The sequence below is a fragment of the Boleophthalmus pectinirostris genome, unplaced genomic scaffold (genome assembly GCF_026225935.1).
Source record: "Boleophthalmus pectinirostris isolate CB_2022bp ecotype Guang Dong unplaced genomic scaffold, ASM2622593v1 HiC_scaffold_1, whole genome shotgun sequence".
NCBI lineage: Eukaryota > Metazoa > Chordata > Actinopteri > Gobiiformes > Gobiidae > Boleophthalmus > Boleophthalmus pectinirostris.
Genome location: NW_026570970.1, coordinates 33,009,059 through 33,081,147, shown reverse-complemented (window position 1 = coordinate 33,081,147; position 72,089 = coordinate 33,009,059). Strand labels below are relative to the sequence as shown.

Genomic DNA, 72,089 nt, shown 5'->3' with positions numbered 1-72,089 from the left:
TAACCTCATATTGCTTTTGCGCAACTTTGCATCATTTGTTCGGGGAAATTTGTGACCACCTACAGCTTTGTGTGAACGTGATCAGTTTAGTTTTTTTTTTTTTCACTGTGTCAAACGAGTTGTCGGAGTTTGATTTGACTGTTGACATTTTGTGAATCATTTGATTGTGTTTGTTAATTGCCTAAAATAACAAATGCTTTACATGTACTCTCTGTGTTGCATTTTTGTCTGTTACGTTGCTCTGACTCTGTATTATTTTCTGTATTCATTGTTGTATTTTTTCTACCTGTACTTTTGTCATTGATTTGTACTAGAATGTCCCCTTCCGTTGCACCAAAATTGGATTGGCGTGATGAGACAAGACGATTGATCACACCAACGCAAACGACCTGAGCAAGTTCGGGACCTGCAACAATACTTTGACCATCTCAAGGACCATCTTCAATAAATGCAAGCCAAATATCTCAGCTGCAAGAAAAATCCAAGGATGTAGGTTTAAACTTAAATACATTTTCATTTTGCAAATTTGTGTCTAGTGTTCTGATTCTGATTCCTGACCTAGTCGCTGGAGAGAAATGAAATTGAGCGGATGCACTAGGTGGCGCTAGGGTCTTTCCAAAGAGATTTGGTAATAGTGCATTTCCAAAAAAGATGGGGATATCCTTTATCAAAAGTGCAGTTGGAGTCTATTATTATTATATATTTTGCATATACACTAAGAGGCATTAAAAACAGTCTAATTTTTCTATATTATTTCTCAATTTAATAATGAATTCGGTGTTACAAATTTGAATGACATTGAACATGAAAGGACAAAACCAACAGTAGAAAAGGTAATCGAAAAAACAAAAGAAAAATTCAGCCACAGATAACAAATGTCAATATCTTGTGTGTCTGCTGTTTGTGTCAATAGAGTCAATAGGCATAGAAGTGATAAGCGCGTTGATTTCGGCCACCGGAATCGCGTCCCACTCTTCCAAGAAAGCAGTACGAAGATCCACGACAGTTGCTGGAAGTGGGATACGAAGGCGCACACGGCGATCCAGATTGTCCCAGAGGTGTTCTATCGGATTCATATCCAGAGAATAAGGCGGCCAGTCCATAACCTGCACGTTGTTTTTGACCAGACACTCCTGACAGATGCGTGTGATATGCGGACGTTAAAGTTGGCACCAATGGCCTGCTCTCTCTCGTTTGCTGCTAAGCGTGGCATGATGACCGTGTGTGACATCTTTCATTTTTCCTCCGGGTTTTTAAAGCCTTCACCAGCTGAGCTCAAATCATCGAAAGAACTCATCGAAAGTTTTCAAACAATGTCCTTACGACTCACACATTGAAAAGTAGGGATTGGCACCGTCCGGCACGTTATATTGTTCTTTGGGCTGAAAGGTGTGGCTCCATTGTTTCATAACCCACGACTGATCGTAAACAAAACAGTTTTCGTGTACAAAGTTTTTTTATTCAGAATAATTTGGCATTTAACTTTGTTGTGTTTTTAATGCCTCTTAGTGTATTTATTAGTCGGGTAAATTTTGTAAGTTTTGTAAGTTTAAATTAGACATCCCTCATCTTATTATTTATCAGAAATTTTTTATCCTTTTTTCCATATACATCTCCGAAATGCCTTGTTGCACCCTGTGATGTCATGTAGTCAGTGTTGGGGAGTAACAGATTACATGTACCGCCGTTACGTAATCAGAGTACAAATTATGAGTAACTGTATTCAATTACAGTTACTGTTTCAGTGAGTGGTAATTGGATTACAGTTACTTTGTTGAAATAAGTGGATTACAAGGCGGTATTTTCCTATTTTCACATTTTGTGCTACCTCCCATTTATTAATTTTTTTATTTCGGTAATTCCACTCATTGCCTGAAACCCAAACAGAACGTGACAGTAAGAGCGATGTAAACGTCATGTTAATGTTGGCGATGTCAGTCACACAATGGAAGCAGCAGTGCATTGGTAAAAACGCATTTGTATCTTGGAAATTCTTCTCCCGATGTGATATATATATATATATATATATATATATATATATATATATATATATATATATATATATATATATATATATAATCAAATATAAAATCGCCTACAAGTTAAATATGAAACAGGAGCTACTGGCACTGGTGAAAACAACCTGCATAGACTCATAATATCTGCACTACTGTCCTATAGTGACCTGCCACATGAGTGGACACACACACACAAACACACACAAACACAAACACACACAAACACACACAAACACACAACTTCATCATCGTCATTAACCTGAGAACCCGCGGACCACGTCTCCTTCCTTAGTTACTGCGCAGACACCGACGTCCTCCCATGCGCCGCGTGTGGACTGTGTTTTCTCACGTACGCTGCGCTTCCTTCTGTGCGCCTCTAAACCAGAACTAACACCAGGACTAAAACCAGGACTAAAACCAGGACTAACCCAGGACGAAACCAGGACTAATCTAGGACTAAACCAGAACTAAATCAGGTCTAAACTCAGGACTAAACCAGGTCTAAAACCAGAACTAAACCAGAACTAAAAACCTGGTCTAGACCAGGTCTAAAACCAGGACTAAACCAGGTCTAAACAATATGACACCTAACAGTAGGTTGGACATAATTTAAGGTGATCTCATATAAAAAATAATTTCTCTATCAATAATATTTTTAATATGGATAAGGAAAGACTGAGCTGGTTATTGTCTTTTAACAGACAAAACATTTTATGTTAACATCCTCGTCCTAATCCTAACAGATCCTAGTTTTTGTTTCTCTACAGTAAACAGTTTCTTATTCATGGAGACTTGGGCTCAGACAATTTGAAGAGAACAAACAAGAATTTTCAAGATGTGTTTACAACATTCATGTCATTTTAAAAAGCATGACAATATCAAGTAATCCAAAGTAATCAGATTACGTTACTCACTTGAAGTAATTTAATGGATTACGTTAAAAACTACATTTTGGGGTGTGTAATCTGTAATCTGTAGGGGATTACATTTTAAAAGTCACCTTCCCAACATTGCATGTAGTGGTGGTTTTCAATTTAACAGCTCCTTTTACCTTTACTTCCAGAGCTGAAATCATCCAAATGATTCTAGTGAAGATGTAATGAGTTTAAAACACACACTTTATATTACGACATGACATCACAAGGTGGAACAGAGTGTTTTCAGTTTGAGAGAAGAACTGGGAGTAAACGTGCAGAGTTTGTGTGAATGAAACAAAACACAAGTCCAGGTCTGTGTGTGACGAGGAAACGACATTAGAACAGAAAATGGTGTGACATGGGCCTTTAAAACTGCCTGTCTGTCGTCTCTCTCTCCTCCTGCCCTCTTTTTTATCTCTATCCTTCAATCTCTATACCACCCCTCTCTTTTTCTCCTCTCTCTTCCACCTTTCCATGTCTCTGTCCCTCTCCTCTCTGCACATCTCTCCCTCATCCCCACGCTCTCCCTTTCCACCTCCTCGCTCTCCCCTCAATCTTTCTCCCCTCTCCTCCCACCTCCCTCTCTCTGTTTCTATTCCTTTTTCCTCTCTCTCTCGCTTACCTCATTCTCCCATCCACTTTCTTTATTTCTGTCTGTCTCCCCTTCTGCCTCTCTCCTCTTTTCCATCTCCATCTCCCTCAAACTCCTTGCTCCCTATTCCTTGTCTCCTTTCTCTCCCTCTCTCTCTCTCTGTCTCTTCTACACTCTCCTCTTTCTTTCATCTCTTTCTCTAACTCTCCTCCCTCTCTCCCCTCCCTCCCTCCATTACTCTGTCTCTCTCTCCTCCCTCTCTCCCTCACTGTCTCCCTCCTCTCTCATTCTCTCTCTCTCCTTCCTGCCCTCCATTTCTCTCTCTCTGTCTCTCTCCTGTCTCTTCTCCCTCACTTCCCCCCTCCTTCCTCCCTCCTTCTCTCTCCTTCTCTCTCTCTCCTCCTCCTCCTCTTTTCCCCTCTCTCTCCCCCACACTCCCCCTCTCGTTCTCTTTCTTGCTCTCTAACTCTCCTCCCTCTCTCTCTCCTCTCTCCCTTCTCCCTCTCTCTCCCCCTCCCTCCATTTCTCTCTCTCCTCTTTTTCCCTCTCTCTCCCCCACACTCTCCTCTCTCGTTCTCTTATTTGCTCTCTAACTCTCCTCCCTCTCGCTCTCCTCCCTCTCTCCATTTCTCTCTCTCTCCTCCTCCTCTCTTCCTGTCTCCTCTCCCTTTCTCTCTCCTCCCTCTCTCCTTCTCTCTTCTTCTCTTTCCTCTCTCCTCCCTCCCTCCGTTACTCTCTCTCCTCCCTCTCTCCCTCTCTGCCTCCCTCCTCCCTCTTTCTCTCTTTCTCCTTCCCCTCTCTCTCCTTCCTGCCCTCCATTTCTCTCCCGCTCTCTCCTCCTGTCTCTTCTCCCTCACTTCCCCCTCCTTCCTCCTCCTCTCTCCTTCTCTCTCTCTCCTCCTCTTTTCCTCTCCCTTTTCCCCTCTCTCTCCCACACTCTCCTCTCTTGTTCTCTTTCTTGCTCTCTAACTCTCCTCCCTCTCTCTCTCCCTTCTCCCTCTCCTCCCTCCATCAATTTCTCTCACATTCTCTCTTTTTGTTTGCTCTCTTTCTCCTCCATCCCTCTCTCCATTTCTCTCTCTCTCCTCCTCCTCCCTTCCCGTCTCTTCTCCCTTTCTCTCTCCTCCCTCTCTCCTTCTCTCTTGTTCTCTTTCCTCTCTCCTCCCTCCCTCCTTCCCTCCCTCTCTCCCTCACTGCCTCCCTCCTCTCTCTTTCTCCTTCCTCTCTCTCTTCTCCATCCCTCCATTTCNTTTAAAACACACACTTTATATTACGACATGACATCACAAGGTGGAACAGAGTGTTTTCAGTTTGAGAGAAGAACTGGGAGTAAACGTGCAGAGTTTGTGTGAATGAAACAAAACACAAGTCCAGGTCTGTGTGTGACGAGGAAACGACATTAGAACAGAAAATGGTGTGACATGGGCCTTTAAAACTGCCTGTCTGTCGTCTCTCTCTCCTCCTGCCCTCTTTTTTATCTCTATCCTTCAATCTCTATACCACCCCTCTCTTTTTCTCCTCTCTCTTCCACCTTTCCATGTCTCTGTCCCTCTCCTCTCTGCACATCTCTCCCTCATCCCCACGCTCTCCCTTTCCACCTCCTCGCTCTCCCCTCAATCTTTCTCCCCTCTCCTCCCACCTCCCTCTCTCTGTTTCTATTCCTTTTTCCTCTCTCTCGCTTACCTCATTCTCCCATCCACTTTCTTTATTTCTGTCTGTCTCCCCTTCTGCCTCTCTCCTCTTTTCCATCTCCATCTCCCTCAAACTCCTTGCTCCCTATTCCTTGTCTCCTTTCTCTCCCTCTCTCTCTCTCTGTCTCTTCTACACTCTCCTCTTTCTTTCATCTCTTTCTCTAACTCTCCTCCCTCTCTCCCCTCCCTCCCTCCATTACTCTGTCTCTCTCTCCTCCCTCTCTCCCCTCTCTCTCCTCCCTCTCTCCCTCACTGTCTCCCTCCTCTCTCATTCTCTCTCTCTCCTTCCTGCCCTCCATTTCTCTCTCTCTGTCTCTCTCCTGTCTCTTCTCCCTCACTTCCCCCCTCCTTCCTCCCTCCTTCTCTCTCCTTCTCTCTCTCTCCTCCTCCTCCTCTTTTTCCTCTCTCTCCTCCCCACACTCCCCCTCTCGTTCTCTTTCTTGCTCTCTAACTCTCCTCCCTCTCTCTCTCCTCTCTCCCTTCTCCCTCTCTCTCCCCCCTCCCTCCATTTCTCTCTCTCCTCTTTTTCCCTCTCTCTCCCCCACACTCTCCTCTCTCGTTCTCTTATTTGCTCTCTAACTCTCCTCCCTCTCGCTCTCCTCCCTCTCTCCATTTCTCTCTCTCTCCTCCTCCTCTCTTCCTGTCTCCTCTCCCTTTCTCTCTCCTCCCTCTCTCCTTCTCTCTTCTTCTCTTTCCTCTCTCCTCCCTCCCTCCGTTACTCTCTCTCCTCCCTCTCTCCCTCTCTGCCTCCCTCCTCCCTCTTTCTCTCTTTCTCCTTCCCCTCTCTCTCCTTCCTGCCCTCCATTTCTCTCCCGCTCTCTCCTCCTGTCTCTTCTCCCTCACTTCCCCCTCCTTCCTCCTCCTCTCTCCTTCTCTCTCTCTCCTCCTCTTTTCCTCTCCCTTTTCCCCTCTCTCTCCCACACTCTCCTCTCTTGTTCTCTTTCTTGCTCTCTAACTCTCCTCCCTCTCTCTCTCCCTTCTCCCTCTCCTCCCTCCATCAATTTCTCTCACATTCTCTCTTTTTGTTTGCTCTCTTTCTCCTCCATCCCTCTCTCCATTTCTCTCTCTCTCCTCCTCCTCCCTTCCCGTCTCTTCTCCCTTTCTCTCTCCTCCCTCTCTCCTTCTCTCTTGTTCTCTTTCCTCTCTCCTCCCTCCCTCCCTCCCTCACTGCCTCCCTCCTCTCTCTTTCTCCTTCCTCTCTCTCTTCTCCATCCCTCCATTTCTCTCTCTCTCTCTCTCTCACTCTCTCTCCTCCTACTCCTCCTCTCTACTTGTCTCTTCTCCCTCTCTCTCTCCTCCCTCCCTCTCCTTCCTTCCTGTCTCTGTCTCTTTCTCTAACTCTCCTCCCTCTCTCTCTCCCCTCCCTCCCTACATTACTCTGTCTCTCTCTCCTCCCTCTCTCCCTCACTGCCTCCTCCCTCTCTCCTTCGCTCTTTCTTCTTCCTCTCTCTCTCTCTCCTCCCTCCCTCCATTCTTCTCTCTCTCCTCCTCTTTTCCTCTCTCTCTCTCTCCCCCACACTCTCCTCTCTCGTTCTCTTTCTTGCTCTCTAACTCTCCTCCCTCTCTCTCTCCTCACTCCATCCATTTCTCTCTCATTCTCTCTTTCTCCTCTCTCTCTCTCTCTCCTCCTCCTCCCTGTCTCTTCTCCCTTTCTCACCCCTCCCTCTCTCCTTCTCTCTTGTTCTCTTTCCTCTCCATTTCTCTCTCTCTCTCCTTCTCCTCCCTTCCTGTCTCTATCGCTTTCTCTAACTCTCCTCCCTCTCTCTCTCCCCTCCCTCCCTCCATTACTCTGTCTCTCTCTCCTCCCTCTCTCCCTCACTGCCTCCTCCCTCTCTCATTCTCTCTTTCTCCTTCCTCTCTCTGTCCTCCCTCCCTCCTTTCTTGTTTCTCTCCCCTCCTCCCTTCCTGTCTCTTCTCCCTCTCTCTCTCCCCTCTCCCCCGTCATTCTCATTTTCTCCTTCCTCTCTCTCTCCTCCCTCTCTCCATTTCTCTCTCCTCTCCTCCTCCCTTTCCGTCTCTTCTCCCTTTCTCTCTCCTCCCTCTCTCCGTTACTCTCTCTCTTTCCCTCTCTCCCCTCCCTCCCTCCATTTCTCTCCCTCTCTCTTCTCCCTCACTTCCTCCCTCCTTCTCTCTCTCGCTCTCTCCTCTTCTTTTCCTCTCTCTCTCCCCCACACTCTCCTCTCTCGTTCTCTCTCTCGCTCTCTAATTCTCCTCCCACTCTCTCTCCCCTGTCATTCTCTCTTTCTCCTTTCTCTCTCTCTCCTCCCTCCCTCTCTCCATTTCTCTTTCTCTCCTCCTCCTCCCTTCCTGTCTCTTCTCCCTTTCTCTCCCCTCTCTCCTCCCTCCCTCCGTTCCTCTCTCTCTCTTTCTCTTTCTCCCTTCCTGCCTCTTCTCCCACTCTTTCTCCTCTCTCCCCGTCATTCTCATTTTCTCCTTCCTCTCTTCTCTCTCCTCTTTCCTTCCATTCCTCCCTCTCTCTCTCTCCTCCATGTCTCTTCTCCCTCTCGTCTTGATCTCTCTCTCCTCCCTCCGTCCCTCCCTCTGACATGTGTGCAGTTGTATAGGAGGGGACAGGTTGAGTGTGTTGGAGGGAGGTGTGTGTGTGTGTGTGTGTGTGTGTGTGTGTGTGTGTGTGTGTGTGTGTGTGTGTGCGTGTGTGTGTGTGTGTGCGTGTGTGATCGTGTCCTAGTTTCCTCCGCCTCAGCTCATACACTTTATTTACATCACAGCTCTAGATTCACGTGGAAATCGCACACAAAAGCCACGACGCGTTCAAGTGCATCGGGAAAAAGTACGTTCAAGTCGTACCGTCCGCTGCTCCACAAAGGCCGCAACTCCACGTTTGAAAAAATCCAACGTGTCGCCTCCTTCTTTTTTTTCGTCGCCTTTGCCCAGGATCTTAACACATTCAATAAATATAGTTTTGTTTTCAGTCTCAGACGTCCGGTCATTGCTCAGTTCACACTGGGAAGGATTGTTTATTTTCCCAGTGGGATGCGTCTATTGACAAAGTCGATCTTTTCAAGTCTTTTGAACCATATCGTTTTTGTTCCTGGTTCTGATTTTGTCATATTTTAGTTTTGGGATTCGGACATTGTAATTGTGTGGTTGTTGGATCCTAACAGTGGAAAACAGCTTGAGAAATTTGTTTGCGAACTTCATAGATGCAAAAGGAAATCAGATGTGTGTGACTGTAAACCTCTGTTCAAACTGTTTCTCTTCCCAATGGAATAAAAAAATAGTGAAAGGCAAATGGGCAGCGATGGGCAGGATTGATCCACAGGAAGGACCAAAAAGGAAACTTCTGGCTGCCTGAGAAATCATCCCGAATTTGCAGCGAACATTTTGTATGTGGAGTTTTGTACCGAGTAAAATATAGCAGTTTTTTTCCCTCTGTAATGCCTTACATTACTGTGTTACCGCAAAAAGCAATGCATTACAGTAATTCATTACCTTTATAACATGACACTTCCAACACTGGACGTAAAAGTGGATGCGATATGAGCAGAGTTTTGCGTCTTGGGCAGTGTTGACAGAGTGTATTCAACTTTTCCTCTCTGCAGGGTGGTTTCAGATTTTTGTGTTTTTAAGCACCAAAAAAAGCATCACTGTCTAAACGAAAGGCGCTTCTGATGAAATATTTTGTTGTTTTTACCTGCAAGTATTCTCATGTATACAGACCCTAAGTGTTACCGCATCATCCTGATCAGCACTAAACTGGAACTCCAAAGCTCTCATATATATATATATATATATATATATATATATATATATATATATATATATATATATATATGTATATATATATATATATATATATATATATATTCTAAACAAGGGGAGTCAGAGTTTCAGGTTCATGCAGCTAAAACCTGGAACAGTCTGAACATGTGAGACAGACTCTTCTTTGACGCTGTTTAAATCCAGACTCATATAACTGAAAGGTTTTCATTCCGCACTCTTCGCTCCAATTTATGTCTCTCTTTTTTTATTTTAATCTTTATGATTATTTATGTTTTGATTTGTTTTTATTATGATTTTAATGTCTTTCTTATTCTGTAAAGCACTTTGAATTACATTGTGTACGAATGATGCTGTACAAATAAACTCGCCTTGCCTTGCCTTCTGTATTATTTCAGACAAACTCCATGATGACTCGACCTTGGTGAGGTGTTCTTATAATGGACGATGTCTGTAGCCAGGCTGGAACCACCTAGTGCCTCTGCTCAAGTTCATTTCTCTCCACTGACTAGGTCAGGAATCAGAATACACTAGACGATCTACAAGAACCCTGGAAGTTGCAGACAGCACACTGACCAATCAGCTGTGAGCTGTGAAGCCATGATGTCAAACCTGTCGTGTCTGTCTGGGTCCTTTTTGTGGTACAACACAAGAGTGGCCTTCTCTCCTTCTCTCTCATTTTCTCTTTCTCTTTCCTCTCTCTCCTCCATCTCTCCATTTCTCTCTCTCTCCCTCCTCCCTTCCTGTCTCTTCTCCCTCTCTCTCTCCTCCTTCCCTCCCTCCTTCTCTCTCTCTCTCTTTCTCTCTTCATCCTTACCTGCTTCTTCTCCCTCTTTTCTCCCTCTCTCTCTCCTCCCTCTCTCCTTCTCTCTCATTCACCCTTTCTCTTTCCTCTCACTTTCCTCCCTCCATTCCTCTCTCTCCCTTCATCCTTACCTGTCCTTATCCATCTTTCTCTCTCCTCATCCTTTCCTGTTTCTTCTCTCTCTCTTCTGCCATTGTCCCTCTCTCCTTCTCTCTCTCCTCCTTCCCTCCCTCCCTCCTTCTCTCTCATTCTCTCTTTCACCTCCCTCTCTCCATTTCTGTCTCTCTCCCCCTCCCTCACTCCTTCCCTCCTTCTCTCTCATCCTCTCTCTCTCTTGCTCTCTCTCCACCCTCCCTCCATTCCTCTCTCTCTCCTCATCCCTTCCTGTCTCTTCTCCCTGTCTTCTCCCTCTCCCCCCCCCCCCCCCTCCCTCTCTCCTTCCTCTCTCTCCTCTGTCCCTCCATTCCTCTTTCTCTCTGTCTCTTCTCCTCCCTTCCTGCTTCTTCTCCCTCCTTCTCTCTCATTCTAAGATGGTTTAAAGTTCACACATATTTGAATAATCCTTTATTATTGGTCTGTTTACATCTCCAAAGATCTAAATGCTCTGTTCCACCTTATGATGTCATGAAGTGGTAGTTTTCTTTTATGTCTGAGATTCAAACTGCGCAGAGTTTGTGTGTTAAACATGTGAATGAAACAAAACACAACTCCAGGTCTGTTTGGGCCCTTGAAATAAATGTTTACTGATTGCGTTGCATCAGTGGCATGAAGTACTTTGAATATTATCGTTTATCGCAGTATTTCTGTGTATTTCTGGTGTATTTTTGATATATGTCGTGCTTCAAAACGTGTTATGATGACAGGTCCTCACAGACATGTCTCCGACTCACTGACCTGAAATGAGATGTTAGACTAACACTGTTAAATCATTCAAAAAGTGTCCCATCTTTATTTGATGTAAGAGCGACGGGGAGGGGCCAAGGGAAGGGGCAAAGGGGCGGGGCCAAAGGGGGGATGGGGGGGCTGTTGCTAAGAGAAGAACAAGAGCAAACCAACATATGTGTCTGTTCTATGTGCTTAGGGCCTGAGGAGGGTGGGTGTGCAGCATGGACGTTCCAGATGTGCAACAGAAACTCCCTAACGGGCATTCCTGTAACGTGTCATCAACCAATCAGAAAGAGTTTGCGCTCTTCAGCTTTTTCACTTCTTCTTGGTAAAAGTCTGTGCTGCGTATGGTCGAAGCAAAGCGGCAACATGTGTGTTTCATGAGAGGTTATGTACGGAAGCCGAGAGGGGTCACAACAAACGCAAACGCTGCGACAAATACAAATGCCACAACACAACAAAAAAAGCCACAACACACCAAAAAAAGCCACAACAGAAATGACCGCAGGACTCTATTTTAATGCAAACACCGCAACAAATACAAATGCCACAACACAAACGCAAATGCCGCAACACATTAAAAAGCCACAACACATTAAAAAGACACAACACATTAAAAAGACATAACACATTAAAAAGCCATAAAACATCAAAAAGCCACAATGGAAGTGACCGCGGGACGGTATTTTCTGACTGACTGATCAAGCCAACCAAGACTAAAGCCGGACTTAAGGGTTCTATATTACGCAAAATTGACTCTTGTGAGCTTTAAGCCATGTTAGAATGTTATTACCCCATCAAATCATACACAGAGTTGTGTTTTGTTTCATTCACACATATGAGTAACACTTTATTATTAGTCTGTCTACATCTGCAAAGCTCAAAATGATCCACAAGGGAAATGATTCGGACACAGCAGCTCACAGGTCACAATATAATATAATAACAAAGAGTCAAAAATATAAATGGTAATAAAACATTCTAAATAAGTAACAATACAAAGAGCAAGAGACTGATGTCAAATAAGGCATAATTATATAAATGTATATGTACAAGTCAAAATAACGTCTCGTCTGGGAACGTCTCGGGATCCCCTGGAAGAGCTGGAGGACGTGTGTGTGGAGAGGGAAGTCTGGGAGGCCCTCCTCAGACTCTTGCCCCCGCGACCCGACCCCGGATAAGTGGAAGAAAATGGATGGATGGATGGAAAATAAAATAGAAAATAAGAGATTTGGAGTATTTAGGAGACCGCTGGGAATACGAGGTGCCACAGTGGGGTGGCAGTGTCAAAAACTGTTGTGGTGTCCTTAGGCAAGACACTTCACCCACACTGCCTAGAATGAAAGTGGTATATGAGTGATTGTGGTGGGGGCCAATGGCAGCCTCACTTCCATCACTCTGTCCCAGGGCAGCTGTGGCTACAATAGTGCTTAAACACCACTGAGTGCTGAGTGAATGAATAATGCAGTGTAAAGCACTTTGGCCACTATATATATCCAATGATTAATGAATGAATTAATTAGTAGTGAATGGGTCGGTACAGTTCACTTTACACAGTGACCCGACCGATCTGTTCCAAAGTGAACCAAACAAGGCTCTAGACTGAAGGTCACCACACACTACAAGATATTATAGTCTTAAAAGTTAAAAGATTTTTAACCGTGAGACAAAAAGCGCACACCACAGACACGAGGAGAATCTGATGAGATTTTAAATCTCTGATCACAAAGACTGCGACGGGATATGACTGAGAGCACACGTCTGCTGTTTCCTGTCTACAGTAAAACCACTTTGAGACTCAAAAGATCAGAGCACTGCACTTCTAGTTCAGATGCAAGTCAATATTGTTTTATTATTATTTGTGAAATGTGGTGCAATACTTCAGATACGTGATTTTTAAAGCATAAAGTTTGGCGATAAAGTGCACAGGAAGTAGAGTCATTATCTCGAATCTGCAGCTTCGCCTCAATCCGCGCTCTGTGTGAACTACTCTCACCGTTTTACTTTCAAAGTACACTTCAAACTGGATTAATAGCACTTTTTTGTGGATTGGATATAATTATTTGCAGAGGACAATTTCTATGGATAATGTCGATGAGATGTTGCATTTTAAAATTACCACTTTATGAGATTATTATTTTCACTATATCCCGAGTTTGTATTTTGCGTCTATGAAAATAGTTTTATTTTAATTGTGTAGGACTCAGGTCAGATTCGATCACTGCTCTGTCGGACGCGGGCCAGGCTTGGACAGAAAGATTCCTCCCAGTCCACACTCTAGCCTGGGCTGAGTTATTGTGAATGAGTTGAATAAATTTTGACTTATCTGACTGTTTTGTTTCGCTTAATGTACCTTATAATCCGTTGCGCCTTATGTATGAACATAGACCTATACACAAAATTGAATCTTGTGAGCTTTAAGCCATGTTAGAATGTTGTTACTTTATCAACAACACACCTGGAGTTGTGTTTTGTTTCACTCACACATGTTCGAGTTACGCTTTATTATTAGCCTGTCTACATCTCCAAGCTCAAAATGCTGTGTTCCACCTTGTGATGTCATGTAGTGTTAGTTCAAGTTAAACAGCTCCTTTTACCTTTTGTTTAGCAGTTGGCAGTTCAGGGCTGAAATGATCCAAATGATTCTAGTGAAGGTGTGTGGAGTTTAACGTCACAAGGTGGAAGAGAGTTTTTTTCTGTTTGAGAAATATGCAGGATTTATGTGTTAAAAATGTATGAATGAAACAAAACCCAACTCCAGGAATGTTTTTGATGAGGAAACAACATTATAACAGATCAAAAGGTAGTGATCTTCTTCAAATCAAATCAAATACAGCACTTGTTCATGGACACAAATATAAATAAAAATAAATAAATAAATATATATCTAATTTTGAATATATATATATATATATATATATATATATATATATATATATATATATATATATATATATATATATATATATATATATATATATATATATATATATATATTCAAAATTAGATTTTTTGGTCAGTGTTTAGTTTACTTGATTGCTAAATAAGAGCCAAAATCCCCTCTGTATATTTTTAATATCTGATATGTCAGTAAAAAGGAAACAAGAAATGGAATCCTGCCTCTTTTCATGTTTCTGTTTTGAATGTCCCAGATATGGTCCATTTTGGTGTTTTTTACACTTAACATGTTATTTTTAAAACATTACATGACAATAAACTTCTGAATTCTTACCTGTTTGTTCTGTTTTCAGTCGCTCAGAGGTAACTTCTTGTTTTCTTTGAGCTAAAGGTGAGGATGCACTCTGTGTTTAGTTTGACCTGCTCATATATAGAGGGGTCAGTGATCACTGAGGAACATGCACACAAAAAATCATTGATGATTTATCTCTACTCAGAATGTATCTAATGCAGCTAATGCTGCATAAACTAAAAGTATCCCCAGTATACTGCCTGGACTGACCAAGGCAGGATGGAGCCATCACCGACCTGCTCATATAAGGAGTGGTCAGTGGTCACTCCTCCCTACAAACAAACTTTCTCCAAATGAACAACTCCTTTGTTTTCCAGTCAGGTTTTCGTGCCCACCACAGCACTGAGACTGCTCTTATCAAGGTGACAAATAACATCCACCTGAACAAAGCAAAGTCTCAGTCTTGATCTTGTTAGATCTGAGCGCTGCTTTTGACACTGTCGATCATGGGATCCTCTTACAAAGAGGAGTGGGTGGGCATCTCTGCTACAGCACTAAACTGGTTCAAGTCCTGTGTCGAGAACAGGAAGTATTTTGTTGAAATTGAAAACTGTGTCTCAATTACATCCTATTTTATTTTGTTTCCATTTGTAGAAAAAGTAACTTTGTTTAGTAGGCAATGTATAATGTATGAATAAAATATCACTGTATTATAATAGGAAATTCACTTTGTAGTCTAAGATATTAACGCTGTTTAATCTAAAGATTTCAGTGTTTCCAGTCATTTCTTTCTCTTATACAGTGGGAGCTTTATTTGATAGAAGATATAGGCCTGTCGAAATGAGCTACCTCTACCCTGATTCTTGTGTTGGTTCAGTGACATTATAAAAATTGCAGAAAATTTGGGAGAAAAAAGTGTTTCTTTTTAAAAATGAGATCAGGTTCCTACTGCTCATGCCAGGGACCTGCTCAAAAGAGCCGCCTCATGACACAAACATCACATCACTATGACAGTCTTACACTGACATGGTCAGGAAGGTTCTGACAGAGAATCTGCAGCTGCAGTGGTAAACCTGGAGACTGAAGACCTACGCCCACAACTGCTGCTGTGTGAGGACAGACGTGATATTAGAGCCGTTTATTATGTCTATAATGCAACATTGACGTTTCAAAGCTTTGAATCGTGTTATAGATGTTTCCTTCTCATTCACCTTCTTGAGGTTGTATTTGGAGTGATTCGTGCATGTTTGAGCAATCTTTAAAGGTGCACTGTGTAACCTTTTGGTTGGAGGCCCATTATCTTCTGGAATGTTCCGCAGTATGACACCAAATAGCTCTACCTTATATTCAATTACAAGTGGTTTTGTATCACAGAAATACCCAGAAAAACAGGTGTTCTAACTGAAAGCAGGGTGGCCTCTCCACAGACCTGACCGTAACTTGGTCTGGTTTGGTCTCCATGAAGATGCAAAGGTTTATTAATGCCACACTGTGAAACATTCCAGACAAAGCAATAACATCTCGATGGAGAAAAGCATTTGATGGACACTCCACAAGAAAAGTTACACAATGCACCTTTAATTGTATATTTTATACACTCTAGTTTTATTTTCTTAATCAGTCATTTTGGTACAAATGAAAAAAACAAATCCCCAAATCTCTAGCATGATGTGCAGTTATCCATAGGAGGAGCCAACAACTCCATGACTATTTGTTGTGATGACTTGTGATTTCTTTTATTTTATTAAGTCATTTGAATTAAATTGTTGAGGTGGCTCGGGCATCTGTTCCGGATGCCTCCTGGGCGCCTCCCTCGGGAGGTGTTCCGGGCATGTCCCACCGGGAGGAGGCCACGGGGAAGACCCAGGACACGCTGGAGGGACTGTGTCTCTCGGCTGGCCTGGGAACGCCTCGGGGTCCCCCCGGAGGAGCTGGAGGACGTGTCTGGGGTGAAGGAAGTCAGGGAGTCCCTGCTTAGGCTGCTGCCCCCGCGACCCGGCCCCGGATAAGCGGACGAAAATGGATGGATGGATGGAATTAAATTGTGCGATTTAAAATATGCAAATTCTAATGATCATAGATTATAATTATAGCAGACAGAAGCACAAAAGGTCTTCTTTAAACAAGTAGTTTTTAAATTCTGGTAGAATTCTGGTCATTTTACTTTACTTTCTCACTTACAGTTAGTCCAAAATTCTGCTGTGCACCTTTTAAAAGGGACCAAAAACTGTGAGCACATTACCCTGATTTTAGCGTCGTTGTACTGGCTTCCAGTTAATTTTAGAGTTGATTTAAAGGTTTTATTGTTTGTTTTTAAAGCTTTGAATGGACTGGCTCCACAGTACATCCTGGACCTCATCCATATTTATTCCCCCGCATGCTCTGAAGTCCAAGGGCCAGCTCCAGTTTGTGGTGCCTAAGATGAGACTTAAAACAAGGGGGGACAGGACCTTCTCTGTGGCTCTAGAACGTTCTGCCCCCCACGTCCCAACAGCCCCCACAGTGGAGCATTTTAAGTCTCGTCTCAACACCCACTTTTATTCTCTGGCTTTTAACAACACTTGAGTTGTGTGGACCTCTGTGTCTTTAATTTATTTGATTTATTTTACTATTTACTGCTATTTTATGATTTTTTGTTTTTCCTTTTATTAGTTTTATTGTTTTAGGCCTGATATGACCAAATTCTAGCAATTTACCTTTTTGTGGTCTTCATTTTATGATCTCAGTGCAGCACTTAGGAAACTAGCCAGGCTGGTGCCACCTAGTGCCTCCACTCAATTCCACACAATTCCATTTCTCTCCGGCGACTAGGTCAGGAATCAGAATACACTAGATGGTTTTCAAGAACCGCGGAAGTTGTAAACAGCGCACTGGCCAATCAGAGAAGAGTTGTCAAGCCCTGACGTCAAACCCGTTGCGTCTGTCTGGTCCCTTTTGTGGTGCAGCACAACAGTAAACAAAGTATCAAGATGGATGTAGATGAAGACAGACATTCTGTGTTGGCAACAATACCCGAGATCGAGGTTTTTCACTCTCTGCTTCCGGCGCATGAGATACGTCACAACCAAACAGCAGCGATTGGTTAAATAAAAAAAGTACCCAACTACCGTTGAGCAAATGAATCTTAATGTTGCGAGGTCAAACGGTTTCCACAAAGTGAAACAAGGAATCAGGCTGTTTGGAAACTGCTTTGTTTGTAAAATGTTCTATAGAAATCAAGTGGATTTGAGTTTGGATTACTTCCCGGTTGAACACAGGCAGCAGATGTGACAGTGTTGATGACATAGGTAGAGGGATTCCATTTAAGAACTCTGTGCTATTTTTTGTGTTTTTGTACTTTTCTTCTGCGCCTGAGGTAAACCCAAACTCTGAGACCATAAACTGTGAGAATGAACCACATAAAGCCGACACTTTTATCTCCTCACACCAGTGGTAAGGATCCATCTGCTCCATTTGTCTTTCAGGGCCACTCTAAAGGCCAGTGCTTTGTAAAGTGAAAACAATAAAAACTAAAATAAGTCTTAAAGGTGCACTATGCTACTTTCCTGAAGAAAGATCCACTCCTAGCTTTTCTCCATGGAAGATGTTATTGCTTTGTCTGGAATGTTCCATGATTACAAGTTACAAGTTACAGTCAGGGGAGAGGTGAGCCCAATCACAGTACGAATGCATATTTATATTTGTATTAGGGCCCAGTCAAGCAGAAGTAAACAGCAAGGCCAAAAATTCAAGTTGATGAATCTGATATAAAAATGTATTGAACAGATACATATGTACTCTAGTTTATGAAACTGTTGACCTTTTCTGTACCATTTTTGGTTCTAAAGTTACATACATTTTAAACAGACCATGTATGAAACATGGAACAAAAATTATTTCCCAAATTTCAATGATCTGCAAATCATGTCAATAAATGGATGTATTTCATCATATCTTGTGTTATTTGATCTTTGAACTGTTGATGAAGGTTCATGATTTTTCAAAAAAAAATGTTTTTAAAATGATAAAAATTTGCTTGGAAGGACTGACATATTTTATAGAAATAGTTTCCTTTCATTTTGAAGTAATATTAAAGTATTCGGAAGAAAAAAGCGACAAATGATGTAAAATCCTGCACCTTCTACTTGTTTGTACAATTTTCCCTCCGTTACTTTTCCCTCCGTTACCATGACCTTTCTTAATAAAAAATCTCATTACTCAAAAAGTAAGAGGTTTTTCAACCTAATCTTGTACCATATGGTAGAAAACTATAAGAAGCAAATATTATATAGTTTATTTGGCTATGGGTATTTTATTGGAGGATTTTAACTTAGTTTTATACAGCCAGTGGTTTTATCCAGTGGTATATAAGGCGCCTGATTAGATCATTCTATGTTCTGCTGCTGGAGAGACCTGCTGCTCCTTATCCTCCCTGCACTTTTTGCACTGCACTTTTTTTTATTTTATAATTTTTATTATTATAATTATTTTCTTTTGGAATATTGGAAAAAAAGAAATTAAAAAATTGTGGACCACGCTAAACCTGCCTCCATCATCTTTTCTGGTGTTTCTCACTGCAATCCAGCCGCGCTACTCGTCCTGGTCACAGTTATGGCAGAGTTAAAGATGAGCTTGTGCTGAGTTGTTTTATTTATGAATGATAAGAAGGCATTATGTATTATTTCTTTTATTTTACTGTTAAATTATTATTTATGTAATATGGGATTTTTTGTCATCTTAAATGTGGCAGAAGCACTACATGAACTGCCGACCTCTTGCACTGTTATTTTTTCCTGTATAGATATCCAGATATATATCGTATATTGAGATATAGCAAAATATATCGAGATATATTTTTTGCTCTATATCTATGGAGTAAGAAAGCTGTCAAAAATATTCGTGCGCATAAAATAGAAATCCGTGCGTATTTGGGAAATCCGTGCATATTTGGCTGTAGTTGCGCATAAAATAAATATTTGTAAACTCTTAAAATGAGTCCAGTCGTACATAAAATATATTGTGTGTATTTTATCCATCAGAATACGAATTGAAAAATTACGACGTCATGAATTACAATCACGAAATGAAAATTTATGATTACGCTTTCATCAGTACAAATACGAATTCACAGACGGAACTTTACTGTCAAAAATACGTCATCACTTTCACAGACATTATTCATCGAGCAGAAGAAACATCGATCAAGATCAAGACTGTGCAGCTCAAGTTTGTAGCAGAGGGTAAAAACAGAGTAAAAGCACAAGAAGCTACAACAGCGACCAACAAGTGGGTTAATTAAAATCTATTGTAAAAATGTCTTGTCTTGCCACATTGAATTCGGGAACCGAACGCTGCTGTATAATATTGTGTAGAAACACCTCCTTTGAACGGGAAATTGCACCTATATGTTAGATAACATAGCGGTAGCCAGTTGGCTAACATCCGACGTAACGTTATCCCAGGGCTAATTAGCAAATATCAGGTTCTCTGTATGTTTAGATTAAAACATTCACGACTACAGCCACAGCGAACATCAGTCAGTCTTAACCTTCATCTCAGCTGCATTTCAGACAATGGGTTTTTCATGAGTTATAATGGGTTATAATGAGCAAATCCATCCACGTCACGGTGACGTTAAACTTACCGGTAAATACTGTAAACATACCAAGGTGTTGCCTGTAAACATGAACATTAATTGATGCTGGAAGCTGCATTAAACTGTAATGTGTAACATTTCATTAGCTGTGACGTCTGTAACCAGGACAGTTTGATAGTGTTTGGTGTAAACTGGGACATTTCAGCGTCCTGAGGAACTTTTGGTGCCATTTCATGCGAGAAATGCAGCTGAAGTGAAGACTGACTGATGCTCGCTGTGGCTGTAGTCGTGAATGTTTTAATCTAAACCTACAGAGAACCTGATATTTGCTAATTAGCCCTGGGATAACGTTACGTCGGATGTTAGCCAACTGGCTACCGCTATGTTATCTAACATATAGGTGCAATTTCCCGTTCAGAGGAGGTGTTTCTACACAATATTATACAGCAGCGTTCGGTTCCCGAATTCAAGACATTTTTACAATAGATTTTAATGAACCCACTTGTTGGTCGCTGTTGTAGCTTCTTGTGCTATTACTCTGTTTTTACCCTCTGCTACAAACTTGAGCTGCACAGTCTTGATCTTGATCGATGTTTCTTCTGCTCGATGAATAATGTCTGTGAAGTGATGACGTATTTTTGACAGTAAAGTTCCGTCTGTGAATTCGTATTCGTACTGATGAAAGCGTAATCGTAAATTTTCATTTCGTGATTGTAATTCATGACGTTGTAATTTTTCAATTCGTATTCTGATGGATAAAATACACACAATATATTTTATGTACGACTGGACTCATTTGAGAGTTTACAAATATTTATTTTATGCGCAACTACAGCCAAATATGCACGGATTTACCAAATATGCACGGATTTCTATTTTATGCGCACGAATATTTTTGACAGCTTTCTTACTCCATAGATATCGCCCAGCCCTACTCACACCTGTGCTTCTTCTGTACATTTTTTATGATTTTTGATTTATTTTTCATTCTTTGAAACTCCTATAAATATTTCTTTTTGAATTTTTCGATATTTTTCTTTTTACTGTGTATCTTCCATTGCAAGGTTATATCAATAGAAAGACATTTGTACATATTAGTCCACACTGAAAGCCAGAGACGTGGACATTTGATGTAAAAATGATATGGATGTGTTCTAGAGGGGTCCCAGAGTGCACTGAATGTGTTTGTTTGGGAGTGTGTGTGTGCGCTTGTGTGAGTTTGTGTGTATGTGCAAACAGTGTTGGGGAGTAACAGATTACATGTACCAGAGTTATGTAATCAGAGTAAAAATTACTTTTTACTGTTTTCAGTTACAGTTACTGTTTCAGTGAGTGTTTTCCTGTTTTCACATTTTGGGCTATACCCCCCTCTTTTTCCGGTAAATTACACTCATTGTGAAACTAAACCTGGTCTAAACCAAGTCTAAACTAGATCTAAACCAAGTCTAAACCAGGACTAAACTAGATCTAAACCAGGTCTAAACCAGGACTAAAGCAGGACTAAAACCAGGTCTAAACTAGATCTAAACTAGATCTAAACCAGGTCTAAACCAGGACTAAACTAGATCTAAACCAGGTCTAAACCAGGACTAAAGCAGGACTAAAACCAGGTCTAAACTAGATCTAAACCAGGTCTAAACCAGGACTAAACCAGGACTAAAACCAGGTCTAAACCAGGACTAAACCAGGACTAAACTAGATCTAAACCAGGTCTAAACCAGGACTAAACTAGATCTAAACCAGGTCTAAACCAGGACTAAAGCAGGACTAAAACCAGGTCTAAACTAGATCTAAACTAGATCTAAACCAGGTCTAAACCAGGACTAAACTAGATCTAAACCAGGTCTAAACCAGGACTAAAGCAGGACTAAAACCAGGTCTAAACTAGATCTAAACCAGGTCTAAACCAGGACTAAAGCAGGACTAAAACCAGGTCTAAACTAGATCTAAACCAGGACTAAAACCAGGTCTAAACCAGGACTAAACCAGGACTAAAACCAGGTCTAAAACCAGGTCTAAAACCAGGACTAAACCAGGACTAAAACAGGAGTTAACAGGACTAAACCGTGCTGCGTGGACGTGTCTCCCCGTCTTCTATCAATAATCTTTTTTAATACAGTTCAGTAAAATCTGGGCTTTTTTATTTTCTTTTATCAGACAAAACATCTTACGTTACGATATCCTGGTCTTTGCTTCTCTTCAGCAAATCAAGTAATCCAAAGTATTCAGATTACGTCACTCACCTTAAGTAACTTAATGGATTCCGTTACAAACTACATTTTGGGTATGTAATCTGTAATCTGTAGGGGAATACATTTTAAAAGTCACCTTCCCGACACTGTGTGCAAATTACAATTAGTTGAAAAATATAGAAAAAAATCTAATTCTTTCATTTTTTTCATGCACATAAACTGAGACTTTCGCAAACAAAAATGCAAATACAAATATTATATAAAAGGTTGTTTTTTTGATTAGAGCAGAAGTAAATGAAGACACTGATATAAAAAAGTTGGACAAATGTGTACTGCATAAAAATATTGTAGTATTCTTTTTCAATGAACAGGTTTGTCACGAAGGACCACAGGTGTAACTGCTTTTAAAGGGGCGCACGAGGGTTAAAACAGCCGTCTTATATCATGTCTGACAGTGATCTGAAGTTAGTAATAAAATACCCTTCCCCGTAGACACTCCTTATGGGTTATTGCTCGGCCTATTGGAGACACTAGAGAATTTGTGCCCTTTATACACACAGGGGAAGTCGACTCTCTCGGTTTGGGTCTATATTGTGTGGACCAAATGCTTTTATTACCTTGGCATTTGGCTGCGTCTCTTCTGCACAGGTCATGTCCCCAGGCTCCACAGTGAAAGGAGCAGTCAGTCAAAAACCCCATTCACTTTCAAGGTTTTGTCACAGACTGCGGCGCTGGTATTTAAAGAGTTTACTTAAAGGGCCAGTACGCTGTTTTCTGATCTATGTTCTAACGTTTCCTCATCATAAACAGACCTGGAGTTGTGTTTTGTTTCATTTTATTCGCACATGTTTAACACACAAACCCTGCGTATTTAGGCTGAGTTCTTCTCTCAAACCGAAAACACTCTGTTCCAACTTGTGATGTCATGTGGTGATACAGGAAGTGCTCCAGTTTGTTTTTAAGCTGCACACACTTTGGACGTTTGGGTGTTTGGGTGACAGTAGCTCAGTTGGTCGAGCTTTTGTCCACTGATCTGAAGGTTGGCGGTTCAAATCCCACTCTTGACATAAAACAACATTCCATCCTTCGCAGGTTAATGCTGTTGTTGTGTCCTTGGGCAAGATCTCTTTCCTACTGTGTGTGACTGGGTGAGTGTCTTGAAGGTGGTGTATAAAAATTTACCTTTACCTTTTCTGGAATTGCCAATCTCTACTTAACAAAGTAAGGCTACGTTCACACTGCAGGGCTTAACGCTCAATTACGATTTTTTTGTGAAATAGGATGTTTTTGCGAGGTCGTTCACATTTCCAATTTAATGTGTCTTGTATGTGACTCCAGTGTGAACATTAAACAGCCCAAAAGTGTCCCACATGTGCACTGGAGGACACAATGACGTCAACCGCAGTGAGCGTGCTCTGTGTTTACGGAAGTTGTCCAAACATGGACGTGAGCATTGAGCACCTGGAGATTTTAAAGTTCCTCTCGTACCGGAGCCAGAACATGAACAACTTACTTGTTTTAAGGAGGAGATTGAGAAGGAGAAGGACGAGGTTTTTGGCCGTGGTGTTGAAAGGAACGTGTGGATGTGGAGACGGAGCCAAGAGTGGTGAGTGGAGATGTGCTTCGCTTCAGTGACACGGAGTTCATTAACAGTTTTCACCTACTTCAGCGCAGAATAGTGACGTTTGTGTCTTGTTGATGACGTGTAGGTGAATGAATGAGCTTTGGCTGTTCAGACTGAAGTTGCATGTCAAAAGATCAGATATGTATCGATTTCAGGAGCACATATCCAAGTGTCCTGGGTCACATTTGAAAAAATCGGATCTGTGGTTCAGACTGTCATTAAAAGATCAGATACAGGTCACAGGGGCCAAAAAATCGGATTTGGGTCACTTCAGGCTGCAGTCTGAACGCAGCCTAAGTAAAGTAAAAAGTAGGCGCAAACTTGAAAACTACCGCTTCATGACATCACAAGGTGGAACAGAGCATTTTGACCTTTAAAGATGTAGATAGGGGCCCGATCTTGCCCCCAATCTTAGGGTGTGGTGTGGCACGTTCAGTGAATTGCCAGAATCATAAACATAAATATCAAATGAGTCCACTGAAAAACAATATGTAACATGCTCAAGGCTTCTTTTACTTGAAAATATATTAGGATGATGAATGTTCACGTGCGTGCAGGATGTTCGTGTGCTGTCCAGATGCCCTCCCGCAGCAGAGCACAGTCTCTCGCCCGCTCTGTATCGCCTCAGCTCTGCTCTATAGTTTGGTTTGATCTGGATCTGTACAAAAGCTGCTCACTCACATGAGGCCGTTTACAGCGCTGTCCTAAAGTGTGTTTCTTACCGTATCTGCAGTTCTAATGCTGCGATGTCAGATTTCCTCACATTCTCGTGCAATTTCTGTCATCAGATTAATTTAATTTTGTGACCAAACTATTTCCATTGTGCTGCTTTGGTTAGTTTATAAAGTTAGTCACCTAGGAGGGCAGCGGTCAGCGTGTCAGAGGTCTGAGCGGGACAGAATTTTCAGTCCCGCTCCTGCTTGTGTCCGCAAAGAATTGTAACTTTTAGTCCCGCTCCCGCCTATGTCCGCAAAGAATTGTAACTTTCAGTCTTGCCTGTGTCCGCAAAGAATTGTAATTTTCAGTCCTGCTCCTGCCTGTGTCCACAAAGAAATGTAACTTTCAGTCTTGCCTGTGTCCACAAAGAAATGTAACTTTCAGTCTTGCCTGTGTCCACAAAGAATTGTAACTTTCAGTCTTGCCTGTGTTCGCAAAGAATTGTAATTTTCAGTCCCACTCCCGCCCGCATCTGTGATATTTTGTCCCGCTCCCGCCCGCAAGTCAAACACAATGAGGATGTTCGCTTTTTTAAGCTCTATCAAACACAGAGAAGCGGAAAGGAATTGTCTAAAATGTGCACGAGATTAGACCACGTCCGCAAATTTAGGCTTCTTAAAATGTTTTTATTAATGGCAAATAAAAGATCCAGCACAAATGATGTATGATAGGCGAACATTAATCATTTGTATATTTTACTGTCAATTTAGTCCTGCAGTTCTGGTTCGCTTCTTCTTCATTTCTGTTTTTGGGTTTAGGTTTGGTTTAATCCTGTCTTAGTCTGGCTTTATGCTTGGTTTTATATGGATCAAGTTTAGTTCTGTTGTTATCAGGGTTGAGACTTGGTTTAGCCCTGGTCTTGCACTGGTGTAGTCCCACTTTAGACCTGGTTTAGTCCTGTCTCGGTCTTTGGTTTAGTCCTGGTTCAGATCCTGTTAGTCCCTTCTTTAGAGCCCAGCGTTGTGGCGTGACTGCAGTAAAGCATTATGCACATATCGATCTCTCTGTCAGCACAAACACAGAGGAAGCCTTTAATTAGACAGGGTTCAAGCGGGAGGGCACCTGGGTTAAATCACGACACACTGGATCGCTTACACTCACCTACAGTTTACACACGGTGGATGAGCGGCCTTGTGTGCTGCCTCTAGGGGTGTGCAAAAATATTGAAATATCGATATATCGTATCGCTTAATGTGATGATACAGTATCGATATCGTGGGCTGCTGTATCGATATATATATAAGAGTATTTTTTGGTATATTTTACTAAATTATTTTGTTACAGCTACAGTTTTGGTGCTTGATTAGAGGAAGGAAACTTTTTTTTTTTTTTGTAACTTTGTTTTTATTGGTTTTAAGTAACATTTCAAAACATATAAAAACAATATAAAATCAAAACAATGTAACAACAGTCTGGAGTGACAGGTTCTAGTTTAAACATGCATTTGGTATTGACATTTTTATGCACTATGTTGTTTTACTGGTGTCATTTATGAATACATTTTTCCCATTACTCATCATATTTGTACCTTTCAGTTTAAGATTATATGTTATTCTTTCCACAATCCTGATCCAGTCTTGTTGTGCAGGTGGATCTGGTTGTAACCAATTCTTTGTAATTCCCTTTTTAGATGCAGCTAAAACTATTTTTGTCAAATACATGTCCTCCTTCCTTATTACATCAGAAGGAAATTTTTTATGTGACACATTTGACATTGGATGAATAAAATGTTTGTGTTTCATATGAACTTTGCACAAAAAGTGGTTTAACAAAGACTTTTAGTATCACAGACATGATTTAGCCTTTATTTTTATTGAACTGTATCGAATCGATTTGAAATATATCGTATTGAATCGAAAGCTCACTGTATTGAGATATGTATCGTATCGTGGCCTGTGTATCGAGATATGTATCGTATTTTCAACTTCTCAATGATACCCAGCCCGAGTTGCCTCAGAGTGTAATGGTTTAGGGTTCTGCCTGTGTGGGTTGGTTTACTACAGTTTCCTCATCAACATAAATCAGTTCTTCTAAACTAGTGGATGAAAGGATGACATGTGAATTGCTTTTATACATTTTTTTCATAATGATTACGGTTCGATAACATCTCTCTTAAAGGGGACAAATCGTGAAAAATGGATTTTAGTGGGATTTTAAACATATTATAATGGTGTTTGCTTCCACTGATATAAGCACAAACCTGTATTGTCCTGCAAAAACGTGTGGGTAAGAGGGATGTCAGTCTGGTCCCCACTGCCTCTGTCACACCTCGAGCCAGAACCAAACACCATCATCCAGTCAGATTTGTTTATTTCACAAAGATCACATTTAAAACCCTTAATTCACATCAAGGTTGATCTGCTGACTTCAGGTGGATTTTGATTTACACACAGAACGGTTAAAGCACATTTTGGAAGGTGGAAACACTTAGCTGCATTAACTCAAGTAGAGAATATATATAAAAAAAAAAACATACATGATTGAGGGACTGTGGGATTGTGAGATTCAGATCTGCTCTGGAATGGAGTGCACACAGGTGATGAACAAAGCCACAATAATCCCATCAGGCTGGGTGCTGGTCCATCAGGCTGGGTGCTGGTCCATCAGGCTGGGTGCTGGTCCATCAGGCTGGGTGCTGGTCCATCAGGCTGGGTGCTGGTCCATCAGGCTGGGTGCTGGTCCATCAGGCTGGGTGTAACACTAAAGATGCTGGTCAACCATTCATTTGCCCAGACTCACATACATGCTGTGTGATCTGCATTAAAGAGTATCTCTGGGAAACTTTACGAGTATATTGGGAATTCAGCTGTCACTTTTTACCTCCGCCAAGGAGGTTATGTTTTTGCCGGCGTTTGTCTGTTTGTTTGTTTGTTTGTTTGTTTGTTTGTTGTTTGTTTGTTTGTTTGTCTTTTAGCAACATAACTCAAAAAGTTATGGACCGATTTTGATGAAATTTTCAGGATTTGTTGGAAATGTGAAAAGGAAGAAGTGATTTCATTTTGGGGGTGATCCGGAAGAAATCCTGGATTCTGGATCACTTTGAAATTTTAGTTAACATTGTGGTAAATGGGACCAAAAATTTAGTTTCTCAATATCTCAGTTAATTATTGACCAAACCCCATGAAATTTGACTCAGGGATGGACAATGGGATCCTCTTTCATATTCCAAATTGGAAGATACGAGACAAATATTTATGGAAAACACAATTAATATGAGGGGGACTGTAGTCCTTGGCAGAGGTCTGCGCTCTCTGAGTGCTTTTCTATTTTTTTGTTTGTTTTTTTCAGTTCTTGTGAGGCAGCAGCTTTTAAACTGGCAGTAACACACATAGAGAACACATGATTACAGTTTATAGACCAGCTAACTTTTACACAGGACAAAAATGTGTGCAGTAAACAGGCAATTATGCCAAACCAATTAGACGGTGCGCCCTCTGCAGGATTAGTGGTGTAATGTCACAGAAGACAGCAGCTCCTGTGACCAGGTAACCAGCACACATGCAACATGATGTAAGGCTGAACACTTCAAAGGGAACAAGGATAACCTTACATATTGTTATGAGCTTTTCTGATGCGAATTTTGGAAATCTGTTCATTTTATATGAGCAGAAACACAGACACATGTGAAACCTCTATCATTTAGAAACACATTCAGATCTCTCTCACCTCACACTTGATTTTGCAGAAATTTGTGGTGTTTTTCAGTCCTGTGATGTTTCCCTCATAAGCAGCCATCACTACATAATTGTTTGGCTACAGACGGACAATGTCTGTACCTGATTGGCTAATCCACCTGTCAATCAAGCTCATTTGAACTCGGGAAGATTCACTGGTGACCAGACTCACATCTTCAGAAAGTGTTGTATTCTGGATCCCAGGCAACAAAACTGCAGTTTACAATGAGGAAAATGTAAAATAATGATCTACATGTGTAAAAGTTTAATCAAGGCTGTAGGTTTGGTGAAACTATGAAACCAGCTGACAGGCTACATGATTAACAGATTAATTATATAATTGTTGACTTTTTGTATGATGCACACTGACAAAACCAAACAGCACATCTTTATAAGAAAGGGCCAAATGGGATAAGAAGTCTGGGCAGGTCCAAAATAAGTGAGAGGTGGTTTCATTTTTCAGTTTCAGTTCAATGTACAGTTTGTGTCCATTGTCCTTCTAAGATGATTCTTTAGTGGATAACAACGATGTAGAAGTTTGTAGCAGATTTCCCTTTGCTTGTTGGTGATGAGATATTTGTGAGGTCATGTCCAAACATTTTTCCATGGAATATTGTCAGTAGAGTCGGGTTCTAACAGTGCATGAGTAGGGTTCTGTTTGGAAGGTGCACTTGTGGTGACAGTCACTCACACCTGCTCAAGCCGACATCTTCAGGTGCGGTCCTGTCCTGCCGCTTCCCCAGTTTGGGCTCCTGGCTCCACTAATGACATCACTCTGTGGCAGCCAATGAAACAGAGGCAGGAGTAACTCTGTCGTCATCACTGAATACATCTCAGAACGTCTAATAAACAAAATGTGAACTCAAACGTGTTACATTAATACTATAGAGTTTGGGAAAATATCTGAATAAATGTATATTTCTGTATATTTATTAGAATAAAATGGCAAATATTGGTTGGGACTATTTTGTCTTCCACAAATATTGGTTATGACACGTCCCCACCGTCTCTATTCAAACCTAATATTAAATACCTGAAAAAGTTCAAGATACGGGCTGCACATATCCATAAAGTAGTGACTGCAGAGAGACGTTTGGACTATAGAGCTGCAAGATTAATCACAGTCAAATCAAATTCACAATTTGAATGGCCACAATTAGCAAATGACAACTGCTGCAATTTTTGAACTACAAACAACAAACTCTGTCTGTCTTATTCTGCATAAAAACCACTAACCCTGTAGTTTAGGTCTGTTCAAACATGTTCTCAAATGTGTTCTTCTTCTTCTATTAGTTTGTCAGTTCAGATTTGAGTCTTTTTGTCCTTTCTTCTGGACATGAATGTTTCAATATAAAGCATGTCCAAAGTGTGCTGATTCTCAAAGTCAGCCAATTGATACTTTGCAAGGACATCGTGCTGGGGGTGTTCTACATGTGGGCCCGGTCAAGCAGAAGTAAACAGCAAGGCCAAAAATTCAAGTTAATGCATCTGATATAAAAATGTATTGAACAGATACATATGTACTCTAGTTTATGAAACTGTTGACCTTTTTTCTGTACCCTTTTTGGTTCTAAAGTTACATATGTTTTAAACAGACCATGTCATAGGTACAATTTTTAGGCCTTGAACAAGAATTACTTCCCAAATTTCAAAGATCTGCAAATCCTCTTCAGGTTAACTTTCAAGCTTTGTCTTTGACTAACTACATCTCTAGGTAGTATACTTATGAACATTAAAACTATTAGGTGATAGTATCTGGTAAAACCTGTGTTTTACAAGTCTAAAAATGGTAATTTTCCCTCCGTTACCGAAAAATGATGTTTTTTTTTTAAGTTTTACATATTTTATTTTACATATTTTATTATATTTCATCATTAAACTTTCTAAAAGCAAGGATATTGATACTACTAAGCATTTCCTGCAGCAATCTAATGAATTCTGTTTCTACATATTTTTTTATTAATTATCCTATGTTTTCCCTCCGTTACTGGCAAAGGTAACGGAGGGAAAACAGTTCATATAGTAAGAACTTTCTACTGCATTCTCCCTGAATTATTCCATACACAGTGTTGGGAAGGTGACTTTTAAAATGTAATCCCCTACAGATTACAGATTACATACCCCAAAATGTAGTTTGTAACGGAATCCATTAAATTACTTAAAGTGAGTAACGTAATCGGAATACTTTGGATTACTTGATTTGCTGTAGAGAAGCAAAGACTAGAATATCTTCACCTAAGTCTGCTAAAAGATGATAAAAAAGCCCAGTCTTTACTTAACCAAATTAAAAATATTATTGATAGAGGAGGAGGAGACATGGTCTGTGCAGCATGATTTAGTCCTGTTAAATCCTGGTTTAGTCCTGGTTTAGTCCTGGTTTAGACCTGGTTTAGACCTGGTTTAGACCTAGTTTAGACCTGGTTTTAGACCTGGTTTAGACCTGGTTTTAGACCTGGTTTAGACCTGGTTTTAGACCTGGTTTTAGTCCTAGTTCAGTCCTGGTTCAGTCCTGGTTTAGTCCTGGTTTAGACCTGGTTTTAGACCTGGTTTAGACCTGGTTTTAGACCTGGTTTAGACCTGGTTTTAGACCTGGTTTTAGTCCTAGTTCAGTCCTGGTTCAGTCCTGGTTTAGTCCTGGTTTAGACCTGGTTTTAGACCTGGTTTTAGACCTGGTTTTAGTCCTGGTTCAGTTCTGGTTTAGTCCTGGTTTAGACCTGGTTTTAGACCTGGTTTTAGACCTGGTTTTAGTCCTGGTTCAGTCCTGGTTTAGACCTGGTTTTAGACCTAGTTTAGACCTGGTTTAGTGTCCAGCGATGAGTGGAATTACTGAGAAAAAAAAAAAGAAAAAAAAAGGGGAATACCCCGAAATGTGAAAACAGGAAAAGGCCACCGTGTAATCCATTTATTTCAGCAAAGTAACTGTAATACAATTATCACTCACTGAAACAGTGACTCATAATTAGTACTCTGATTATGTAACTCCAGTACATGTAATCTGTTACTCCCCAACACTGTCCAAACATAGTGTATTGTTTTGATGATTATGGTATTGTATTAGGTTAAGGTGGTCTCTCTTTTAACATTATCTGTAAAAATATTTGAATGTATAAAATCTGCCCCTGTTTCCCTCCGTTACCGCTTGACCTGACCCATGTATGTCTTTTGGCGGAATGTTCAGCAGTTACCAAAATACAAATTGGGTTTAAACAGCACAATTTCAGGAGCATGTGATCAGTCTGAGCGTTCATGGTCCTGTTTAGGAGTCTGACTTTCAACAGAAAACTCACATTCAAGTCAGATTCAAGTAACAGAGCTCCAGACAGAGCGGTGCCTACAGTTAGCATCACACCACAGCCAGCACACTTCTATAGTCTCTACCGGCACTGGAATGTTCCTTTCCAAACTTCCTCTCCTCCAGACAACAATCGCTCGCACAGTGCCCCATAAAAAGAATGGAATAGAAGGGGGAGGGGCGGAGCTGGAGGGGACGGGGGCGAGGAGTGATGCATCGTGGGCAGTGTAGTAAAGATGGAGAGAGGAGGGGGTGAGAGCAGAGCTAAAGGAACAGCCTGGGGACACAGAGTAAGTCTAAAAAAGATGGGTTTCAGAGGGCACCGTTTTGAACCGCTGATTTGGAGCCCATTCGAACAAAAAACAGTGCGGATGTGTTGTATTGCACCTAATTACAAAGCCTTTTACTGTCTGCTAATCAGGAAGTGCACGTTAGCATACTAGTTATTGCTATCTTTACAGTCACGGCAAAATTTATTCTCAAACATACAATTTTACATTTCTTTATTTTACTTCACAGTGCGCTGAAACACGTACCGTAAAATCATAAAAATCATCGCCGTGATGTTTATTTGTTTTAATCATTTAACAGACCAGGCTTTTATTTGAGACCAGGAGGTCATTTGGGGCAGGTGATTAATTCTTTCCTCTCAAAAATCTTTGGAAATTATGGTACTCAAACCAGTATGACTATATTTTACAGTTTTACAGCTCATCTCAGAGGAGCGTCGGCGTTATACGATGGCCTGGTGACTACTTGTCAGCAGTGTTGGGGAGTAACAGATTACATGTACCAGACTTACATAATCAGAGTACAAATTATGAGTCACTGTATTGGATTACAGTTACTTTGTTGAAATAAATGGATTACACTGCAGTATTTTCCTGTTTTCACATTTTGGGCTATATCCTTTTTTTTTTTTTCCCCGTAATTCCACGCATTGCCAGACACTAAACCAGGTCTAAACCAGGTCTAATCCAGGTCTAAACCAGGTCCAAACCAGGTCTAAACCAGGTCCAAACCAGGTCCAAACCAGGTCCAAACCAGGTCCAAACCAGATCTAATCCAGGTCTAAACCAGGTCTAAAACCAGGTCTAAACCAGGTCCAAACCAGATCTAAAACCAGGTCCAAACCAGGTCTAAACCAGATCTAAACCAGGTCCAAACCAAGTCTAAAACCAGGTCCAAACCAGGTCTAAACCAGGTCTAAAACCAGGTTTAAACCAGGTCCAAACCAAGTCTAAACCAGGTCCAAACCAGGTCTAAACCAGGTCTAAACCAGGTCCAAACCAGATCTAAACCAGGCCTAAAACCAGGTCTAAACCAGGTCTAAACCAGGTCCAAACCAGGTCTAAACCAGGCCTAAAACCAGGTCTAAACCAGGTCCAAACCAGGTCTACACCAGGTCCAAACCAGATCTAAACCAGGCCTAAAACCAGGTCTAAACCAGGTCTAAACTAGGACTAAACCAGGACTAAACCAGGTCTAAACTATGTCTCAGGATTTAACAGAAATGCCGTGCAGACCGTGTCTCTTCTTCTATCAATAATATTTTTTATTTGGTTAAGTAAAGTCTGGGCTTTTTATTTTCTTTTAGCAAAAAAAACATCTTATGTGAAGATTTCCTTGTCTTTGCTTCTCTACAGCAAACCAAGTAATCCAAAGTATTCAGATTACGTTACTCACTTTAAGTAATTTAATGGATTACGTTATAAACTACATTTTGGGGTATGTAATCTGTAATCTGTAGGGGATTACATTTCAAAAGTCACCTTCCCAACACTGCTTGCCGGCACTATTCCTGCTGCCTCGTCTTTCTTGTGCCTTTCCTTGCCCATTTACCACAACTTTCCTCTTACGCCACAGCAGCTACGATCACATTGCTGCTTCCTCTGAATTGCAAAACTGAAGTAATATCACCAAAACTCCTAAAAACTGCTTTCATTTCCTGCCTGCTGTGTTGCGACATTTTTCTTTTTTAAGTCACTTCAAAATAGACTTTACAGCAACGTCATCTGTTGTGACACTTTTTCAGTGAAGTTGAGGCTGATCGTAGCCTGATTCATCGGCCGGTTTCACTTCGTGGAAACCGCCTGACCTCGCAGCATTAGAATTTGTTCGCTCGACGTTAGGCTGGTACTTTTTTTATTTAACCAATCACTGTTATTTGGTCGTGACGTATGTAATGCACTGCTAAAGGGGCTAACTGGTATATTAAGCTTTTCCCAAATCCTGTAGGAAGAAGGGCAATAATGTTTTTCCCCATGATAAAATTCACCAAACATTCTCTTTGTTCTGGCTTTAAATCACAGGTGTCAAACATAAGGCCCGGGGGCCAGATCCGGCCCTCCAAGACCTTTAATGAAATTGAATTTTTCTTCAAGATTCAGGTTGTTCATAATCTTATAATATTATAATAAGAAAGAGTTCATCAATTAAAAAAGATTTCTGTAATAGATTTGCGTTTCTCTGCACAAATATTTGAAGTTATTGTTATTTTTGGGGTTTATATGACATGAGTTTTCTGATTCGGCCCCTTTGGGATCAAAGTAGGTTGGATACGGCCCCCAGACCAAAATGAGTTTGACACCCCTGCTTTAAATCCTCGATCTCGGGAATCGTTGCCAACACAGAGTGTCTGTCTTTGTCTACATCCATCTCAACCACTTTGTTTACTGTTGTGCTGTTCCACAAAAAGGACCCTGTCATGGCTTCACGGCTCTTCTTTGATTGGTCGGTGTGCGGTCTACAACTTCCGGGGTTCTTGCAAACCATCTAGTGTATTCCAATTCCTGACCCCATCGCTGGAGAGAAATGGAATTGAGCGGAGGTACTATGTGGCACGAGTCTGGCGAGGATGATTGAACGCAGCACAGAGAATTTAACCTGTCCATTCAGTCACACAACCAGTCTGCTCCTGTGTCAGTGTAAACATCCTGCTCTCTGTGGTGTCGCTGCACTAATCATCATATCTTGGTTAAATAAAGCACAAAAAAACTGGAAATGCAAGTTTGAGTAGCTCCTCGGCAGCAGACAACGACCGGTTTACTAGACTGCATTAGACTCGATGTTTATTTGGAACCGGCGTTTATTTAAATATACACCTGCACCTGGCGTTTAAAGGATAAACCCGGCGGTTAATTGAAACCCAGCTATTATTTGGTATTTTACTTATTTTAATTCTTAAATGCCCAGACCTGTCCTCGTTAGGGTTTGTCAAAAGTATAAAAAATGGGACACTAATCGATACCAAAACTATCAAAACTAGATACTCATTTAAGCGGGTAGTTTTAAAAAAGTCACATTTTCAGGACAGAAATTAGCCTTTCCTGAATCGCTTTAAAATGATCTTGAACTGCATTAGGACAAACATAAGAGCACATAGACTAGGGGATGTGATGCTAACCGGAGGCATTGCTCTGTCTGAGGCTCTGTTGTGATCTGTTGCTGTTTAAATCAATCTTGTTTTTTGTTTTTTTCTTGAGTTTTAGACAATCTTGAAACTTTTCGACATTGCATTGTGTCATCATGGTAACTACTTTAAACATTCCACCATAGAGATACATGTAGAACACCCCAGCGCGATGTCACTGCACAAGTATCAATACACCCATACCTGGTCGTAAGATGGTAATATAAAACAAAGTACTACGATTTAATGTTGAAAATCACATTCTGTTGTCAAAAAGAGTGTTTTTATTATCGTAGTGGTATCGGAATCAGTATTGAGTTCGCTGAAATTGCATTAATCGATCGTCGGGAGAATTAATGATCCATTATCGATTAATCATTCATGTTTTAATATTAAAATGATCATCATTATTATTACTACTAATCTGCATAAATAAATTCAACTTTCAAATTCAACAACATATAAAACATAATCACTCTAGAGCCACATCAGCCTGTTTGACATTATAACTGTCATGGCTGTGCTCTCCTCCCTCCCCCTGTGTGTGTGTGTGTGTGTGTGTGTGTGTGTGTGTGTGTGTGTGTGTGTGTGTGTGTGTGTGTGTGTGTGTGTGTGTGTGTGTGTGTGTGTGTGTGTGTGTGTGTGGGCGGAGTCTCCTGGTCCTCTGATTCGCCTCACCTGCAAGCAATCAAGAGCCAACTACTTGAGACCTGCTCACCTGTAAGACTCTGCCAGATTGTTTGCTACCAACACACGGTGAACCTCTTGGCTCCTCATTCTGAGTTTTTTGCTTTTTACCTTTTTGCCTCAACGTTTTACTTACCTGCGTTCTTTACTCTCCAGTGTTCCCTGCCGTCTCCAGTCCAGCTCCAGTCCTGCTCCAGTCCTGCTCCAGTCCTGCTCCAGCCCAGCTCCAGTTCTGCTCCAGTCCTGCTCCAGTCCTGCTCCAGTCCTGCTCCAGTCCAGCTCCAGTCCTGCTCCAGTCCTGCTCCTGCCCTGCTCCAGTCCTGCTCCAGTCCTGCTCCAGTCCTGCTCCAGTCCTGCTCCATAGAGGTAAGATCTTAAGACCGAGCCCAAGCCCGACCCGACCCGACCCGAAATTCGGGCCTAAAATGTCAATCATTACTTCGGGTCGGGCTCGGGCTTCAAATAAATATATGTTTATAAAATGTATGCTAAAACGATGTGTGGATGTGTAAGGAATACTTGTTATAAAATAAATAATATGGATAAAACAGAGAAGTAATGTAATGTAATTGCTATTTAACTACTAAACAGGATCCGCAGAGCCAGAGCTCTGCGCACGTGAACGCCCCCTCTTCATTTAATCATCTTCCCCTCCGCAAGTCTGCATCTATTTTGACCTGGTGTCCCCAATATGGAGGAGCAAGAAGTTAAACTAAAGGCAGGAGAACTGAAAAGACAAACACGCACCGGTGCACCCTGCTCCAGTCCAGCTCCTGCCCTGCTCCAGCCCTGCTCCAGTCCAGCTCCTGCCCTGCTCCAGCCCTGCTCCAGTCCAGCTCCAGTCCTGCTCCAAGCCCTGCTCCAGCGCACATTCTACCTGTAGTAAATAAATTATCCTTTTTCATTTTTGTGAACCGGTCTCCAGTCCATTTTTTGGGTCCATCCATTGTTGCACCACATAACAATAACGTGTTTAATGCAGCTTTGTTCAACTCTCACAGAAACAAAACTTAAAACCTCATGGCTCATTTGCATAAACTAAGCAAAGAAAAAAAAAAACGCTCTTGTGCGCTGATGCGGTCAACTTCTGTCGGACTAAAGGACACGATTCAGTGGAATAGAGGTTAGTGTGACCATATTTGCGTTTGTCAAAACCAGGACACCGTACGGGGGGTGGGAGTTGGGGCCTCGTCATCGACATTGAGCTACTCTCACCTGGCAAAGCTTTTTCATGTTTTTCGGTGTCCTGGTGAACTTTAAGGTCCCTGGCACTGCCACTGGACACCGAAACATATGTGCTGCTTTGTACACTGTGAACATGGCCTCCCACTTGTCTCAACCGGGATGAAAAGTGGGGAATTTCTGGTACAAGTCATTGTTAAATGCACATCTGCGCTTCGGCATGTTGCAGGCTGATCGACTGTCTGTGTCTGCTCGCTCCTTCTGAGTTGCAGAGAGCTATGAGAGACACTCAGTTTAATGGCCTAATGAAAGGTAATGAAAACCCGGACATTTGCATCACTTTATAAAAACAAAACAAAAAAAAATGGATGGCCAGGACAGTTATGTGAAAAAAGGACATGTCCGGGAAAAAACGGACGTTTGGTCACCCTACGCTACGCACAGCATCCTACATTCGGTTTGTCGATTAAAAATTAACGTAATCGACAAAATTCTTAATGATCAATTATCAATTAATCGACTAATCATGCCCATCCCTAGTATTGAGTATCGAGTCTATTCCTTAACATCAAAATCAAGTCAAACCAAGACTCCAACCTGCCTTTGAACCCATATAACATTGGCTCTACTTGTACACATTTTGCAGTATCCCCATAAATCAGTAGTATATACGGCTATAGGGAGTACATGTTGTTACTTTGTGTATTGTGTGATAGAGGAGCTGTGATGCCTTCAGGGACCCTCTCGGTAAATGGATTTTTTTTTTTTTTTTTGTTCTCTTCTGGTACGTTCCCAGCGCAATCCGAGGCTGCATCTCCAGAACAAATGTGTGTGTGTAATAATAACACAAAATTCCAGTATGACTTTATTAACTGGGTGTAAAACTGCTCCCATGACGAATAAAAGCAGAGAAGGCAGCTACATCATTATTATTATTATGTTCAAATTGTTATCTTTTCATCCACCCACTGTGCCCCAAGTGGTTCCCCAAACAATCAGAGTACTACATATTTGAAGGAACAGTACTTCTAGCTACTAATGCTTGGTGTTGTCTCAAAATACAAGGTCGTACAGGTTGGTATAGTTTAATTCAGTGTTTTTCAGGCGAGGGACCCGAAAACTGATGGAGAGCTGGAGCAGGGACCGCTACTATATACAAGGCATATAATTGTGTTTTATATTAAATTGGGCCTAGTGTCGTGTATAAACAGCTACTGTGGTATTGTGCATTTGATACTGGGGGTATTTCATTAAAGTCACTTAACAAGTCCAGGCTAATACTGAAATCCTGAGCTGAAACTAACTCCATTTCATCTCCAGTTTAAGCCTCAACTCGTTTCATGCCAGAAATAATTCTCTGACCAAAGCTAAACTCAGGCCTGAAGTTTAAGCTGCTCTTTGTGCTCACGGTGACTCTGAGAAAACCAGAGCAATGGAGCAACAACATCACAGAAAACAGGCTCAAACGGGCTCTGATCAAACGAGCGAGGAGCCACAGTGCTCACAGATAAGAGTTTGAGTGAGAGACAAGGGAATGATGAGAGAAAGATAGACGTGATGATGAAGCGAACACTGAAAACCAGTTCATCCTCATCCTTCAAAAATGAACAAATAAATAAATAAATAAATAAATAATGTGTTTCTCACCTTCCACAGTGGTTGGTCTCTCACCCTCATCGAGTTAAGGTCCTCTACCAGAGGCCTGGGAGCCTGAGAGTTCTGCGCAGTATCTTTGCTGTTCCCACTACTGCACTTTTCTGGACTGAGATGTTTGTTGTTTTTCCCGGTATCTGTTGTAGCCACTCTTCCAGTTTGGGGGTTACAGCCCCGAGTGCTCCGATCACCACAGGCACCACTGATGCCTTCACTTTTCAGGCTCTCTCCAGCTCCTCCATGAACACCTGGTATTTTTCTAGTTTCTCGTGTTCCTTCTTCCTGATATTACCATGGCTTGGTACTTCAATGACCACCACGGCTCTGCTCTGTTTCTTATCCACCACCACTATGTCTGGTTGGTTCACCATCACCATCCTGTCAGTCTGTATGTGGAAGTCCCACAGGATCTTGGCTCGGTCGTTCTCCACAACCTTTGGAGGTGTTTCCCACCTTGATCCTGGGGTTTCCAGCCCGTAACTCTGCACAGATGTTTCTGTACACTTTGCCCGCCACTTGGTTATGTCGCTTCATGTTTGTTTCCCTGCCAGCATCTTACACCCTGCAGTTCTGTGCTGGACTGTCTCAGGAGCCTCTTTGCACAGTCTACACCGTGGCTCTTGTCTGGTGTGGTAGATCTGGGCCTCTATTGCCTGGGTTCTCAGGGCCTGCTCCTGAGCAGCCAAGATGAGCCTCTGTGTGTCCTTAAGACCAGCTCTCTCAAGCCATTGGTACAGTGTGAATGCAGCACTGAGAGCGATCCCTACCACAAATTATAAATATACATATATAAAGTCTAATCAACCAAAGATTTTGCAGCCCCGCTGTTGAGGACCTCTGAGTTAAAGGTTCTATATTACGCACAATTGACTCTTGTGAGCTTTAAGTGAGGCTACAATGTTGTTACCTCCACAAAAACATACCTGGAGTTGATCACTTTTGAACATAAGGAGAAAAGTAGCCAACTTGAAAGCTACCACTTCATGACATCACAAGTTGGAACAGAGCATTCTGAGCTTGGGAGTTTTATGTAATATAAGCCCTTTAATGAGCTCTTTTTGCAGCTTTTCAAACATGTTTTTATTAAAGACTCAAATGTTCTATACTCCAAAGTAACAAAAGCGATACCCATTTTTATTCTCATCTCCAGTGCCCCTCCAGCAGAATGCCCCATGTTATATTGTGTTTAGTGACCCCTGCAGCCTCGGAGGTCAAAGGTCACACACACAATCATGTCACTGCTCACATCTGTGCACGAAGTCTTGAACACTGAGCGAAAATAAAAACAATCTCACAGAAATAACTGGAAATACTTACCTGGTCTAGAAGTTGAACTTCTATGGTATGTGTCTTAGTGTGTGTGTGTGTGTGTGTGTGTGTGTCCAAATAAAATTAAAGGTGAATTATGTCACTTTTCCATTGGAGGCTTCTGCTCATCTCCATGGAGATGTTATTGCTTTGCCTAGAATATTGCTCAGTAATACATGCATCAAGAATCTCAGACTTCCGGTCATTGCTCAGTTCATACTGGGAAGGATTTTCCGAAAAAGTGAGCATCAAACCTCTGTGTTTGATATTCCAGTGGGATGCGTCTATTGACAAAGCCAGTCTTTTAAACCGTATCGCTTTTGTTTCTGGTTCTGATTTTGTCATATTTTAGTTTTGGGATTCAGACATCGTAATTGTGTGGTTGCTGGATCCTAACAGCGGAAAACGGCTCGAGAAATTTGTTTGTGAACTCCATAAGTGCAAAAGGGAATCAGATCTATGTGACTGCAAACCTCTGTTCAAACTGTTTCCCTTCCCAACGGAATTGAAAAATAGTGAAAGGCGAAGGCGATGGGCAGGATTGATCCACAGGAAGGACCAAAAAGGAAACCTTTCTCTACCTCTTGCTTAACAAACAAGATTTTGTTTTTTCCCATGGGATTTGACACATTACATACGTCACAACCAAATAGCAGCGATTGGTTCAATAAAAATGTACCCGCCTACTGTCAAGCGAACAAATCCTAATACTGCAAGGTCAGACAGTTTCCACAAAGTGAAACCGGCAAAGCAAAATTCCGGTGCTGCTGAGAAAATAGTCCCTCAACATGCGACGATTCATGCGATGCAAGGTTAGTTTTATTTCAAACATTATTCTATCAACACAGACATTTACATCGATAGTCTGGTGTTGTAATTGTTTTCGCTTCGGGTGTTTTGTGGAATGGGTGAGACTGTTTTTAGTGGCAGGCTAACTATGGCCATTGACATGCACTAGCCTAGCACCAGCGACCTCTGTGTAACGGGTGTGTGTCTGTTCATTAAAAGTCTAAGGTCTTGGTGCACATCCGTTAACCCTTAATATATATCTGCGTTGTGTTCTTGAGTCCTGCAACGGGGCGAAGGAAGGACCATGAGACACTGGTGAACACTGGGTACACCTTTACTGGTGGTTCTGCACAAATGAAAGAAAAATGCAGATCCTTGTCACATGTGTCTCCATGCACGCAGCTCATCTGTCCTTTCTGTAGGAAAACACATGGAGAATGCTGAAGTTAGCTCTCAACTACATGTGATTACAGTAAACTTGAACAATACAGACATGAAACCGCTCCTACATGGTTCAAACTATACATGTGGATTTGTAAATGATCAGTTATGATGTTTTACTATGCACTAAATATCAGAAAATTATATATTGACATAAAAAAAAAAAAACTTGATGCAGATGTGCAGCACGCAACCCACATTGGGACAGTACAGACAAAATGTGCAACTCTTAATAACATAATAATAACACTGGGGAAGACGCTAAAACCTGCCTAAAACCATGAAATAACAATAGATATTTAACTGAAGTGAAGGATTTGGTGAAATTCAAAATAAAATCAAAAATACATTTTTCCTTGGTTACATCTGCAAATACAAGGACTGGATGGAATATTTTTAAAAAGTGTCTCCACACATCTCCAACACTCTGGCTCACTGGGAAATGAGGTCCTATGTTTAAAATTCCGGACTCTCCCTTTAAAGCTCACAAGAGTCAATTTTGCGTAATACAGGACCTTTAAGAATCGGCCCTAAGCCCCTCAGCGCTCAGGACGTCCTCTATAAACCTGCAAACAGCTCAGTGTGTGAAGTGAGCCCGGTGGGACCTGTGCTGGCCCAGCGTGAGTAAGCAGCAGCCTGATGTACGGCCTATTGATTAAATTAGCATTAGCTTCGAGAGCGGAATATTAAGCGCGGGCCGCAGCCGCGCTCCGTGCACAGTCACACACGGGCCGCTCGATACGCACACCACAACACTTTCTGCTCCAGGAAACTAATTGGATTTTAAATTTCCAAAAGATGCAAAAAATGATTAGATGATGATCAGCTGTCCGTGTCTCAAAGGAACGCCAAAAATATGGTTGGACGTAGGAGTAGTAGTAGTCGTAGCAGTCGTAGTAGTAGGTGTAATACATAGTAGTAGTAGATCTAGCAGTAGATGTAGAAGTAGTATTAGTATTAGTACTAGTAGATGTAGTAGATGTAGTAGTAGTAGTAGTAGTATAGTAGTAGATGTAGTAGTAGTAGTAGTAGTAGTAGTAGTAGTAGTAGTAGTAGTAGTAGTAGTAGTAGTAGTAGTAGTAGATGTAGTAGTAGTAGATGTAGTAGTAGTAGTAGGTATAGTAGAAGATGTAGATGTAGTAGTAGTAGTAGTGGTAGGTGTAGTAGATGTAGTAGTAGATGTAATAATAGTAGTATTAGTAGTAGTAGTAGATGTAGTAATAGATGCAGTAGTAGTAGTAGATATAGTTGTAGCTGTATTGGTAGTAGTAGATATATTAGTAAATGTAGTAGTAGTAGTAGACGTAGTAGTAGACGTAGTAGTAGCTGTAGTAATAGATGTAGTAGTAGTAGTAGTAGATATAGTAGTAGATGTAGTTATAGATGTAGTAGTAGTAGATAGTAGATGTAGTAGTAGTAGTAGATGTAGTAGTAGTAGATGTAGTAACAGATGTAGTAGTAGTAGATATAATAGTAGATGTAGTTATAGATGTAATAGTAGTAGTAGACATAGTAGTAGTAGTAGATATAGTAATAGATGTAGTAGTAGATATAGTTGTAACTGTAGTAGTAGTAGTACATATAGTAGTAGATGTAGTAGTAGTACACGTAGTAGTAGATGTAGTAATAGATGTAGTAGTAGTAGTTGATATAATAGTAGATGTAGTAGAAGTAGTAGTAGATGTAGTAGTAGTAGTACAGATGTAGTAGTAGACGTAGAAGTAGTACTACTAGTAGTACTAGTAGTAGTACTAGGTATATTAGTAGATGTAGTAATAGTACTAGTAGATGTAGCAGTAGTAGTAGTAGTAGTAGTAGTAGTAGTAGTAGTGTACTAGCAGATGTAGTAGTAGACGTAGTAATAGTAGTAGTAGAGATATGACATGGTTTAAAAGGTGCACTATGTAACTTTTTGGTTGTGGGTCCATCACCTGCTTGTTTCTATGGATACCTCATTGCTCTGCCTGGAATGTTCCGCAGTATGACTTTAAACAGCCTTTAAATAAACCTTACAATTTATTCAATTACAGGTGGTTTTATAGCTCAAAAATACCTAGAAAAACAGACATTCTGACTGTGAGCGGGGTCGCCTCTCCACAGATCTGACCTGGAACTTGGTCTGGTTTGGTCTCCAACACAAAACACAAGTCCAGGTTTGTTTGGGATGAGGAACAACATTATTATAGTGTTTTTATGCTGCTGATAATCTGGAGTAAAGTGTTTTGTTGCTGTGTTTTATTCTGAAATAACAAATACATTCTGATTGTGTTTGTGAGAGAATTGAAGTTATTTTGTAAGTTTCAGTAACACACTTTTCTCGTTTCCTTCTCCTCGATTCTTCAGGAAATGGGTGAGGAAGTCCCGCTACAGAGGAGACACAGCGAGGAGCGAGGATGTACAGTAAACTCCTCACCGAGACCAATAAAGTTTGATTCTTTTATCTGCTCCAGACGCCTCCCTCAGGTTTACTCCTTCACTCCGAGGTTCACGCAATATGACACATTTGACTGACAGCGGAAAAATGGAGAACCGAGGAGAGGAATCGAGGAGAAGGGAGCGAGGAAAGAGAAATGGGACAGTGTGTTCTCAGCATCAGAGCGAAAGCACATTGAATGCGCAGAGGTCAGAGGTCACACGGATCGAGTGAATGAGAATCCGTGTGTGATACGTTCATTCGTTTTTCAAAGTAAAACCGAAAATATGAAAATGAAAAAACTATTTTCTTCATTATTTGTCTCCAAAGCCAAAAAGAAAGAAACAAAATAATTTTAAAAAACAGATAATGATTTTTTTTTTTTTCAATTTTCAATTTTGTGTTTAAATTAATAATGGAAAAAACGGATAATGGACGTTTTCCGTTTCCGTGACTTAAACTGCGATGCTGGAATGAACGAGGAATGAACCAGAACTTAAACCAGGACTAAAAAAGGTCTAAACCAGGTCAGAGTCCTGCACAGGTCCATTTCTGGAGACCCGCACCCGCCCGCACCCATGCAGTACAGCACAGCACCCGCCCATTAACTCGTGATTATATCAAAGTTAAACCCTCACCAGCCTGGACCCGTTAACATTCCACCTGTTACCCGCCCGTGCCCGCGATAAATCACACACAAATTAAAAGCATTCTAACTGAAGCGTTCATCAGAATATGAACTGAAAAGTTACGTCTTCAAGAACTACAATCACAAAATGAAACGAAACAGTTACGCAATAAGAACACGAATTCACAGACGCGACGCGACTGTCATCACTTCACAGGTTTATTTACTGAGCACAAGAAACACTGATCGAGATGCTGGACTTTCGTGCCGCACACGCCACGGACTGAACCAGGACTAACCTAGGACTAACCCAGGACTAACCCAGGACTAACCCAGGACTAACCCAGGACTGATTCCAGGACTGAACCAGAACTCACTGTCGGGACAGGACCGGTGCAGAGCCGTCGCCCGATCATGTTTTACAGACATCTTGCATTGTGGGCTCGGGGTTCTCTCTCTTTCTTAAGTCCAAGATTAGTCGTACCTGCAGGTATTCGACCCGGTGCAGGACTCTGAACCACTAAACCAGGTCTAAACCAGGACTAAACCAGAACTAAACGTCTCAGTCCCAGTTTGGTTCCGGTCTGGTTCCAGTGTCAGTCCTGATCACCTGACAGTCTACGCAAGTGCACCTCTGGGCCCATCCCGACACTCCTGGTTCAGTCCAGGTTTATTCCTGGTTTGGACCCATTTTAGTCCTGGTTCAGTCCAGCATCACAGTTTATTAAGTCAGAGAAACGGGAAACTCGGCCGTTATCCCTTTTTGGTTTTGGAGGGTTTTTTTGTTTATTTTTATTTATTTATTTTTTTGAACAAATGATACACGGATTGGCTGGTTCCATGACGTAAATTGCATATGGACTGAACCCGGACTGAACCAAAAGACAAGGAGAGAAAAGGCAAAAGAGAGAGAGAGAGAGAAAGAGAGAGATGAGACAAAGTGGTGAGTTAGAGAGGGAGAAGACAGAGGAGAAATAAAGAGGGAGAGAGAGGAGGAGGACTGACAAAGAGAGAGGAGAAAATGAGAAAAAGAGAGAAGAAACAGGGAGGGAGAGAGAGAGAGGAGTAGAGACAGAGAAAAGAGAGGGAGAAGGAGAGAAAGACCGAGGAGAAACAGAGAGAGAGAGAGACAAGAAACAGAGGGAGAGAGAGCGGAGAAACACGGAGAGAGGAGAAACAAAGGGAGAGGGAGAGAGAGAAGAATGAGAGAAACAGAAAGAGACAGAAAAGAGATGAGACAAAGCGGTGAGAGGGAGAAGAGAGAGAAGGACCGACAGAGAGGAGAGAGAAAACGAGAGAAGAAACAGGGAGGGAGAGAGAGAGAGAGAGAGGAAAGACAGAGAAAAGAGAGGTGAGATACAGAGGGAGAGGAGAGACAAAAAAAGAAAAAGAATAGAGAAAGAGGAGAGGCAGAGAGAGAGGAAGAGAGGAGACCAAAAAGAGAGAGGAATGTGTACAAAGGAAGCGAGAAACAAAAAAAGACTGGAGTAAAGAGGGAGAGCTGGAGAGAACGGGATGAGAGAGATGGAGAGGATGAAGAGCGACGGGAGAGAGAGGGAGAATGGAGGGAGAAAGAGGAAGGGAGTGATTGGATGAGGGATAAAGGTGGAGAGAGAGAGGAAGAGAGAGAATCCATCCCTCCTGCAGTTCTCCACATGAGTCTGGGGACAGAAAGGTCAGTGGAGCGCCGGTCCCGCCGAGACCACCCCGACTCAACGGTACGAGAGAGAGACGCCTCCCCGCCCTGCCACAGAGCCGGCTCGTAAAAGTCACGCGTTACCGGGGGTGTTACCGGGCAGAAAACACTCACAGCCCATTACCGATGATTAGGAGGCGCGCGAGGGGAGGGCTGTAACGAGAGAGGAGGGGAAGAGAGAGAGAGGAGAGGGGGAGGTAGAGACGGTAGGGCGGAGAGAGGGGGGAAGAGAGAGAGACAGAAGAGGGGTGAAGAGAGAAAGAGAGAAAGAAAGAGAGGAGCAGGGGGAGAAACATAGAGAGACAGACAGAAAGAGAGGAGAGGGAAGAGAGAGGGAGGGTTTAAACGAGAGAAGGGGGAGGGAAAGGGGGCAGTAGGGTGGGAGGGGAGAAAGAGAGAGAGAGAAGAGTGGGGTGAAAAAGAGAGAGAAGAGGGCGGACAAAGCGAGAGAAGAGAGGAAGGAGATGAAAGAGAAAGGAGAGGGAGAAGATGAGGGAGAGAAGAGGGGGGAAAAGAGAGAGAGAAGGGGGGAAGAGAGAGGAGAGCGGGGAGATGAGAGAGAGAGGGTGGAGAAAGAGAAAAAGAGAAGAGGGAGAAAGAGAGAGAAGAGTGGGGGAGAAAGAGAGAGAGGAGAGTGGGGAGATGAAGAGAGAGGAGAGGGGGAAGATGAGAGAGGAGTGGGGGGAGAAAGAGAGAGAACAGAGTGGGGAGATGAGAGAGGGAGAAGATGAGAGAGGGAGGAGAGGGTGGAGAAAGAGAGAAAGAGAAGATGGAGAAAGAGAGTGAGAGGAGAGGGGTGAAAAAGAGAGAGAGAAGTGAGGTCAGAAAGAGGAGAAGGGGGAGATGAGAGAGAGAGAGAGAAGAGGGAGAAAGAGAGAAAGAGAGAGAGAAGAGAGAGAAAAAGAGAGAGAGCAGAGAGGGAGATAAGAGAGAGAAAGAGAAGAGAGGAGCAGGGGTGTGAGAGAGAGGAGAGGGTGGAGAAAGAGAGAGAGAGAGAGGGGAGCGGGGGGAGACGCATATGAGAGAGAGTAGACAGACAGAAAGAAAGAGAGGAGAGGGAAGAGAGAGGGAGAGGTTTAAATGAGAGAGGAGGGAGGGAAAGGGGGCAGTAGGGTGGGAGGGGAGAAAGAGAGAGAGGAGAGAAAGAGGAGTGGGGTGAGAAAGAGAGAGAAGAGGGTGGACAAAATGAGAGCGGAGGGAGAAGATGAGAGAGAGAGGAGTGGGAGAAAGAGAGAGAGAGAGAAGTGGGGTGAGAAAAAGAGAGAGAGAGGAGGGGGGAGATGAGAGAGAGAGAGAGAAAAGGGAGAAAGAGAGAGAGAGGAGGGGGATGAGAGAGAGAAGAGGGGAGGAGGGTGAGAAAGAGAGAGAGTGTAAGGTGAGGAAGAGAGAGAAAGGGGGTGAGAAAAGAGAGGAGAGGGGGAAAAGAGAGAGAAGAGGGAGGAGAAAAAGAGAGGGGAGTGAGAGAGAGGAGGGGGTGAGAAAGAGAGAGACGGGAGAGAGAGAGAGAGAGAGAGAGGGAAAAGACGAGAGAGAAGAGGGAGAAAAAGAGGAGTGGGGGAGAAAGAGAGAGAAGAGGGAGAAGATAAGCGAAAGAGGAGAGGGAGATGAGAGAGAGAGAAGAGGGAGAAGATGAGAGAGAGACGAGGGAGATGAGAGAGAGGAGAGGGAGAAAGAGAGGAGGTGAGAAGAGAGGAGAGGGGGTGAAAAAGAGAAAGGAGAGGGTTGAGAAAGAGAGAGAGGGGAGGAGGGTGGGTAAAGAGAGAGAAGAGAGGGAGGAGATGAGAGACAGAGAAGAGGGAGAGAGAGAGAAAGAGAGGAGGTGAGAAGAGAGAGGGAAGGGGGTGAGAAAGAGACAGAATAGAGGGTGGAGAAGATGAGAGAAAGAAGAGAGAGGGGGTAAAGAGAGGGAGGAATGAGAAAGAGAGGAAAAGAGAGAGAAACAGCGAGAGGAAAGGAGGGAGAAGATAGATAGAATGAGAAAAGAGGGAAAAGAGAGAGGGAGGAGATAGATATAGAGACAGAGAGAAGACATAGTAAATAAAATAAATCAATCAAATGTTTTCTCTCTGGAGTTGTGTTTGTGTCAGTTTTGTGAAACACAGGACCTTTACGAAAAATCCTAAATCAGACAAATCAATAAAGTGAATTATTTTTATATTTTAGATCATTTAACAAAAGTAAGACATTCATTTGTGAATTTTACTATATTTTAAAGATGCATTGTGTAACTTTTCTGGTAGAGGGTCCACCAAATACAATAGTGTCTGGAATGTTCCACAGTATGGCATTAAACCTTTCTATTTTCGTGCACCTTTAACTTAAACGTGTGGGCCCTGCGACGGATTTTAGTATTAGTATAATTAGTATCGGCAAATATCGGTTATCTGTATCGACTCAAAAACGTGACTTCATCAATTACGTGTGTCACATTTTATTGATCAGAATGTAAGTGTGCTTTTATTGCTGCGTTTTACTGAATGAATCACAAATGAACTCAATAACCCGGAGTGAGACGTACGTAGGACTGGTGTCGTGCTGTCCGAGCTGGAGCCACAGTGCCCTCTGCTGGACAACTGCAACATCAACTGTAAGCAACAAGAAGGTTCAAGGAAAAATTGAGAACTGTTGAGAACTTCATACAGCTTCACTAGAATCACTTGGATCTTTTTTTTTTTTTTGCTTTGTGTTTTTTTTTTTTTTTTTCCTTCGTTTTTTGGAGGTGAAAAACTGTTTAAGGAAGGATTAACAACATTCTAGTATAGAGTCAGTTTTGCACAATACAGGAAATTTAATAGCTGAATTTGAGCATTTGTCAAAATTTCACCAAAAAAATCTAAGAATCTAAAAAAATAATTCATTGCAATAATAATAATACATTTCCTTGATGATCAATGAAGTATATATCTATGAAAAAAAGTAAAAAAAATAAAATAAAATGAAAGAAAGAAAGAAAAACGTAAAAAAAAAAAAAAATCTAATAAATAAATAAATAAATTTTGAAATCATTGCAATAATAATAGTAAATTTCCATTTCCTTTGTGATAAATAAAGTATATATCTATGAAAAAAAATAAAAAAAATAAAATAAAAATCATTCAATCATCAGCAATAATAATAAATTTCCTTGGTGATCAATAAAATATATATCTATAAAAACAATCTAAAAAAAATGAAAAATGTAAAAAATGAAAATGAAAAAAAAAATAAATGAATCATTGCAATAATAATAATAAAGTATATATCTATGAAAAAAAATCATTGCAAAAAGAACAACTAAAAAACCTAAAAAAAAAAAAAAAAATCTAAAAGAAAAAATTATTGTAACAGTAATGCATTTCCTTGGTGATCAATAAAGTAAAAAAAAAATAAATAAATAAATAAAGATCATTGCAACAGTAATAATACATTTGCCTGGTGATCAATGAAGTATTTATCTATGAAAAAAATAACTAAAAATAGTGTTGTTGTTTTTTTTATTAATTTTTTTTTATCATCTACCATTCAAAAACTCAATCTTTCATGTGTTAATGGAACTGTTACCCATGAATGGCAAAACTGTTTGAGTGTATACACAAAATGTACAAAATGTGTAGATTAATATTATTTAATTAATTGACATATAAAAACACCAAATTACAATTCTAGAATAAAAAAAAAAACATGTAATACAACACTGTAGAGAGGGGTAAGGATTGAGAAAAAGAGAGAAAGAAACAGTAGGGAGGAAGAGAGGAGGGGTCTGGGGTGGTAGAGAAAGAAAGGCGTGTGAGAGGAGAGAGAATGTTCCGCAGTCTTGCTTTAACACTATCTGCACCCGCACTCGTCCACCACCATGTCCTGGTAGTGCCTCAGGACCACGTTGTCGTTGTTGTCGTAGTAGAGCATGGAGATGGGGGACAGGCGGATGGGCACACAGCAGGGTTGGGGGGTGCCCTGCGGGTCGAGGGAGTGGACCAGCGTCTGGAGGATGGCGTGGTTGGTCCCGTTCAGGGTCTCGCTCAGAGGGAACGGGCACTCTCCATGACAGTAGTTGGCCATGTATCCCTGCGGAGAGAGGACAGGGTTTAACGGTTTTGTGTAGGGAAAAACACCAAATTGACTCTCACAGAATCAATTTGAACATTTTCTCAGGGGTTATATGAGTCCAACCTGTTCTAGAGTTAATTTAACATTTTTGGAAATGAATGAATAAATGAATGAATTAAGTAACACTGGACCAAAACTCCTGTCTATAACCCCAGAATCAAGAGTTATATTAACATTTTGAGAGTAAACAGATAACACTTGGTAGGATTATCCTGACCTGGCCAAACAACACACAGAGGTGTTTTATTTTTACACTTATTTTAGTTCATTTAAGATGAAATTATGCACAAAACTGGTTCAAACTGGTCTTCTCTCATGGGAGTTGGAGTGGTGGGTGGGAGGTGCCAAATTAACACTAAGGGGAGTTCAATAAACACTAGGGAAAGTTGAATTAACTCTAGGGGAGGTTGAATAAACACCGGGGGAGGTTGAATGAACACCAGAGGAAGTTGAATGAACACTAGGGGAGGTTAAGTTAACACACGGCAATGCTGAATTAACACAAGGCGAAGTTGAATAAACACTAGAGGAGGTTAAATGAACACCAGGAAAAATTTGAATTAACACTAAGGGAAGTTGAATTAACTTCAACCATATCCATAACCAATCGTCACTGTCAAATACAATTAAATGCAATAAATTAAATACATGAATATTTCTTTTCTTTCTTTTTTTAAATTTTTTTATTTAGCAAATATAACATAACAAAAAAACAAAACAAAAACATGCTAGATAAAAAAGGAGGTGCCGGAAGAGGCAAAAAACCCAAAGGGGCTTATATTAAAGCCTCCACCTTATGAATACATAAAAAATTGAACATTATTGCTGTGCATAAATGTATATTTAAACACCATGGATTAAATTCATTTAATTAAAATATAAGTAAGTTAGGGGGAGACTGCACCTGTGTGTGAAGAAAGTTTTGTAAACGGCTTATGCTACTATTTCTGCCAAACTAAAACAGCCGACATGAAATACAACTATTTCTGTCTCATTTTGACAATTTATCCCAATAAATAAAATTGTTCTTCCATCAAAAACACAATTGTCACTTAGAGCGGTTAAAGCAGTGGTCCCCCCAACTCAAAAGGTCAATTCTTGCTTGTGTCCTTCAGCAAAGCACTTGGCAGCCTCTCTTCTGTCAGTCTGCCCCAGGACAGCTACGGCTACACTAACATTTTACAACCCCTGAGTGTGGAGTGAATGATATTAAACCACATCCCCCCGTGTGTCACCTGTGGAGCGATGATCCAGTCCTGCCAGCCCACGTCCTTAAAGTGGATGTAGAGTCTTCGCGCTCGGCACACGTTCGAGGGGGTCACAGGGAGGTGCACCGCGCTCCTCCTCTGACGAGAACGGCACTGCTCCGGGTTCAGAGACACCAGCACCAGAGACGACTGCACCACAGGTACGGACAAGTCCGGCTGAACGGAGCCTGAGGAGGAGGGGGGAGAGGGGTTTGGGTGACTGAAAACATGGGGTAAACTATTTGTAGAAAAATATCAAGCTTTCAGACAATTGTATGCAAATGTAACTCAGCAACAAGGCAAGATTCAGCTTCAAGTGCACTTTTATAGAGGTTTAAATGACAGCTTTTTATGCATAATAGGACTCGTGCAAGGAGATTCAGCTTCTGTGTGGAATCCTCACAGTTTCTCCCCGTCTGTGTGGATTTTGTCTGGGTTGGCACTGAGTTGGCACTGAGTTGGCACTGAGTTGGCACTGAGTTGGCAGTCAAAACCAGCTCAACAGGTGAAATCATTCTGCTAACTGACCAAGCCTAGCTCAGGATGACAGTGATGCTGTACACCAGTGTTTCCCAAACTTTTTTTCTGAGGACCCATATTTTAAAAGTCACAAACCTTTGCAACGCAAGTCAATAGACATTATTTGTAAATCACTAAATAAAGTTGGATTTGACCATTATAGAACATTAATGAGGATATTTTATTTTATTTTTTTTATTTATATTTGTTTTTATTTGACCGAGTGATCGTGTCTCTGAACAATTAATATGACTCAAGTTGTAAACAATGAAAAACAGTCACTGAAGCAGCAATAAAAGGATCCATAAGTCGCCTATTTGGACATTAAATGCAGCCCATTTCTTTTTCTTTTCAACATTCAATTGAACCAGCAATATTGGAACAAATTAGTCAATAAAATAATTACAAAAATATTAGAAATTATACAAAACATGTCTTAACATTTCTAATGAGATAGGTGGACCTGTCTGTGTTTCTGTACAGTGCTCCAGTCCGGGTGCAGGAGGAGACGCAGCAGCAGATCAGGAGCAGTATTCAGTCTGTTTCTGTGCTTTGTCTTCATTTTTGTGAACATAGAAAATCCAAATTTACACATATATGTAGTAGTGAAAGTCATAAGTGTAGAAACACTGGCTCTACTGAGGACAGGATATTCTGACAAAATGCTTATCTAGAATGATGATAAAGTCACCGATCGAGTTATACAACTGTATATTGCAGACCTACATGCAGATCGTGACAAGGCGACCCCAAAAAAATCTTCGGGAAACAATGCTGTGTACAGTATATTTGACCTTAACCTTAACTGACTCTACCTGGGTGAAATGCCAGCAGTTCTTCTGGGTGTGCGCTGAAAGGAACCATCTCCAGGACCAGACCGTAGTTCCTCCCCGGTTTCCTCCAGGACTCTGCCACAGAGCTGAGGTCAAGGGTCACGGCTGTGGACTCAGGTTGGAGCTGCACAGACTGAGAGAGGAGCAGACGTCTGCTCGTCTGACGGTCAGCACCTTCAAATACATAAAGACATAAAGGGTTTTGGAAAATAGGAAACAAGTGTATGTTTTTTCAGTTACCTTTGAGTGTGGCGCGTGTGACCCTGTAGAGGGCGATGCTGAGCCCGCGGCTGGAGGACAGGAGCTCAGAGGAGAGCAGAGGTCTCCAGTGGAATCGAACCTCGAGTCGGGCCAGAGTCAACTGCTCCACAGGCTGAAGAACAGACATGTTAAAGAAGAGCTGCTTCTCCAGACCGCTCCAACCCGGCACCTCTCCACCTGCAGGGGGCGATACAACCATACTGGGTTAATACTGGGGGTGTCGTAACATCCTCTAGACCTGCAACATGGATTAAAGACCAAATATGGATTAAAGACAAAAATGACTTATAATTTGCATCTTCTGGTTTGCGGCTTGATAAATACATGAAGTAATGTTCATCAGTTGTATTATCCTTGGGTTTAAAATTCTATCTGAAAAATTCTGTAACTATTATACAAAATAGTCTCTTGTGAGCTTTAAGCCATGTGTAATGTTGGTGCCTCTGCAAAAACACTTAAGATAAGGTGAGGTGTGGTAATGCATGTGGTTTGTTTCATTCAGACATGTTTCAGTAACCAGGTTTCCCACTCTTTTTCACTGACAAAATTTCAAAACGTTTCCATGATTTTTTCATGACCTTAAGTGAATTTTCCATGACTTTACAGCACCTACATGTGTAGAATTGATCAGATTTTTAGGGCTAAAAATGAAATGTTAACACTTTCCACTCATCTTATGGTTTGGTATTATAGTTTTTTAACGTTCAAAATACTGTCATTTATTGTCGTCTCTTTTAAACAAAAGGCGCAGACGTTTGGAAATAATCAAAATAGCCTCATGAGAACTTAACAGAACGCTGTAGTTGTGCGAAAGAGATACTAAAATTAAATGACTTTCTCCATGACATTTTCAATTTCCATGCCTTTTCCAGGATTTCCATGACTCTGGGAACCCTGATTAACTCGTCAGTCTTCACCTCAAAAGCTCAAAATGCTCTGTTCCAGGTAGTGGTCATTTTCACATTATCAACTACTTTTTACTTTTAGTTCAGCAGAGATTTGGCAATTCCAAGGCAGAAATGATCCAAATGACACAACTGAAAGTGTATGGAGTTTAAAAACAGAATGGAAATCTTTCTGTATTCAGTGTTTTCTGTTTGAGAGAAGAATTCAGCCTAAATATGCAGAATTTGTGAGCTAAAAAATGTGAATTTGAAATGAAAACTGTGTATGTGATGAAGAGTCATTAACACAGATCAGAAAATAAGGTAATATGGGCCCTTTTATGAAGTTTTTGGAGACTTTTTGGAGCCTTTTGAGAGAATTGTCTAGTCTGGTATCAGCACACACACGCACGCCTCTCACCTTGGTCCTGCACGTAGCGGATGATGTTTCCCTTCACGCCGTACTCTGCCACGGTGCACGGGTCACTGTCCTGCGCCTTCTTCCGGTGCTCCGCGCTCCGGAACATCTTCCACAGCGCCGCCGGGACGTGGCGACGCGGCTGGCGGGACTCACGGCCTCCTACCCCGTCCGCGGCACCCGAACCCGCACCTCCTCCACCTGCAGCGGGCCGCGGTCTGGAGCTCAGCCCGAGGGAGGAGAGGAAGAGCCGCTCCTGGGCGCGCAGATCCTCCGGGGACGGGACCGAGCGGGCGGACAGGAGACAGGAGGCCAGCAGGACGCACGCCACGCCGGCTCTCATGCTGGGGAGAGTGTGGAGAGGGGGGAGTGATGGATGGTTGTTTTTGGAAGAGTGAATATACAGGATTTAGAAGTGTGAGTTTGACCCCGTGACCCCGCTGATAACACGTGAAGGGGCGGGGTTATCTTATCTACACAGGTAAACCAAATCTTAAAATAATGTTTATCATGTTGGTTTTTAAAGAGACAGATCGTAATTTTAGAGATTAGATCCTCAATTCCTAGTGAGCCAGAGTGTTGGAAACGTGTGGAGACACTTTTTAAAAAATCCATCCAGTCCTTGTATTTGCAGAGGTCGCTGGTGCGAGGCCAGCAGTGTTGGGAAGGTGACTTTTAAAATGTATTCCCCTACAGATTACAGATTACATCCCCTAAAGTGTAGTTTGTAACGGAATCTATTAAATTACTTAAAGTGAGTAATGTAATCTGAATACTTTGGATTAGTTGGTTTGCTGTAGAGAAGCAAAGACCAGGATATCGTAACATAAGATGTTTTGTCTGATAAAAGAAAATAAAAAGCCCAGATTAAAAAATATTATTGATAGAAGAGGAAGAGACACGGTCCATACAGCATGGTTTAGTCCTGTTAAATCCTAGTTTAGTCCTGGTTTAGTCCTGTTAAATCCTAGTTTAGTCCTGGTTTGAGTAGAATTACTGAAAAAAAGGGGGATATAGCCCAAAATGTGAAAACAGGAAAATACCGCTGTGTAATCCATTTATTTCAACAAAGTAACTGTAATCCAATTACCACTCACTGACACAGTAACTGTAACTGAATACAGTTACTCATAATTTGTACTCTGATTACGTAACTCTGGTACATGTAATCTGTTACTCCCCGACACTGTGGGCCAGTGCATGTCAGTGGTCATAGTTATAGGCCATAGAGGTCCTGAAACTCAGTGAGTGGTGGACAACTAACCTGAACATCACCAAGACTAAAGAACTCATCCTGGACCTTCGGAGGAACAGAGCCACTCCTGACCCCCTGTACATCAACAGCCAAAGTGTGGAGTGAGTGGAGTCCTTCAATTCCTTGGGGTTCACATCTCTGTGGATCTCTCCTGGTCAGTCAACACCTCAGCACTGGTCAAAAAGGCCCAGCAGCGGCTACACTTCCTGAGATGCTCAGGAAGGAGCAACTAAACACAAGTTGCTGGTGACCTTCTATTGTTCCACCATTGAGACCCTGCTGACCTCTGCTGTGACAGTGTGGCTCTCTAACTGCACAGAGGCTGACAGAGGGGGACCAACACTGCACAGGACATTACTGGCTGCCCTCTGCCTTCCTTAACCACATTATACAACTCCCACTGTCTCAGCAGAGCGAGGAAAATCATTAAAGACAATACTCTGGATTCCACCTGTTCAACCTGTTGCCTTCTAGCAGGCGCTTCAGGTCAATTCCAGCCAAAACAAATAGAGTCAGGGACAGCTTCTTCCCCAAAGCTGTCACCACACTGAACTTATCTTTATTCTGAGAACTGTTCATTAGTTTGTTTTTTCTTGCACTTTGACGGAGCAGCTCTAAATTACATTATACTGTAGAATGATAATAAAGGCTTTCTATTCTATTCTATTGTTATCCTGCCACTAAAAACAGTCTTACCCACTCCACAAAACACCCGAACCAAATCTATTATTACACCAGACTGTCCATGTAAATGTCTGTGTCAATAGAATAATGTTTGAAATAAAACTAACTTTGCATTGCATCAATCATCGTATGTTGAGGGACTATTTTCTCATATATCAGTCCACCGCTGCCAAGCTTTTTATCAGGAAGTACACCTCGCTGCTGCTCACTCAGAAATCCTTCAAATGCAAGGTTAGTTTTACTTGTAGAATTATTCTATTGACACAGACATTTACATCGACAGTCTGACATAATAATTGTTTTGACTCGGGTGTTTTGTGGAGTGGGTAAGACTGTTTTTAGTAGCATGCTAACTATGGCCATTGACATGCACTAGCCTAGCACCAATGACCTCTGCAAATACAAGGACTGGATGGAATATTTAAAAAAGTGCCTCCACATATCTCCAACACTCTCGCTCATGAGGTGCTATGTCCAAAATTAGGAACTGTCCCTTTAAGCCTTATTTAAATAGCCCTCAATTACTATTAAATCAGTGAGATGTCATTCCTCTGCCTGGAATGTTCCACAGTATGACATTAAACAGCTCTACCTTACATTTATTCCATTACAGGTGGTTTTATAGCTCAAAAGTACCTAAAAACAGACATTCTGACCTGTAACTTGCATCTGGTTTGGTCTCCATGAAGATAGAAAGGTTTAATGCCGTACTGTGAAAGCAATAACTCCATGTAGAAAAGCATTTGACAGACCCTCCACCTGAAAAGTTGCACAATGCACCTTTAAAGCTATCCAATTTAGCAAAAAAGTTACTAAAAAACCTCTTTAGACTTGGATTGTAGTAGTTTTCAGACACCATGTACAGTGTAACAGTACTCTTACTTGAGTAAAAGTTTTGGTTACTCTTCCCACTGTCTTTATGTTGACGATATGAAATTATTTGAACATTTGTGTTTCTTGCACCACTCCTTTGTTTGTTTCTTCTCACTTGGATAACCTCATGTTTTTCCCGCCAATTACTTATTTTACTTATTTATTGTTTTAAATAAATTAATCATGTGTTACCTCCAAACTGTTGCTATTACTTGAGTAGTACCATTTTACTCTTGAGTCATTTCTTGGACCTGTACTTTGCGACTGTACTCTTACTTGAATACAATTTCAAGTACAATTTAAGACAACACACAAATGCTTACCAACCTGGATTGGAACCTAACAACGTAAAATTAGTAAAGTACATATAACATTTTTACTTAACCCTTGTGCACCCCTTTAAAATAATCGCACCTGTGGTCCTTTGTGACAAAATGTACACTAGAAAAGAATACCACAATGTTTTTATGCAGTATGTATTTTGTCCAACTTTTTATGTGTCTTCATTTACTTCTGCCCTAATCATACAGACCAAATATTATATCATGTTTTGAAAATTTAACCCCTTAAATGCCATTTTTAACAGCAAAAGTTTCAAATTATGTGTATAAAAATATATATATTTTTTCTATATCTTTCAAGTAATTTTAATTTGTTTGTGTTGGGATCATCAGAGGCTCCTCTAGAACACACACACATCATTTTATCCTCAAATATCTGTCTCTGGCCTTCAGACTAATATGTTCAAATGTCTTTCTATTGATATTATAATGTAATGCAAGAAACACAGTAAAAAGAAAAATATCAAAAAATTCAAAAAGACACTAAACCAAAAAAAAATAATAATAATAAATTGAAAAGGTTTTCAACACCAAAGAATGAAAAATAAATGAAAACATATACAGGCAAAGTTATACCAGTAAAAAAGCTATTTTGAATTGAAGTTGATGGGACAAAAATGTACCTAAAGACCACGGGTGTGAGTATTTTGATTCTAGACTGTTCAATTAATTTGATCTTGAGAAAAACACAGAACTGACCAATGTTGATGTTATTTGGTGTAATATAGACAAAGTTATGAAAAAAAGAAAAGCTGAGATGTACAAAAATATACCAAGGGATGCAGGAGGGTTAAGTCCATTTTAAAAGTGGATTATTTTTACTTTACTATATTTGAGAGCAGGTATCTGTATTTTCTACTCCACAACACAACATTTTTGAACAGGACTGAAAATTTTAAATATTTATCATAGTTTGAGACCTGCTGAAAAGGCTGAGGATTTATTTTTGAATATGTTCATAGTCTGAGCCAGAGGTGGGACCAAGGTGTCGTTTTGCAAATCTCAAGTAAGTCTCAAGTCTTTGACCTCAAGTCCGAGTCAAGTCCCAAGTCAAATACAGCCAAGTCCAAGTCGAGTCTCGAGTCACTGGCCCATAAGTCCAAGTCAAGTCCAAGTCGTCTGCTTTGAGCTTCAAGTCATTTCAAGTCTTTAAACCAAAGTAGCAAATATAGCTTAGACTTTTGCAATTTATGACTTTTAAGATAAATTGTACTTATAGTCATAGTATATTTATATTTTTAAATATAAATGTATATATTTATAATTTAGAAATTTAAATGTGTCCTTTTTAAATGTCTTCACACGATCTTAGAGTCAATCATTACAGTCAGAATATTCAGAATTCAGATTTAAAAGTGCTTCTCAACTCTTCTCAAGTCACAGGCCTCAAGTCTGAGTCAAGTCTCAAGTCTTAGTCCATTTTTATCAAGTCAAGTCTCAAGTCAATAGTGACTCAAGTCTGACTTGAGTCCAAGTCACGACTTGCAAGTCCCCACCTCTGGTCTGAGCAAAAAAATATAACAAATAAAAACAGCTGGATCAATTCAGTTGTTTCTGTTGAACAAAATTCAGCACAGATCTTATTTCAAATCACTACATTTGAAACTGTATTACATCTCAAAATCTGTGCAAAATACTACAGATTTTTTTAAACTATTTTTTGCTTTGCTATCTGTACTTTTACTTCAGTACTTCTTCCACCACTGTTCCTAACCATATTAAACAAATAACTTATCTATCATGAATTACTTTTACTGCATTGTTTCACTTTTGATTCATCTGCAAAAATGAAAGATTATACAACAAAATGAAGCTACAATTGAAAAAAGTCAAAACAATAAAAGAACAATTGCTGAGTTCCATTGATTTTTTAATATAGTTGGCAACCAAAGATGATTTCTGAACCAGTATTTACAGTTTCTTATGTACAGCAGTGATCAGAGCATGAGGCTGTCCTTTTAGTCCAGTGTTTGTGTTACTACGGGGTGACCAGCAGAGGGCGCCGTGTGCATAGCTGCTCGGACACGGATTTGTCAAGGCGCGCGCACACACGCAGCCCGCACGCACGCACGCACAATAAATACACATCCATTTTCTAAAGACACAAAAGACAGTGATATTCCTTCTACAGTTGTCACGTAAAAAACAAACAAAACAAAACAGGACGGACAAGGCTAAACCGGGAGCAGAGGTAAAAGTGGGAATTTGAAAAGGTTTGCAAAATTCAACGTATTAATTTGAGTACTTTGGGTCCTTAAAATCAATGTTGTTGATACCTTATAAAATACTTTTGGAAACCTTGGTGTTCCAAATTTGCAACTTGTGACTTCTCTGGTGGACGGTGCGCTACCTGCTTGACTTGTTAATGCTTTTCTTTCCTTAGAATTACCAGAAAGAGGCAAGGAAAGTCGCTTATTCAACTTTCGAAGGCTCAAATCTGTTTTTATTCCGGCAAAAAGAACACAATCTCACCACTATTGCTTAAAAAATGTACACACGACACCGAAGTGACCCCAAAAATAAATGTTCCATCTTTCATATCTTCAACGACAAGTCAATACAGCAAAAGTGTACGCACCGTCCACCAGAAAAGTTACATAGTGCAGCTTTAAACAGAGAAACCTTGACACTCTAGACAAGACAATTTCGCCAAAACCCGTATCGTCACATGGATCGGATCGTGATCGATGTGAGTAGTTGTGCGGTGAAGGAAATTTGAGCGCTGAAGTGATCCGAGTTAAGCTGGTGTAGTTGTATGGACCTTAGAAACACAGAGGAGCACTTCTGGATTACCACCTGATGACATCACGAGGTGGGGATGAGCTTTTGAGATAAGCAGAACAAGAAAATAATGTGCAAGATGATTTAAATAAGTGCAAATGAAACAAAAGACAGTGCTGCAAGTGCAATTTCGTTGGGCCAGCATTATGATGATTAATCAAATCTTGGAGCAAAGTTCAGACACTGGAAGAAATTTTGCTTTTTTTTTCTGTTAAAATACAATTATTCATTTCAGGAAAGTAATACTGAAAGCCAATTATTAAGGATGAGACAAGATACGAGATTGGGTCCACAAGAACGAGACAAGATGAGATTTTAACATAATTCATAAACTTCACAGTTGAGTTTACGATTTTGGCCTCACAATTTTTATTATTTTTTTCAAAAGTCATAGGTTTGTTTCTATTCTAGTACTGCTTTTTGGAACTGTAAGAGATGTAACTCACCAACATGTAATGGTTTTTGTCCAGTTCAAAAGGAAACACATGGAAAAACATCTCACGAGATAATCTGTTTTGTATGCCTGATCTTTTGGTAATTTTGTATCTTGTATCTTCTCTATCAATTATTATATAATCAGAAATTGTGGAGAAAAAAAACTACTTTAAAAAGAATCCAACCTGCCAAACTGCTGGACTTTGGTCTAGGGCTGAACGATCCATTGTTTTGGACCAAAAATCACAGTCTCAGACAACACGATTTTGGAAGCGTCAAAGTCGAGGTTTTCTGCAGCGCTCTTAAAGCCCAATTTTAAGGGCGAAGTATAGTTCTGCGTCAACTCCACGCACACTGCTGCCGTCGCCTTGCGTTGAGGTCTATGTGCTGTAAAGTTTAACATGAACCATCTCCAACGCGATAGAAGCACAGAACAAACTCACCATCAGCAGCACATCCTCTGTCACAGGAAGAACACATACAGTATATTCCACTGAGTCGTGTCCTTTACTCTGACAGAAGCTGAACTGCACCAGCAGCACAAGGAGCGAGCTGGGTTTTTTTTGTACTTATAATTAATGCAAATTAGCCATGTGGTTTTAAGTTTAATTTCTGTAAAACGTAAACAAATGTGCGCAAACGGTCCAGCGTCAAATCGTCAGTGCAGGACTCTGGTATGATGTAAGTTTCTGTGATGTTGGCAAATGTATAATTATATATAAAAAAATTGCAATTCAATTTTTTCTTAACATTGTTCAGCCCTACTTTGGACATAGCTCCAAACTGTGTTCTTTAATTTGTCACCCATTTATCCTTGTATAGAAACTCACCCTCTGCATTTGACCCATCCTTCAGTACGTACTTTACTTTTTTATCTACTGTGCTTGATTTGGGTTGATAGGAAAAACAAGGACACTAGGAGAAAATGCAAACTCCATGCAGAAAGATGGCGCTAATCCTGGAATCGAACTTGAGACCTTCCTCCGATGAGGCGAGTGCTACCCTACGCATATTCAACGACGTGGCGATTTAAAGGCGCACTGTGTACCTTCTCTGGTGGAGGCTACGCTACCTGCTGATAAGACTGAAGATGAAGATGAAGTGTATTCCACAGAATGGCGTTAAACTTTATCTGTCACTGATTCGATTTCAGGTGTTTTTGTTGCTTAAAAATACCTCACAACAGTCTTTCTTATTATGAGTGGGCTCGTCTCTCCGTAGATCTGACCTTTAACCTGGCTAAGCGACGCCATTTGCTCGTCTCCGTGGAGATGAACAACACGAATAGCGTACGGTTGATAATTCCGGTTCTGGTTGACGAAGCTGCAAACTCCGAACGGATGCGTCGATACTGAACCATTTCGGCTTTCAGTTATCGGTTCAAACAGTAAATTGATCTAATAAGACTATTTACTGGTTAGAGTTGGTCTCACAATGTTTGAATTTTTATTTACAAAGCTGTTCTGTCATTACTTGAAAGAAAAATAACAGCTACATAACACATTTGGATCCGTTTTGTCTTTTGTTTAAAGGAAATGAATGCCGGTTTCACTCTTTCGCTCTGGTATCGGTTGATATCGACCGATACCAGATTAGGCCTGTCACGATAACACATTTCAAAGCACCATATATTGCTACAGAGAAATATAACGGTAAACGATAATAATGAAAGTACTTTACACCACTGACATACAGCAGGATAATCCCAGTAAACCAGTTTTTAATTAGACAGTGTCATTAAAAGCCTGAGCTGCAACAAATAAACAGTAGAATGAAGCAATAATTAGCCATAAAAGTGACTTATTCAACCCTTTACCGTATCGTATTACAACAAAATAAAATACAAGAACCCTCCCAGTATTGCAAATAAAGTCCCCACGATAAATACGGAGCCCAAAAATATACTGTTCCATATGTCATGTATTGAACAAGAAGTCGATATAGGAGTTATCGTGACAAGCCTGACTCGGTATCGGAACTGAAAAAGCTGGACCGGCGTCTTGCTGACATTCCAGGCGAAGCGACAACATCTCCAGAGAAGTTACGCAGTGCGCCTTTAAAATGAAGTGAAGCCATTTGACTCAGTATTTTTCTTAATTTCTATAACTTGAATTTGTGCAAACCTTTTCCATCTCCTCTTTCCCCGCAGACAGCCCGGGCGCTCTCAGTCAAACACGGGATTCATGGGCTTTGGTGCAATCGTATTAAGTCCATAATATAGATTCTTATATATTTAGAATTACCTACAAATATTTTTCAATGAGCTATGTACAAGATATGGCAAAGAAACTCTATTTAAATACTCCACCCGCTCCAGTGGTCTCTAGTCCTCCTGTCTGGTCCAACGTTTTGAGAGGGCTTGCTTTTTTTTAGTCCCTTCCCCCGTGTGGACGTTAAGGAGACTGGGACAGGATTTCGGAGTCCTGGTTTAGTTCTGGTTTAGTCCTAAAGTCAAAGTTCTGGTGTCATGTGGCGTTGACTTCCATTATGTGGTCGTCCGACGCGGGGAGGACTAGCACTTGTTGCGTTAGGCTGTGGTTGAAGACTTGTCCCGGGCTGAAGGGTTCGAGGCGGGGCATGTTGAGCGCCCTCTGCTGGTGGGAGGAGGGGGGCGCGGGGTCGCTGCTGCTGCCCACGGAGTGAACGCTTCCTCGGCTCCGGATGCTCGCCGTGTCGGCCTGGTCGTCCAGGGACTTGTCCAGGAGAGAGAGGCTGTCGTTCTCCACACAACTGTCTGTAGAGGAGAAATATAAAGAGGCATTTAAGAGTCTGTTAGAGAAGAATGAGGAGTTAAAAGGCACTGAACTTGATTTTTACTTTCTTAAATTCACGAAAAACAGAACTAGTTTATTTAAATGGTTTTATAGTGGTACAAAGTTATCCCTCACTTTCCAAATGGATTTCTAGCATCCGAATTATTAACCACAATGAGTTTGCAAGTGCCAGAGTGGAGTTTTACCAACACAGTAATGTTAACAACAACTAGCATGCTGACAGTGCATCTTATTCCCTAGTTCCTGGAGGATAAAATGCTTTCTGATATGATACAGACAGCACACAGTGGTCTCATTGTGACCCAAAGAGCTGCTTTTAGAGTATATTAGTCGTGAGGAAAAAATACTTCAATACATGAAAATAAATGGGTACAGCTCTTTTAATATTCAGTTGAGTTTAACATCTCAGTGTCCACATGGGCTTTATTCTGTATAAAACCTGCTACAAACATGATCTGAACTGCCTACAATTGTTGAATTCATTCAGCAGATTTCAAACTTCACTCAAAAGTGAATGTTCGTTTATAAATCTCGAGTTGTATTTGATGTTTTTGATTCTGCACCAAAAATAAATAAAAATCCTAAAATGTCATTATCAATGCCGAGTGTTTCGAAATTATATGTTTCTATCGCCACAAACCTTAAAGGAACAGTCTGGAATTTTGGACATAGGACCTCATTTCCTAGTGAGCCAGAGTGTTGGAGACATGTGGAGACACTGTTTTAAATATTCCATCCGGTCCTTCTTTTTGCAGAGGTCACTGGTGCTAGTCTAGTGCATGTCAATGGCCATAGTTATCCTGCCACTAAAAACAGTCTTACCCACTCCACAAAACACCTGAAACAAATCTATTATTACACCAGACTGTCGAGGTAAATGTCTGTGTTGTAGAATAATTCTAGAAGTAAAACCAACCTTGCATTTGAAGGATTTATGTCCGAGCAGCAGCAGCAGCAGCGAGTTGTACTTACTGATAGAAAGCTTGGCTGTGGCGGACTGATATCACCTAGCACCAATCTTATCTCATTGTAAAATTCTGCTGCTGCTGAGAAAATAGTCCCTCAACATGCGATGATTCATGCGATGCAAGGTTAGTTTTATTTCAAACATTTACATGGACAGTCTGGTGTAATAACAGATTTGGTTGGGGTGTTTTGTGGAGTGGGTAAGACTGTTTTTAGTGGCAGGATAACTATGGCCATTGACATGCACTAGCCTAGCACCAGAGACCTCTGCAAATACAAGGACTGGATGGAATATTTCAAAATGTGTGTCCACATGTCTCCAACTCACTAGGAAATGAGTCTCTATGTCCAAAATTCCGGCCTGTCCCTTTAATCATTTCAATAGTTCCAAAAGTATTTTTCATACATTTTTTTAACTTTTAACTATTGTAGTACAAATTAAGAAATATAAAAATTTGCAATACTATTTATTATTATTTTAGCTAATGAGAATCCATTTTATATGTCACAGGATAATTCTTCAAAATCTTTATATTATATTAAATCACAATTATGTAGTTTCCTTCTCCAAAACACATGAAATTAAGTATGTGAGATGCATGTGTTATTTTCAAATGTTCTTGACAGTATAAGTGATAAAAGTAGAAGTGTAAATCTGTCCTCACCGGGGTCGGGTTGTATGTTGGGGGTAGCAGAGTGGGGCAGGTATTTGAGCACTTGGATTCGGGGGAAAGGCAGATGCCCTGCGAACAGAGGCATGACTTCGATCTGGACTTTGTGTGTGGCGTTCGGGCTCAGAGGCATCAGGACCATCCCAGAGCTCCGCCCGCACACCGCCCAGTTACTGCTGCTGTCCGCCACTGGGGAAGAGAGGGGGGAGAGGGATGTTCAAATATATGCACAATACACAAATGAGAGTTATACACTGAGAGGGATAGAATGTTAAGAATCTGGATGTGCCTCCTGTCATTGCTGAGGTTCAAATTTCATCAGTTCAAAAACAAAAGGACCACAAAATTGCAAAATGATCACTTTATATCCTTGTTTTAAAGATTAGCCAACATTTTAAGTTTCTTGTCTATTTCTTTTTAACTATTCCTGAGCATTTTGAATTTCCCTTTTAGAGTTGATATAACTGATCAGCTACTTATATTAATAACAGCAATTTTGATTCAAGACAATATATCACTCATCTCCGGGACTCACCTATCGTGATTTTTGCAGATTTTTTTGAAAATCGTCACACCCTAAGAATACCTGATCTCATCTGATCTCTGAAGCTAAGCAGAGTTGGGCCTGGTTAGTATTTGGATGGAAGACCACTGGAAATACCAGGTGCCACAGTGGGGCACCAGTGGTTCTAGGCAAGACACTTCATCCGTCTTGCCTAGTATGAATGGTTTGTGAATGGTGGTCGAAGGTGATGATGGCGCAGGGGCTCAGGGCAATTTGAGGAGAGGAAGATCCCTCTGGACAAAAGTGTCCTTCTGTGTCTTGCAGCATCACAGCAGTGTCCAGCGGGAGCCAGGTGAACACAACAGGAATGGCCTCACTCTTACTCAGCTTTCTCTAAACCAAGTGACGTCAAAACAATTTGAAATCCCAATAGTTTTAAACTGAGCGGGAGGACAGGACAGAATTCTATGATGGAATTTGTGGTTTTCAACAATGAAAGAGCGTAGATGGAAATCTGATGGTGGGCCTCTCAGTTCTGCAAATTTGAAAAGAAACTCAAATGACCACAGTCAAATCAGACTTAATCTGACCTTTATTTTTGAAATAATCTGACCACCACATGGAGTTGACTTGGTCAAAACTACAACAGGTGAGATGATTTATGCGCTTAAACAAGTCTCTAACACATAACATTACACTAACAAGGTCTCATTAGCCAACAGTTTTTCAGCTTTTTGTTAAAAATCAAACATTTTGTAAACAGGTCATGAACATTTTGTAATTTTTCTTGAAACTTTTTTGTCTGTTGCTAATGTGTGCATTGTGTCAACTGCTGAACATTCATTCTGCAGTGATGTCACTGCAAAGTATCAATACATCAAAAAGGGAAAACCTTACACCTCCAGCCTGATCGTACCTTCATACATGAGCTTGGTGGTCTTTGACCCCTCTGTTTCTCCTTTGCCCTCCTCGATCACCTCCCCCTCGGCTGCTTCAGTGAGCCGTGTGATGTGGACCTCCAGAGCACAGAGCAGGCCACAGCGACATTGAGACTCTCCAGCAGGGGGCAGTATCTCCGCTTTCACGCTGTACAACGTCTGTCAACACGAGGCCACGGGTGAGGAAAGTACAGTCAAAAGTCAACCAGTCAAAAGTTTAGCCACACCAATGCATGTTTCTTTTAGTTTATCATTTTAACAAGTTTTGAGGTACAGTTGAGTTTATTTTTTGTTAATTAGATTACATATCTGCCCTGTCATGGTTTTGATGCCTTAAATGAGAACCTACAATGTAAATAATCTTGGAAATAAAGAACAAATAAAAAAGTGTGTCCAAACTTTTGACTGGTTTTGTATTTTTATTCATTTTTTTGCATTCATTTATTTTAGACACTAGTCAATTGATAACACTTCAATTTTCATTTTAAAAGGCGCAACCACAATGTAACTTTTCAGGTGAATTCGTCATCTGTTTGTCTCCATGGAGTTGTTATTGCGTTGCCTAGAATATTCCACTGTATGGCATTAATCATTTCTGTCTTACTGCATGTATTTCTTTTTTGCATTTACACAATTACAGATGTATACATTGACAACAAAAATAAACTGAGTGGGCTCGCATCCCACAGATCTGACCAGTAACGTGGCCTGATAACATCAACTGCTTGTCTCCATGTTGATAGACAAGTTTAATGCCATGCTTTGGAACATTCCAGGCAAAGCAATAACATCACCATGGAGACAAACGGATGATGAACCTTCCCCGAGCAAAAGTTACACTGTGCACCTTTAACTAAATTTATGGTAGTGTGATTTCTCGAGGCAACAGTAAAATTTCCCAATAAAAATGCCGTAGCTGTATCTTTATATAGAAGTTGATTGATACTCACAGTGACGCGGTCGAGCTGGAAGCTGTAGTGGAAGGGTTTTGAACCTGAGAGCTCCTGGTTCAGGGGCGAGAAGTGTGCGGAGAAGAGACAGTTCAGAGAGGAGGGCAGCTCTGCACTCCACCGCACCTCCCACAGACAGAACAGACTGTGTTTGCTGCACAGAGTCTGCACAAAGAGAGGAAAGACACATGAAAACAGATATTAAAGATGGGGTATGTTACTTCTATAGGGTATTAACTGCTAACACATAACATATTTAGATCACCATGTTACATTTTTATTGTTTCTGAAAATGCTATATTTGCATGTTTAAAGATCCTATATTACATAAAATTGATTCATGTGAGCTTTAAGCCATGTTCTAAAGCTATTACCTCATCAGAAGCAGACCTGGAGTTGTGTTTTGTTTCATTCACACATGTTTCAGTAAACCTACTACATCTCCAAAGCTCAAAATGCTCTGTTCCACCTTGTGATGTCATGTAGTGGTAGCTTTCAAGTTAACAGCTACACTTTGCTTTTAGTTCAGTAGAGATTGGCTGACTGAAATGATCCAAATGATTGTAGTGAAGGTGTATAGAGTTTAAAAACGCAGTGGAGCACTTCCTGTATCTTTTTCAGTTTGAGAGAAGAACTCAGCCTAAAAGTGCAGGGTTTGAGTGTTAAATTTATGTTATTAGGTTCTTTTTTCAGACTAAGAGTTTGTTTTCATGCCTGACAGTTTTGACTGCTCACAAGCTCTCTTCCTCAGAGTCGCGTGATGTTGCTGTGTCGTGTCGCTCAACTGATTTATACAGGTTTTCAGTCAGACTGCTGATGGCGCTGTCGTCCTTCCTCCACCGGTAGGAAGACAGCGCCATCTGCAGTCTGACTTCCTCAGGACAGTATCCCAGGTGTGTGAGAGTAAAAAAAAAAAACCCTGTCCTGGTTTTTCGTCCCGTGAGCACATTTCCGTATTTCTATTGCCTCTTTAATCCAGCAACGGTGTTTGTTTACTCTTTACACGTGACCATTCTGAGGAAGAGTGCTAGTGAGCAGTTGAAACTGTCAGGTATGAAAACAAACTCTTGGTCTAAAAAAAGAATCTAATAGCATAAATTATCGGAAGACCAAATGAACCTCATTGGACTATTTGTTTGAAAATGTGTGAATGAAACAAAACACAACTCACAATATGTTTGTGATGAGGAAACAAGATTATAACATAGATCAGAAAATAGTGTTATATAGGTCCTTTAATTTTAGGTTCAGTTTGACAGGCAGGCCAATTCATTTCCAGGTTTTCCTAGATTTCCAGGATGTGTGGGAAGTGTGAACCCTGCCTTTGTTTTCTCTTCTGACCTGTTGTGTTTTGTTGCTTAGGCAGAGCAGCTGTAGTGAAGAGTTCTGTTTCTCTGAGAGCTTCACTTCCTCCAGTTTGAAGTCCTCATCCGACACGTTCTGCACACACACCTGCACGTACTTCCTGTTTGGTCACATGACAAAAGACAGACATTAAATTGCAATTTAATCACATGTTGTGCCCTATGCTTTTTGGTGACAATGTTTTTTTAAATAATCCTATAGTATTATATATAGTAGGGCTGGGAATCACAGGTCCCTCACTATCCGATACAATACACGGCTCACGATACAATATTATCACGATGTGGTGACATGAGATGATTGATATCCTGCACATGATACTTTGTGATATATTGTTTTTTAAGAATCAAATACATTTTATATACAATATTTCTTTGTTAAACCGAGACATTATTTCCATAGTCTTCTTTCCATTCTAGTACTGCTTTTTGGAACTGTAAGAGATGTAAGTCACCAACACGAGACCCTTTTTTGTCTTATCTTAATGTAAACACTTGGACAAAAATCTCATAAGATAATTTTTCTCTTGTGTGCACGATCTTGTGGCAATTTTGTCTCGTGAGATCTTGTCGCATCCCTATGAAATACATCTATTTGAATCATCAAAACAATGAATTTGTCAAGTGTATTTCATAAAAAAGTTTCCTTACACCAAATTAGCAACAAAACTGTAGTGCAGTCACAAATATTTGCTAAAAGAAACCAAAAAATACTATATTGATACATCAGCCCACGATAACTATATTGTATCACCAAATTTAATATCATGATATATATCGATATTTTGACTAATATGTTGTCTGATATCATGCAGCTATTGTACGTCCAAAACATGCCAACCTCGCTCTAGACCTCTATAAACATGTTGTGAAATGTGTATCTTGTGTTTGGATTGTAGTTCACACCTGTTTCCAGCAGAGAGCAGCGAGTGTTTGGTTTTAAAGGGGATGTAGAAGGTGAGGGCGAGCAGCGTGGAGTAGATCGACCACGGGCAGTCTATGGACATCTGAGAAAGAGAAAGAACAGTCACAGCAGTGAGTGTGAGCGCTGATTGTCTCCTCACAGATCTGGGGCTTCATTTACAAATAAAATACATCAAAATCTACTGGAGAGAGTAGGCACTTTCCTCTGCAAAGATCCCTGCAGCACATATCTGCCCACATGATCCTATCTCTCGTCATGCCCCTTTAACGCCTCCATTTCCCCATAAAAGAACAATGCAAAGTGAGTTCTGGATGAAATTTACTATAATGAGTGCTTTTGATTGACACATGTCAGTGGTACAGCCCACAGGTGCAGCCCACAGGTGCATGTGTGCAGGGGACATGGGGAATACATGAATGTGTTTCTTTTTGTCGCAGGTGGAGATCTGCAAGTTTGAGGGAGGAGAGGTGAACACGGAGCTACAGGTGAACGTGGGGCCACTGGTGTGTGAATGGGTGAGTGGTTCCTTTATGTAAAGTCCCTTTGAAAGTGGAAAAGCACTGTATAAAAATGTGACAATTTACCATTTACAGTGCTGTGAGTGAAAAGAGGGGGGACAATGGCGTGGCAGTGCTGTGAAGGTGCACAATGTACCACATCAACTTTGTTTTTTATTAATACTAGCTTTGACGTGAGGAGCTTTATAAATGAGGCCTCTGGCCTGTTACTTGGTCTAATGGTTTCACCTCGTTCTCTCTAAGAAGCCAGGTGTAATGCTATACTGGCAGAGCAATAACATGTCCATGGAGCAGTTGGCACACTCTTCAAAAGAAAAAGAACATCATGTCCCTTTAAATTACTCTTTGTAAATAAGATGGTCCTGTGCTCACCCTCTGGTCTATGGCGGTCATGGGTGTGTCTGGGTGGCTGTAGCTCCGCGGTCGGTGTCGGACCTCTCCGTTGGTGAGCCTCTCGTTGGTGAGCCTCTCAGCTCCGGTCGGGATCAGACACAGCACCTGCAGCTGGAACACCAGGCTGTGGTAGGGGGCTGCGGCGGGGAGGCTGATACTGGTCACCTTCTCTGAGGACTGGATGGACAAAACTTGCTCCCCTACAAGCTCTGAGGACAAGACATATTAGATCATTTGATTAGATGTTTGAAAGTCAAATCATCTCACATATTCTGCTCAAAGGGTCAATATTACATTGTTAGTCGATCTAGTTGTTTCCTCGTCAGAAACAGACCTGGAGTTGTGTTTTGTTTCATTCACACATGTTTAACACAAAAGCCCTACATATTTAGGATGTGTTCTTCTTTCAAACAGAAAACATTCTGATTCACCTTGTGATGTCATGTGGTAATACAGGAAGTGGTCCACTGTGTTTTAAACTCCATACACCTTCATTAAAGGATATGTGGCAATCTCTAATGAACCAAAGGTAAAAGGTAGCTGTTAACTTAAAAACTACCAGTTCATGACATCACAAGGTGGACAGAGCATGTTGAGCTTTGGGGAAGTAGACAGTCCCATCCTAAAGACTTACTCAAACATGTGTGAATGAAACAACATACAACTCCAGGTCTGTTTTTGAGGAGGTAACTACAGTAGAGTCAAGAGTCAATTTTGCATAATATAAGATGCCAAACAAATATATAAACCTTTAGACATTACAAAGCACAGTTTCTTTCAGATCTTTTGGTCTTAGTCTGGTTACCTCCAGCAGTGTTGCAGATCCTGGCGCTGCACGTGGCAGAGGGCACGATGGGCATAGACTCTGAGTTGCTGAGCTGTAGAGCGTCGCCCTTCTTCACAGTGTAGTGTCCCGTCAGGAGAGTGAACTGAACGAACTGAGGCAGGCCGGCCAGCAGAGGCTCTGAGGAGGACACATTTAGACATGTATCAAGGACAGAACAATTACAGGAACTGAGATCCTGGGACCTTCCTTGTTCAGTCAAAGGAAGCCTATAATATAACAGTATGTAACACTAGCCTTATGGAAGTCAAATAAGTTAAAAATGGTGTGTGCCCAAACCTTCTAGCGGCTCAACGGTGAGCTGGGGCTCCTGAGAGTAGACTTGATACTGAACTGAAGGATAAACATGAGGCAGAATGAACTGCACCTGGCCCAGAGTCACACAGAGCTGTCGAAGGGTGTACGTGCCGGGGTCAGCACTCTGAGACGAGACAGGAGACGCATGTTAGAGAGAGTCACTAGTCAGCATGTGCTTAAAACTAAAGCTCAATGCAATGCCCAGGGTACTGAAGGGGAGAGTGAGAGGTGCTGGCAATACAGAGATGGTTTTGGCCAATTTTTAGACCATAAATGAACCCCTTTTGCATTAAGATAAACAGCATATGACTAATGACCTATACACACATCGGTCATCTGAGCCACAGTCGTAGTATAATCAAGTATTGGGAGTCGCATTGTAACTTACTGGTGCTTTTAGCTTGATGCTGTTGATTCCAGGCTGTAGTCTCACATCCTGGACCTTTAGCATCTGTGCCTCCTCCTTCATCGTTAATGGGCTAACACCGTTTGGCGTTTCCGATGGCGACAAGCTGTTGTGTCTCCGAATTAGCAGGTGTGTATTTTTACAAATCACTCCAGTAGAGTTTAGTGAATTATCCGTGGGGCTTCTATCGTGAATTTCGTCTAACTCTAAAGCAGGCGTCCCATTTGAGGAGAGTGGCGAGGTTGTAGTCTGCGTAAACTCCACTATGCCGGGGTTTGTAAGTCTTTGACCCCCCTTGGAGCGACCCAAAGTCCCAGTGTTCTGTTCAATGTCAAAATGGATGCTAGCCACGAGCTGTTGTAAGTGCACAGAAACAGGCATGAGGCAGCGCAGCACTAGCTCCACCTGCAGGTCAGCGCCGGAATGGACGGAGGCAGTGGACGGGTGGAACTGGAGCCGTGTGAGGTGAGCAAAGACGCCCATGGACAAGGTGACTTTTTGAGCTAAAGAGGAGAGAAGAGGGAAATATATTAGTTATAATAGTAGTTTAAGGGTGAGTTCACTCGTCTTTGTTCCTGGTGTGAGCTCATGTTTAGTCCTGATAAAGACTTGGGTTTGGTCTTCTAGTTTAGTCTTGGTCTAGTCCAGGTATAGTTCTGGGTTTAGTCACATTTGTTATGTGGGGTGTCAGCGCATCCTTAAAAGGTGCACTGTGCAACTTTTCTGGTGGAGGGTCTGCCACCTGCTTGTCTCCATGGAGAAATACCATCTCCATTAAGACAAGCAAGTAGCGGACGCG

The 72,089-nt window shown here is 41.2% G+C and overlaps 2 protein-coding genes across 2 annotated transcripts in view; both read right to left on the bottom strand.

Moving 5' to 3' along the window:
• Nucleotides 1–48,822: 48,822 nt before the first annotated feature.
• On the bottom strand, nucleotides 48,823–53,796 carry gdf3 (growth differentiation factor 3). Its single transcript, XM_055151919.1, has 5 exons — nucleotides 53,374–53,796; nucleotides 52,048–52,245; nucleotides 51,790–51,981; nucleotides 50,444–50,643; nucleotides 48,823–49,166 (listed from the first exon to the last, which is right to left on the bottom strand). Exons 1-5 carry the CDS (start codon nucleotides 53,711–53,713, stop codon nucleotides 48,927–48,929), a joined length of 1,170 nt encoding a protein of 389 aa, XP_055007894.1. The 5' UTR covers nucleotides 53,714–53,796; the 3' UTR covers nucleotides 48,823–48,926.
• Nucleotides 53,797–58,376: 4,580 nt separating this feature from the next.
• The window catches only part of trappc10 (trafficking protein particle complex subunit 10), a 39,500-nt gene continuing 25,787 nt past the window's right edge, over nucleotides 58,377–72,089 (bottom strand). Inside the window, exons 14-23 of the mRNA XM_020926992.2 lie at nucleotides 71,273–71,793; nucleotides 70,867–71,008; nucleotides 70,549–70,707; nucleotides 69,723–69,952; nucleotides 68,814–68,914; nucleotides 67,885–68,008; nucleotides 66,544–66,708; nucleotides 65,572–65,752; nucleotides 64,145–64,339; nucleotides 58,377–62,473 (exon numbers count right to left, since the gene is read on the bottom strand). Coding sequence (XP_020782651.1) covers nucleotides 62,205–62,473; nucleotides 64,145–64,339; nucleotides 65,572–65,752; nucleotides 66,544–66,708; nucleotides 67,885–68,008; nucleotides 68,814–68,914; nucleotides 69,723–69,952; nucleotides 70,549–70,707; nucleotides 70,867–71,008; nucleotides 71,273–71,793 — 2,087 coding nt within the window. The 3' untranslated portion in view covers nucleotides 58,377–62,204. The remainder of the gene's footprint in view (nucleotides 62,474–64,144; nucleotides 64,340–65,571; nucleotides 65,753–66,543; nucleotides 66,709–67,884; nucleotides 68,009–68,813; nucleotides 68,915–69,722; nucleotides 69,953–70,548; nucleotides 70,708–70,866; nucleotides 71,009–71,272; nucleotides 71,794–72,089) is intronic.

Bases quoted from the DNA above. Each gene is read 5' to 3' on its own strand.
- gdf3 (XM_055151919.1), bottom strand. From the start codon at position 53,713: ATGAGAGCCGGCGTGGCGTGCGTCCTGCTGGCCTCCTGTCTCCTGTCC. The intron at 51,982-52,047 runs GTAACTGAAAAA...ATGTATTTGAAG, and splicing joins CACACGCGCCACACTCAAAG to GTGCTGACCGTCAGACGAGC. The intron at 49,167-50,443 runs GTGACACACGGG...CTCTCTCCGCAG, and splicing joins ACTGGATCATCGCTCCACAG to GGATACATGGCCAACTACTG.